This window comes from Strix uralensis, chromosome 27 (assembly GCF_047716275.1).
Source record: "Strix uralensis isolate ZFMK-TIS-50842 chromosome 27, bStrUra1, whole genome shotgun sequence".
Taxonomy (NCBI): Eukaryota; Metazoa; Chordata; class Aves; order Strigiformes; family Strigidae; genus Strix; species Strix uralensis.
This window is the reverse complement of record NC_133998.1, coordinates 1,170,481-1,236,377: the sequence shown is the minus strand read 5'-3', so window position 1 is coordinate 1,236,377 and position 65,897 is coordinate 1,170,481. Positions and strand designations below refer to the sequence as shown.

General features: G+C 60.4%; 7 protein-coding genes across 10 annotated transcripts; 4 read left to right on the top strand and 3 right to left on the bottom strand.

The window, feature by feature from the left end:
• The first annotated feature begins 9,173 nt into the window (after nt 1-9,173).
• On the top strand, nt 9,174-19,401 carry MATK (megakaryocyte-associated tyrosine kinase). The gene is made up of 14 exons (XM_074851520.1): nt 9,174-9,413; nt 9,500-9,730; nt 14,720-14,775; nt 14,992-15,105; nt 15,261-15,376; nt 15,686-15,905; nt 16,870-16,963; nt 17,058-17,123; nt 17,277-17,376; nt 17,469-17,553; nt 17,731-17,804; nt 17,898-18,093; nt 18,480-18,566; nt 18,707-19,401. The coding sequence occupies exons 3-14, from the start codon at nt 14,767-14,769 to the stop codon at nt 18,887-18,889; spliced, it is 1,344 nt and encodes a 447-aa protein (XP_074707621.1). The 5' UTR covers nt 9,174-9,413; nt 9,500-9,730; nt 14,720-14,766; the 3' UTR covers nt 18,890-19,401.
• A 105-nt stretch (nt 19,402-19,506) lies between these two features.
• On the top strand, nt 19,507-22,082 carry LOC141935384 (complexin-3-like). The gene is made up of 3 exons (XM_074851521.1): nt 19,507-20,415; nt 21,075-21,162; nt 21,507-22,082. The coding sequence occupies exons 1-3, from the start codon at nt 20,261-20,263 to the stop codon at nt 21,723-21,725; spliced, it is 462 nt and encodes a 153-aa protein (XP_074707622.1). The 5' UTR covers nt 19,507-20,260; the 3' UTR covers nt 21,726-22,082.
• A 3,619-nt stretch (nt 22,083-25,701) lies between these two features.
• On the top strand, nt 25,702-33,301 carry RAX2 (retina and anterior neural fold homeobox 2). The gene is made up of 4 exons (XM_074851479.1): nt 25,702-25,914; nt 27,337-27,363; nt 30,316-30,566; nt 32,430-33,301. The coding sequence occupies exons 3-4, from the start codon at nt 30,324-30,326 to the stop codon at nt 32,871-32,873; spliced, it is 687 nt and encodes a 228-aa protein (XP_074707580.1). The 5' UTR covers nt 25,702-25,914; nt 27,337-27,363; nt 30,316-30,323; the 3' UTR covers nt 32,874-33,301.
• Nucleotides 33,302-35,153: 1,852 nt separating this feature from the next.
• Nucleotides 35,154-43,155, bottom strand: LOC141935455 (mucosa-associated lymphoid tissue lymphoma translocation protein 1-like). The gene is given in 18 exon segments (XM_074851640.1): nt 35,154-36,232; nt 36,318-36,452; nt 36,550-36,707; nt 36,949-37,095; nt 37,166-37,293; nt 37,784-37,858; nt 38,153-38,330; nt 38,458-38,661; nt 38,938-38,973; nt 39,068-39,115; nt 39,288-39,384; nt 39,658-39,750; nt 39,752-39,836; nt 40,144-40,313; nt 40,426-40,556; nt 41,527-41,693; nt 41,918-42,080; nt 43,103-43,155. Coding segments are annotated over 17 exon segments (2,241 nt in total). The 5' UTR covers nt 42,055-42,080; nt 43,103-43,155; the 3' UTR covers nt 35,154-35,980.
• Nucleotides 43,156-44,101: 946 nt separating this feature from the next.
• On the bottom strand, nt 44,102-45,288 carry MRPL54 (mitochondrial ribosomal protein L54). Its single transcript, XM_074851460.1, has 3 exons — nt 45,158-45,288; nt 44,693-44,849; nt 44,102-44,358 (listed from the first exon to the last, which is right to left on the bottom strand). Exons 1-3 carry the CDS (start codon nt 45,237-45,239, stop codon nt 44,226-44,228), a joined length of 372 nt encoding a protein of 123 aa, XP_074707561.1. The 5' UTR covers nt 45,240-45,288; the 3' UTR covers nt 44,102-44,225.
• A 35-nt stretch (nt 45,289-45,323) lies between these two features.
• Nucleotides 45,324-52,798, top strand: APBA3 (amyloid beta precursor protein binding family A member 3). 4 transcript variants are annotated; one of them, XM_074851458.1, is made up of 11 exons: nt 45,324-45,414; nt 45,596-46,702; nt 47,110-47,149; nt 47,603-47,748; nt 47,897-47,983; nt 48,561-48,719; nt 49,058-49,237; nt 49,435-49,647; nt 50,243-50,362; nt 50,442-50,575; nt 50,773-51,521. In XM_074851458.1, the coding sequence occupies exons 2-11, from the start codon at nt 45,653-45,655 to the stop codon at nt 50,882-50,884; spliced, it is 2,241 nt and encodes a 746-aa protein (XP_074707559.1). In that variant the 5' UTR covers nt 45,324-45,414; nt 45,596-45,652; the 3' UTR covers nt 50,885-51,521. The 4 variants fall into 4 exon arrangements, with proteins under 4 accessions (XP_074707559.1, XP_074707557.1, XP_074707560.1 ...); XM_074851456.1 differs by having other exon boundaries at nt 45,402-46,702; XM_074851459.1 differs by lacking the exon at nt 50,773-51,521 and adding an exon at nt 51,530-51,667 and having other exon boundaries at nt 45,407-46,702.
• A 204-nt stretch (nt 52,799-53,002) lies between these two features.
• TJP3 (tight junction protein 3) lies at nt 53,003-65,650 on the bottom strand. The gene is made up of 21 exons (XM_074851875.1): nt 65,342-65,650; nt 64,787-64,886; nt 61,319-61,507; nt 61,109-61,233; nt 60,796-60,898; nt 60,153-60,606; nt 59,770-59,873; nt 58,645-58,807; nt 58,467-58,557; nt 58,163-58,227; nt 57,922-58,000; nt 57,623-57,779; nt 57,114-57,222; nt 56,439-56,658; nt 55,671-55,867; nt 55,383-55,478; nt 54,523-54,593; nt 54,102-54,413; nt 53,751-53,975; nt 53,469-53,512; nt 53,003-53,302 (listed from the first exon to the last, which is right to left on the bottom strand). The coding sequence occupies exons 1-21, from the start codon at nt 65,560-65,562 to the stop codon at nt 53,203-53,205; spliced, it is 3,225 nt and encodes a 1,074-aa protein (XP_074707976.1). The 5' UTR covers nt 65,563-65,650; the 3' UTR covers nt 53,003-53,202.
• Between the last annotated feature and the right edge of the window lie 247 nt (nt 65,651-65,897).

The window sequence follows — 65,897 nt, the reverse complement described above, 5'->3', positions numbered from 1 at the left end:
GACTTACCAGGAGCACTTAGAATGACAAAAGCACAAAAAGAAAGACGTTGTTCAGAAGACAGGAAACCAAGGAAACAGGAGCCCCACAGGATTCAAAACCAGCTTCAATGTGAGTTCTGTGATGTCTCTTGCACAGGGGCGGGTGCATGTGCAGCACATATCCGGGGAGCCATCAGAAGGTGGGATAGGTTTGTAGGGTTATGAACGTGACAGAGCTTGCTTATGTTCTAGAAGTGTGTCCAGCAAGTAAAAGATCTTTCAGAAACATTTCTGAAAGAAAAATTGTGATAGAAATATATGCTTTAAGTCAGCTCACTGCAGTGAACGAACTCTTGGGATAACCAGGTGTGATCTGAACATACGTGTGTTGCTCGGCTTTGCCAAATGTCCCTCTCCTAAAAGTGTAATCTATGATGAGAAGACAAACCGTTTAAAAAACCATTTTCTGTAACATTTTTCTCTAAACTCGTGTTGAAGTGATGTTTTGGTTAACAGGGAAATAGCTATCACTTCCAAAAAACCTGAAAACCTAAGCAGAGCAGAATGAAATTTCAAATTTATTTCTTGAAATATTCCTGAAAATTATTCCACAACTGAACTTGGTTTTGACTATTCAAGCCAATGTCTCTAAAAAGGTTTTACTCCAAGTGTTCAGTCATCTTTGGACACAGTACTTCTAAGAGATTATTGTGTGGTTATTCAGAGTTGTCTTTACTGGAGTTCTTTTCTAATGTCCACTTTTATAGCAGAGTATTTACAGCAGGGTGCCAGTATTTGCTCCTCACTCGGAGCCGAGACAAGCCTGGTCTGTCGATGAGATCAGCTCTGCATCTGAAGTTGGTCTGCAACTCTTCTTCGTAGTTTGTTGAGCCTAGAAACTGTTACACGAATAGAAATTTAGAAGCAGTTGGTTTCTGAGAACTGCTCACAGAGAAGAGATGCTGAGAATGAAGAGGAGGATGTGGTGTGAGCTATAACCTGTTCAGAAATGTTCTGGAATATTGAAGGCAGCAGTGTCTGGTATGTAGCATCATATAGATGTTCAGTCAGCTTGTGATAAAAAACTTAAAATCTTTCAGGCCTAACTACAGTTTTGTAGTTGATATAATACCCAGCATCAAAGAAATAATGACAGTTAAATTTGTGTTTGCAGAGCACAAAGGTTCTAGGAGAGTCCCAAACTGCCTTTTCCTTTGAAAAACTTCTTACCATTGGAAGAACTTCCCCGTCTTTTCAGAGATCCTGGCTTTGCAAAGAGTAACTTTTAATGTTACCTGTTGGACGTTGCAGCAGTCTGAATGCGAAACAGATACTCAAGCAGAAACTTTTGCTTAATAAAGCAAAACTTTTAGCGTGGGCATTGGCTGTGTTGCATTAGAGTTGCAAATGTCAGTAATAAATTTAATCCACTAATGTCAGCTGCTATAATAATTGCTATAATGAAGGAATAGAACAAACTGGGGAAGATTTTTATGGTGATAAACATCTGACAATAATATAGAGGATTTTTAACTTAAAAGCTACTAAGGATGTCTTCCGAAATAGTAAAGAATTGGGCTATTAATCCAGTTTTTTTCATTCATAGACTAATAAAAATAGAGGGTACAAGCAACAAACTTGCGGAAGAGAAGGTGGTGAAAGCAGAAGTGGAACTACAACTGTCTCTAAAAATATACCTGGAGGGCTGCTGGATATACAGCCTGTTTTATGGCCACATAGAAGAGGTTAACATCTTTTCTTGCAAGCTAAATTGCTATGTGAAACTTTTGATTTTCGACATACTCATCAGGATTTCTAACATATTTGCAACACTGTTTTTTCAACAACACTTGATTTAGCTGTTGAACTTACTCCATGCTGTTTTATTTCGTGCATAGTTACCATACTCTAATTTTTCAAGTACACATTTATGGTCTTACACACAAGGTTTTGTATTAGTCGGGCTTTTTTTCTGTGGGTAAATACTGTTTTCAATGCTGTGCCAGGTGATGAAACATTGAGATTCTTTCCATTGTTATTATATCATGAATTTGTGAATATGTTACTTTGCTTTTAGTTATGAAATTGTACATTAAGATTTGAAATCTAAATTAAATCTTTAGATATAGCATTTCCAGTGAGATCAGTTTTTGTTCTTCCCATTCTCACTATAAGCAAAAGCACATTAAAAAAAAAAAAAAAAAAGAAAGTGTAAGAATTATTTATGCCTGGAAAAAGCCCGTGATGACACAGACAGGTGATTGAATACCAGGGGTTAGGTGGGTGCTGCAGGAGGTGCTAATGATCTTCAAGGGAATGTACTTGGGTGCACTATGAACTCAAAAAAACTGCTGTAAGAAATTCTTTGCTAGAAGAAGATTGCTGTTTCTTATGAGCTTTCAAATGGAGTCATTTTATGATGACAAATACTGTCTTGTCACTGTATGTGAATGAATCATGTTCTAATTAAATTTCTGTGTAGGGTTTTCAGTTGTGTCTTTCTAGAGCCCCTTGCAACTTAAACAGATGTTACGTTTCCATCCTGTCTTAAATAGCATTGTAATGTTGCTGTGAGCTTTTAAAATAGTCGTTGTACATTACTCATTGGGTTGGCAAAATTTTATTAAGGAGTAAGTATGTGCATCTTGTGAAAGTACATTCTGGGGAGGAATTCCTAAACGCAAAACAGTTGTTACTGTCATGGGTAGTTATCCTGAACAACGTGTTTTATGTCTCAGATTGGAAATGATGAAGGAAAAAATATCCGACTTCATTGTAAGCTCTGAATGCAGTTTCAATGGGTTTGTGTTTAGTATTCAGAGACTAGTGCTAGAATCCTACCACCAAAATAAAAAATGTGATAGGAGGTGGGGAAAAAAGTTCTGCTTTTGCATACGCCCATAAAACTGCAGTAGGTGAGTGATGGAAAAATGCCAGTAAATACCAGAAATATCCATGGACACCCCAAAGACAGTCTAAGTGACAGGTGACATATTCTGCTATTCCGTGTGCTTCTGAGGGAGAATTTCTTGTATGATTACTGCAGTTAAGAAGATTACCAGGCAGCTGTAAAATCCTGCATGCACTCAGTTTTCTCAGATCTGTAACATTTTTAGAAAGAAGCTCTGAACTGAACTCTTCATTAACTTGACATTCATCCCTAGGAAGCTCTGTTTGTTATCAAGTGCAGATCAAAGGGTTGTTCTGTGTGTGGTTGGTTGGGGAGGGTGTTGTGTGTCTGTTTTGGTGGTAAAGTAGCAAAGATAATTTCCTACTTGGCCATTTATATAATAAAAATTATCCCAAAAGTTGATACATGCCTTGTGGTTTTGCAGGCCAGTGAGAATGTAATCTATAAACTAATTTCAGAGTGCTAAAAAAACCAAGGCAGGGTCCCAAGAATGGTCAAATATCCAGAGAAGCAGCAAGGTTTGGTTAAAGGGAAGGTACGTTTGTTTGCTTTTTACTTCAAACAGGTCACTTTTATCCTCTCCATAGGCAACGGGACTTTTTGTAGAAAAGACTTGAAGCAGGACATCAAGCCTGTTAAACCCTGGCAGTGGGTGTGAGGAATGCTGTGGGCTGGTGGGTGTCACAGCATTGCCCCGGAGCCTGGCTGGAACCTTTGGCACAGCAGCTCATGCTGTGAACGTTGCTCCTCAGTTTTGCTGCCTCTTGGTTGGTTTGTTATGAAAGTGTGTTAAGGGTGGTGTTTTGACTTCTCTGCACTGCCGAGTTGCTCTGTTAAAATAATATTGATAGGAATGCTCTCTCCAGGACTTGTCTACCTTCTGATTCCTAAGGAAAGACTAATACTTGAATTTGTCAGAGATGTATTTCAAGCCCCCAGGCACTCACACTTGGCTTTTACAAAGCTCATGCTGCTTTTCTGAACACTTGCAGTCGTTATTTATAGAAAAGCTTTTAAGGGAAGTCTCAAATGCTGTAACTGTGTGCTCATTCCAGAGAATCTAAAGCTTGATCAGTTTGTCACATTTTCTTACTTGAGGTAAAGCAAAATTCCAGAACTATTTAAACAGTTTTTAAACTTTATTTTTAATTCTTTGCCTGCTGAGTTTTGCTGTTAAAAACCCAACTGCAATATATTTTTGTGATGTGTTTACCTTCTCATACCTTGCATTGTCAGATGAACCTGGGCTGCAAGATCCCTGTTAAAGGTAAGTTGGATGCTTTGGAGACTTTGAGCTGTCAGGAGTGAGATGATGTCACAGCCCGTGCACAGGTAGAAAAGAAGAGCAGTTAAGAGTTGAGGAGGACACTTTGGAAAATGTTCCTGGCAGTGGTATAGTGGAGATCCCCACTGCAATTAACACCTTTAAACTACTGAGAGATGTGGTCTACATTTTATTTGTTATTATAGTTTTATCTTTAGTAACACCAGAAATTGTGTTGATGTTGCTCACTTTATTAAAGGGATTCATCAAAGTGAATGAATATTTCAAATGAGAGTCCAGTTGTCTTTAAACATAATGGTACTTGTTTTAAATGTTTCTATCTGCCATTGATTCCTCTGTCACATTTTTTTATTGCCTGTGTGGAAAACCACAGAACTTGTTGTAGCACACACAATTGCACAGTGTGTAACTCAAGCCTTTTCCATTCTGTTTGCTTAGTTGTTCTTCGTTTGGTATGCAGTAGGAAAGGTCATTTACATATAATTACTTCTTTTTCATTGACACTTAAAATTTGCCTGACCATGCTGTTTCTTTGCAATGAAAGCATTGACTTTCTTGACCAACATTGAATAAGAAAACCTTAAAATCCTGCGGTTACCTGTGTTACATATGATGAAAGTGAATCGAGCATGAGACTAAATTAAAATTGCTGTAGCCAGTCTTGCCTGAAACCTCTGTGGTTCAGTGCAGAAGTTTGATTAAGACGACTTCAGCTTGGACGCCAAATTCTTGATTTCTTATTTTCAAAGTAGCTGGCTGCCTTAGCTTTAGGTGAGTGTTTGCAATATAAGCTTAATTGCTATATATGGTGTAATGGTGGTGGTAATCTTCTAAATAACTCTAAATGCCAGCTTCCATAGTGTGTGTGGGAAGAACTGCAGATTTCTATGTAGTTCCTTCCTACAACTGCCTTCATTTCAGTCGGGTTGTTACTGTTTTATCTCCTCCTTCTCCTACCATGTTTTAAAAATGCTGGCTTTCAGGGGAAAAAAAAAAAAAAACAACAAAACCAAAAAACCACAAAAAACCCCCAGTGGACTTGGAATGGGCCCCTTGCCATCTCCAAAAAATACATTTAATGCATGCAGTAAAAAAGGAAGAGACAGCTAGAAGAGCAGAGGGTGAAGGAGGTGGAAAAACGATAAAAAAGAAGCTGCTGCCTAATAATGATACTGCATGTATAAAATAATGTTTACATGCTTCCAATTTTTACCTATAAAGAGGTCCTGGTTTAGCCTGATGTTTTGTCTTTTTAATAACTTTTCCTTGAAATGGTGTACTGTAGGTAGGTTTAAATTGTAGTATAATCACTACAGAAATTGCACCATTGTGTAAGAGCGAAGTTGCCTGTAGCAACAGTTCTCTTCCTTCTTGTTACGTCTCCTTCCCCTCCCACTCCCTTGCCCTAGAAAAAAACTCTTGCCGCAGCAAAACAGGTAGACAGATACTAGTAAAGAAAAAAAAAAAAAAAAGCACCAAACCCCACAACAAAAAAACCCTGCCCTGGGCTATTGTGTGCATGCTCTATACATTTTCTTTCCTACTTTAGTTTTCTACCCTCAACCTGGAGGCAGTTTCCAGCCAGGCCTGAAGGGGCTGGAGCTGCTGTGTCTCGTTATATGGTTGGGCTTCTCACCCCACCCCTTCTGGAGCGGGGATCTTGCACTTGAGGGGTCACTGTTGGGGAGCAGCCACTGCGGAGCTGTACAGCGATACCCAGCTGCTCGCTTAGAGCCTCTCTGGTGGGTTTGGCAAAGTTGGCCAAGCAAATGTGTGAAGGACAGGCTGTAGGGTTGTAATTACACCTGGAAAAAGAGGACCATGGAGAAAAACAGAGTTGAGGACTTTTGTTGTTCTCTGTGATGTCGCCAGTTAACTAGTGGATTGTCACAGGCTTCGGCTTCACGCACATATTCTTCGTTTAAACTTCAGTTTCAAATCACTCCTCACATTCCTTCAGGTTTTCTGGAGTATTTTGAACAACAGCTCTTTAGAACTTACTGGAAAATGTTATCTCTGCACTGTTTATTCCCAAATAAAGCTGCTTCTTCTTTAAGTACTTTTGGGGGGGCTATAAGGCAGGTTCTGTCTAAATATTCTGGGTTAAGAGTTATAAGCCAAACAAAAATATATATCTGAAGAGGGATGCATTCAGCGCTTCCATGGATGTTTAAATAAATGGTTGTATTTAAGTGGTTGTATTTAACTAGTCTAGTGCAGTGTGCTCTGAACTAAAAGGTGCTCACAGCTCACTGACTGCTGGAGCTGTACATTTAGCATTACCATAACCTCACGCCGAAGCCTTGATTCTTATCTGCCTTCTGCCATACAGTCGTCCTCATCTGTTTCTGGTAAATCAGAAGGATGGGTAACTGTTGAAATATTGCAAGCAATTTCTAACCTTTTACCTTAGTCAGATCGAAAGAGGATTAAACGGCGCATCTACTCCAAGAAGCTTCCCTCATTAGAAATTAGGAAGTAAAACCATTAGATACTGCCACGAGTGCTGCCAGAGATGGAAGCTGAGTTATGAGGCCAAGTACTGGAGAGTTTAACTGAGGTAGCAGCCCCTGTTCTGGGTAAGTGACATAGCTGCCTGTAAAACCAAGAACCCAAACGTGGGACGTGCCTCTAAGTGCTGCACGTCACTCCCCAAACCAGTCACCACACACAAGCACAGACCCTGCAGCAAAGGCCTTACGTGTCCAGATAAAACAGCTGCCCCAGCAGCGGGGTTCGGGTGTGATGACCCTCAGTGCTGAGCAGTAGCTGTGCATCTTCCACCCATCCCTTGAGCGTGCCCAATCTGCTTTCTTGCTGGGGCATAGATTTCTGCATTGCTATTTGCTCTACAAGGGTTTAGTGAGATCATCTTTGCTGTCCACGCTGCTCTTTGGGGCTGCTGGGGACAGAGGGGAATCCCTCCTGCAAGCGTCAGTGTGGTCACTCGGGGTGCGCAGTGTGTGGGTGCGTCACAGCGTCTGAACCCGGTGTTGGGTGCAGCTGCTTGGAGCAGGCTGAGGTTAAGGCACATCTAAAGCTCCAGCCATTATCTAGGGTGAAACACCCTTTCAAATGATCCTCTATCCAAATCACCCAACGGTGTTGTTGGCTTAAAATAAAAATCTTTGCTATGAAAGCAGGTGTTTAAACTCAGTGATGTTCTCTTTAAGTGCTGGAGATCAGATGTCGGGTTAGCCATGCTGTGCTGCCCGTAGGAGTCCCGCTGGCCATCTCGGCTCACTCAAGGCCAGTGCTCGAAACCAGGCCAGCTGAGCTGCACTCTGGAAGTGCCCATTTTTCCTTTGGCTGTAGAAGGAGCTGGAAGGGACCTGGCGGTTTGACTTCAGATGCTAAAAAGAGGTGTAAAAAAAATCCCCCTCCAAGTTATTGTGGAGGCAAGGAAGGGAAGAGTTGTCTGTTCTTGTGACATATTGCCGTTATCTGATTTCCTTTTCAAAGGCTTGAAATGCAGGGCAAATTCCTCAGGCTGAGAAGGCACATTTCTGGTGAATCCGACTATGTTGTCAGCATGGACCAAAGGGAGTTGAGTCAGCAAAAGAGAGCCCACGGGCTTTGGGCTGCTAATGCCCGAATCTGTGCTGGGAAGAAAGCAGGTGGTTTTTCTGTACAAGATGTGCTGCTGTTCCTAATGAATATTGTTGCCTGTCCTTCCTCCTTCCTGCTCCAACCTCTGCTTCCTTGGATAACTTTCATCTCTCATCTCACCAGGAATGGCACTGCTCAACACTTTGTCCTGTAGGACATTGCCCTGGTGACCGTGAGCCTGGCTCTCCCTGACCCAAAGGAAGGATGCCAGGTGGAAGACTGACAAGTGGTTAAAGCCTCAGCCTAGGATGTGAGAAAAACATTTCCCATACGTTTACCCAGTGACTTCAGAAGTGCTACAAAACCTTGATGTTTTGGCTGTTTTGGAGGGACCTGGGCATGCTGGTGATTCAACTGTACCACGCTGAACCAGGCCATGCAGTGCAAATATCTACTTTGCTGCACCAGAGGAAGGAGGAAGACAGTTTTGAGGATCAATGTATTAAAGATTGAGGCACTAACTGGGTGGTAGATACCCAGATACGTAAAGGGGGAGACCAGCTCCGGCAGAAGCAAGTGAGAGTCTTTTTGCTGGCCATACCATCCCCATAGGATGGGGAAAGCCCTTTTATTAAGTCTGAGTGAGTTGTTCCCTGTGTGTGAGGCTGAGTTCTCTGGGCTGTGGCCACATCTGTAACAATGACCGTATGTGGCAAAACCCAAAAGTATGAAGCATCTGTTTGTCGCAGAGAGTACGGCACAGACCCCAGGGCATCCGATACTGAGCCCCGGGAGTGTAGTGCAGGGGCTGTAAGGATGTGCTCTGTGTTTATTCTCAAGCGTGAACAGACCTGGTATCTAAGGATCCGACCTTACAAATCCAGAGGGTAATGCAAGGAGTGCTCCTGGGGAAACATGTCCCAAGAATCCTGTGGACAGCCTGGCTCAGGTGGCTTGGGGAAGTTGTTTGTTGATGGAAAAGTATAACCAGGAGCTGAAACTACTGGCTAGTCTGGAATAGTTTTCTTCTACACTGCCTTTGCCCTTGAATTGCCAGTACTTTTTGAAGTCTTAAACACCATTTTATTAAAAAACAAAAAATACACACAAAAAAACCCCAACCCAGGACCCCTGAATGAAGTATGGTGTTTGCCTGAAAGTGCATTTTCTTCTTTTTCACCATTTTGCTCAGAATATTGGAAATGTTGAACATCAGTGCAAATGTCTCCGGTTTTCTGGCTGGGATGGTGAGCTGCGGAGGCGATTATTCCCTCCCCACTAGTTGCAGGCGCTGGAGGATATAGATAAGCCCCTGCCATTTGACAGTGGTGGTCATTTAAAGGTCTCTGCGCAATTGCCCGTCCAGCCTGCGGCGCAGCTGTGTTGTGTTTTCATCCCCTCTAGAGCAGCAAGGGGCGGCCCTGCTCTTGGGTCAACCTCTCCCGAGTCTCACAGAAGCCGGTGCTGAGACGGGATTAGATTTCTGGATCCCTGGTCTCACCACATCCTCTCCTGAGTCTCAGTGGCCGTGGGGAGCTGCTGCCACCGTGGGCAGCTGCTCTGACCGTGGCAATCGAGGCGCTAACGGCAAATCTCCCTATTTGCACAGCGGAGCTTTAATTTTCTGTTAGTGCTACGCAGCGCTGCAGGCTACAGGATCTGATGAGCTCCAGCTCATTTTTAGTGAGGGTGTGTACTTGTGCCCTCAAAGGGTAAAAGTTGTTTCAAGTCTTGTCAGATAATGAGTCATTGCTGATTAATGTTTAACTGTGCAGGCGGCAGGCACTAGGACCTCCGCAACGCTGCATCTGCAGCCTTTACCAGAAGAGAAATCAGGAAATAACGCAGTAGCTCTTTCTGGGAGCGTGCCCTTGAAAATGAAGCTTTGCTGCTCCATATGAAAGAGAATTTACTCTCCAGGAATTCAGGAATCTGAAACCAGGTTTAGCTGTGGACTACCCCGAGACCTCGCTGCCCCCGAGGCCCCGCATGGACGTTGCTGGGAGGTGAGTGCGAGGGTCTGTTAGAGTTGCAGGTGACGTGTTGCTGTGTCTGCTCTGTCAGTGGAGAGGGACGGGCATAGTGGTGTGGTGTTTGGAGCATTGTGGTCAGTGGGGAAATGACCAGGTGTCACCTGTATTTCAGCAAGAGCTGTACTTGCTGTTTGCCCAAGTGACCCTTAGCGCGGACGGGTGTTTGTAAAAAAGTTCTCCAGTTTGTGTTTCAAAGGTGTGTGCTCAATGCATCCAGCTCCAGTTGCAGTGCAGAGGTGCAAGATGCAAATGTCTGTGTCCCCTCTTCTGCTACTACTGTGCTGTTGGGTCCTGCAGCTCCTCAGCTGGGGTAACTCTGCGCTAGAAACAAGCCTGAACTCTCCAGTTCTGGGTCGGGATGGCTCCACCAAACCCCACCGTGTTGCTGTACTCCTCATGCTCATTGCAAATACTCAGCTTAACTGATTAAAAAAACAAGTGTAGAACAGCTCCAAAACAAAGAAGGGGGCAAGTATGTCCTCCCAGGCTTTCTGCCCAGGCATCCTGCTTGTGGGAACGTTGTGAGAGATGACAGGACGTGACAAAGGTTCATTCCAATGGTGGAACTGCATGGACCAAAAATCTCCAAGAACAAGCAGTTGCTTTAGGACAAGGCATGTGAGTGTCACCAGGAGGAAGGTGATTCACTGCCACTGCCCGCTGGTGGCTGCGTGGAGGCACTGGCCCCTCTCCAGCCCCTGCCAGCAGCAGGTATCCATGTGGGGGTGCATGTCCGGCACCCCGAGCCCCAGTGCCAGCTGGGCAGAAGAGAAGCTGGGCCCTTGGGCGTTCAGGGTGGAGGATCCATCCCTTCCAAGGACCACCCACTGTCTGCACACAGGGGCAGAACTGAGCAAAGAGTTGCTGCTTTTCACCAGAAATTATTGTCCTGGAGCAGCAAAAAATGAAGGACCAACTGTCAGAGCTGCTGTCGTCCTTCCTGGCTCAGCCAGCATAGGGACATGGTTGTATCACAGCGAGGGGTATGGAGTGGACCCTGTCCTTAAGCTCTGTGCCCATGAAGTCCTCCCCTGTTCTGGAAGTGAGCTGAGCTGCATCCAGTCACATGAGACTCTGGCTGTGCCTGCGGGGGAACAGGCACGGAGTGGCTGCCTGTGCATCTCTAGTCCACCGAGATAATACACGTGGCACGGATGGGCTGCAGGATGAGAGGATGCCTGTGCTAACTAACGATGGCTTCTGGAACAGATAAAGCTGCCTGCTAATATTAACCTTGCAACAGCTGCAATTGTCCCTTTTTCGTTGTTGTTCTGGATAGGGACTGACACGGCAAGTCCTTGGATCCTTGCCATCGTGGAGACAGGCTGGGGTTTACCACCGGTGATGCAGAGGAGTGACCATGACTCACCCTCCAAAAGAGGAATAGAGCAAAGACTGTCATCTCTGTTCCAAGGAGCCAAGTGAGCCCCCACACCTCTCCCGGCACAGCAGAGACATCATCCTGCTCTGGCTAGAAGTTTCCAAGAGGCCAGGAGTGGGGTTTCCCAAGAACGGCGCAGTCAGCGCCAGGTCCCAGCCCTGCATTGCCCTGCCCTGCTCAGGCTCCCGTGCTCGCTGGGCGCCAAGAAAACCAGAGCATGAATGAAATCACCTCTCCCCATCAGACATGTCTCTTCTCTGGAAACTGATGCTTCCCTGGTGGTTTTGAGGTCTTGGAAACAGAGAAGCACTGAGCTGCGCAGATAGTTTCACGCTATCTAGTTCTCTGGTAGGAAGGAGCAGGGTGGGCACAAAGCAGCTTCGCCTGCACAGGACGTGGGTCTCACCGGATGGCGTCTTTGGCAAAGCTGAGGAGTGTGAGTTGCAAGCACTGAGAAATCCCACCTTCCTTTAGGAAAGGAAAGAAAGCGTCTGCCGTGCAGTGGCAGAGAGAAATTTCAACTGCAAAATGGATCTGGAAGAAGGGTGCTGAAATCAGAACAAAACTTACAGAAGACATGACTTGACTTTTAAGAGCGTGGTGGGTTTGGGGATGAGGCCGTGGCATGGGGATGCACCAAGCAGTGCCACCGAGGACACGGGCTTGGTGTCAACGCCCCAGTGGGGGGGCTGTCCCCGCTCCAGCCCCCCATGCTGCTAAGGCAGCAGGAGAGCATTTTCCCACTGAGTCCCACCATCCACAATTTCAGTTGTTCAAGGAATTAGTGGATGGAACCCTCTGGGAAACTGCCCTTAGGGATAAAGGTGCTGAACAGCGCTGGTAGCTCTTTAAGGACATTTTTCTTAGAAGACAAGAGCTCTTAATTCCAGTACATAAAAAAAATTGGGCAAGGAAGGCAGGAAACCAGTGTGACTCAGTAAGGACCTCTTGGTCAAACCAAAGTGTAAGAAGGAAATGCACAGGCAGTGGAACCAGAGACGTGTATCCTAGGAAGAATATAGGGATGCTGCTGGGGCGTGTAGGGATGGGATCAGGCGAGCTGATCCCAGGTAGAGTGGAATTTGGCAAGGGATGCCAAGATTAATGAGAAGGGCTTCTACAGGTACACTGGCCAGAAAAGGAAGATTAAAGAAAATGTGTGTCCTCTTTAAATAAGTTGGGAAACCTGGTGATGACCAACATGGAGAAGGCTGAGGTGCTCAACAGGTTTGGGTTTTGTTTTTGCCTCAGTTTTCAATGGTAATCTCTCTTCCCACGTCTCTCAAGCCCCTGAACAGCATGGCAGAGATTGGGGGATCAAAGTCCCTCCCGTTCTAGAAGAAAATCAGGTTCAAGACCACCTGAGAAACCTGAATGTACATAAGCCTACAGGCTCCAGCAAGATGCAGTCCAGGGTCCTGAGGGAATTGGCTGATGTAGTTGCCAAGCCACTCTTCATCATATTTGAAAAGTTGTGGCAGTCAGACAAAGTTCCCAGTGGCTGGAAAAAGGGAAACATCACACCCATTTTCAGAAAGGAGGATCCTGGGAACTACTGACCAGTCAGCCTCACCTCACTGCCCAGTAAGAACATGGAGCAGATCCTCCTGGAAGGTCTGTCAAAACTCATGGAAGCCAGGGAGGTGGTTAGAGACAGCCAGCACTGTTTCACCAAGTGCAGATTGTGCCTGACTAATCTAGCAGCCTCCTACGATGGTGACTGCATCAGTGGACCAGTGAAGAACTGTGGATATCATCTACCTGGACTTCTGTAAGGCCTTTGGTATGGTCCCCCCCAACATTCTTACCTCTAAATTGGAGAAGTATGGGTTTGAGGATGGACTGGTGGATGGTGAAGAATTGGATGGATGGCCACATTCAAAGAGTTACGGTCAATAGCTCAATGTCCAAGTGGACAGCAGTGGTGTACCTCAAGGGTCCACACCGGGACCAATACTGTTTAATATCTTCATCAGTGGCGTGTATAGCGAGATTGAGTGGGCCCTCAGCAAGTCTGCAGATGAGACCAAGCTGGGTGCTGCAGTTGATTCACTTGGGGGAGGGGATGCCAACCAGAGGGACCTTGAGAGGCTGAAGGAGTGGGCCCAGGTGAACCTCATGAAGTTCAACAAGGCCCAGTGCAAGGTCCTGTGCCTGGGTTGGGGCAATGTCCACTATTAGTACAGACTCGGGGATGAATGGATTGAGAGAAACCCTGTGGAGACGGACTTGGGGATACTGGTAGTGACAAACTGGGCGTGAGTCAGCGATGAGCACTAGCAGCCTGGAAAGCCAACTGCATCCTGGGCTGCATCACAAGCAGCGTGGCCAGCAGGTCGAGGGAGGGGAATCTTTCCCCTCTACTCCACGCTGGTGAGACCCCTCCAGGAGCACTGAATCCAGCTCTGGGGCCCCCAGTACAAGACGAACAAGGAACTCTTGGAGCTGGTCCAGAGGGGGCCACAGAAATGGTCTGAGTGCTGGAACACCTCTCCTATGGAGAAAGGCTGAGAGAGTTGGGGCTGTTCAGCTTGGAGAAGAGAAGGCTCTGGGCAGACGTTACTGTGACCTCTCAATATGTAAAGGGGGCTTACAAGAAAGACGGAGACTTTACCAGGGCCTGCAGTGACGGGATAAGGGGCAATGGTTTTGAACTGAAAGAGAGTGGATTTAGCTTGGACGTGAGGTAGAAATGTTTCACAATGAGGGTGGGGAGGCCCTGGCACAGGCTGCCCAGAGAAGCTGTGGCTGCCCCCTCCCTGGAAGGGTTCGAGGCCAGGTTGGACGGGGCTCTGAGTGATCTGATCTAGTGAAAGATGTCCCTGCCCACAGCAGGGGGGTTGGAAGTAGATGATCTTTCAAAGGTCCCTTCTAACCCAAACCATTCTGTGAGTCTGTGACCCTCCCATGGAGGTGACACTGGAAATGAAGGGCTGCAGAAGGAGAAGACCCACAGTTTTGAACTGGAAAGTGGTCACATGCATCTCAGCATGACAAGCTGGTGGCAGGGGGAGCACAGGGACCTTGCGTGATCATTCCACAGCCAGCGGCTGTGACAATCCCTCCTCGGCCCAGCGTTGCCGTCAGCGTCCCCCCTGCAGCAGGCAGCCCCCACAGCAGCCCTACGGTGTCCCACGTCAGCGGGGCCCCACAGCTGGTGCCTCTTGTGGCCCTGATGACTTCAAACTGATGAAACAGGAGGTGAAAACACAAGTTCCTAGTAAAACCACATTTCCCCCGGTGGCTGTGGTGATGGGCTCCTGTTATGACAGCAGTGCCAGTGGGCGGTGGAGCGCATCTTTGGACTCCAAGGCGGGGAGAAGGAGCAGAGGCCAGAAGAGATGGGTCCTACTCCCACCTGGGTTTGGGACAGGAGTGTCCCCAGGGTACAACCAGTGCCAGCAGAGTTTGCAGCCTGCTCTAAGCCTTTTTCTCTGTCCTGTGTTGTGGGGCTGCCCTGCATGGACGGGCTTGCAGGGAGCTGCGCTGGCCAGAGAAGCTTGTGGGGACAGCAGTGGTGGCCTGGGACAGGTCAGCTCAGCCCCATCCCTCCACAGCCCCCTTTGGTTCCTTCTCTGCAGGTGGCAGCAGGAGAGGACGGGGAGTCTCTGATGTGCTGACAGCAACCATGTCTGGGGTAAGCAGGACTGCCACAGGGATGCCAGCACTTCCCCTGCCAACATCGGGGTGACGTGTCCCCCCAGGACCACAGTGGGGTGGAGGAGGGCTCGTGCCCAGTGCCCCTTGTCCCCAGACAGGGCTTCAGATGGTCCTTGGAGCTGGCCCTGATGGTTGTGGGAAGGGTGGGGGGGCAGCTCTCGCTGTCCCTGCTGATGCCTCTTTTCCCATGCAGAAACACTGGCCCCCCGGGACGCAGTGCGTCACCAAGCACGACCACACCAAGCCCAAGGCCCGGGAGCTGGCCTTCCGCAAGGGCGACATGGTTACCATCATCGAGACCGTGGAGGTGAGCCCGATGGGTGTTCGGGGGACACGCTGCCCTGGAGGGACATGGAGGGGATGGGACCCCAGGGCCATCAGCTGAGCTGCTGGAGCCAGTCCCCCACCTTCCCAGCGGGATCTCCCCTTCCTTCTCTTGCTCTGAGACCCTCTTGCCCCCAGGGCAAGGGCTGGTACCGCGCCAGACACAACGAGACGGGGCAGGAGGGGCTGCTGGCGGCCAGCGCGCTGCGGGAGCGTGGTGCCATCCGCGTCGACCCCAAGCTCAGCCTCATGCCGTGAGTACAGCTGGGAGGGGACCGGGGCAGGGGCAGCAGCCCAGATGAGTCCAACGTTTTTCCGCCCAGCCAGGTTTTGGGTGGGCAGCTGGGCACAGAGCAGCCTGTATCCACGGGCTGACAATGGAGGGATTTGCTGGGGCCAGCACCTGCCTTTAAAGACCCCCAGTTGTTGCCCACCCAGCTTGGATGGACCTCAGGGGGAGGGGTCTATGTAGCTTTAGCGGGGGCTCTGCTCTCCCTGTCTCGCTGCTGGTGCTGGGGGAAGCCCACTGGCACGGCCCCTCTCCCCATTGCCCCTCTTGCCAGCTGGTTCCACGGGAAAATCTCGGGGGTGGAGGCGGTGCAGGAGCTGCAGCCCCCCGAGGACGGGATGTTCCTGGTGCGTGAGTCTGTCCGGCACCCTGGTGACTACGTGCTGTGCGTGAGCTTCGGCAAGGAGGTGATCCACTACCGCGTGGTGCACGAGGAGAACACGCTCAGCATCGACAGCCAGCAGTACTTCTCCAACCTCATTGACATGATCGAGGTGAGACCCCCCCTCCCCAGGCAGTGAGCTCTGCCGAGGGCAAAGAACCTCATGGGGTCACACGGAGCAGTGGAGGTCCCCATCCTCCTGTGGTTTTCGTGTGGTTCCGTTACGTGGTGTAATTCTCCATCCCTGCCGAAGGCTCGTGGTTCCCGCTCAGTTTGGGGTGCAATGGATGTCCTCTGCCATCACCCGGCTGTGCTGGCAGCAGCCCCAGTCCCCTGCCCGGGGCCGTGTTTCCCCCCATCCCTTCTCATTCAGTGCTTCACACAGCAGCAGGGCTTGGGGCACTTTGGAAAGTGAAGATCCTCTGCTACCCCTGGACCCTGGATAAAGTCTGAGCCCTGCTGAGGCTTGAGGTGTTTTGCCGTGTTTCTCTCCACTCTGAGCCCCTCTCTCACCCCACAGGGCTCCCGGGCTGCTGCGTTAGCTCTCACCCTTCCAGCGAGCTCTTCCTCAAGGTTCATCTTCACCCTGTCTCATAGCTACTGCCCTTTCTGGAGGCTCGAAATCTCATGTTTTCCTTATTTAATTACAACTTCTGCTTTTGAGTGGGTCCTTTCCCCTTTCAGCTGCCCCAGCCCCACTCTAACCCCGACAGCTGTCCCACCACTTCCTCTCCATGTCACCTCTGCAAACCACCCTCGGCTGCTGCAATGTCTGCTGGGCCTTTAACCCCATCGGCTGCCGTCCGGCCCAGCGGTAGCATCTCATATTGCCCATGGTCCGTCGTGGTGTTTCCCCGGCTGTGCCCAGAGGGGAGCGGGGCTGAGACACGGGCTGTGAATGGAGGCGCTGTGGGAAATGCAGCGTTTTGTGCTGCCCGAGCTGAAGGGGCTCCAGGCCCCTCGATGGTGGTGGGGTCCCGTGGAGCATCCCGTGGCCCTTTCCTGGTTCCATGCCCTGAGCTTGGGGGTCAGAGATGGCAGCGCCGCATTGCCTCCGTCTGTTCATCCCTTGGCAGCACTACATGAAGGAGCAGGGAGCTATCTGCACCAAGCTGGTGAAGCCCAAACCAAAAACCGGGATGAAGTCGGCCGAGGAGGAGTTGGCCAAAGGTAGGGGATGGCGGGAGGGGGTTGTAGTCTGGGTTTTGGGGACACGGCAGCATGGCCCCATTGGTGGCCCCTGCTAACCTGCCCCTGTGCCCAGCCGGCTGGTTGCTGAACCTGCAGCACCTCACACTGGGAGACCGCATCGGGCAAGGAGAGTTCGGAGGTAGGTGAGAAGGTGGGGTTGGAGGTTTCCTGGCCGCGGGCTTCCCCAAATGTCCCCTGATGTCCCCTCCCCATCCCATGGCATGGGGGGCTCAGCCTGGCATGCCGGGGCTTGGGTATGGGGCTGAGCCTGATCCCCTGCGTCCCCTCCCAGACGTCCTGCAGGGTGAGTATATGGGGCAGAAAGTGGCCGTGAAGAACGTCAAGTGCGATGTGACTGCTCAGGCCTTCCTTGCCGAAACAGCTGCCATGACGTGAGTGCCCCGTGGGGGGGATATGGCCCAACCCTGTCCCATGATCCAGGGACGAGCAGGCACCCCCTTGACCCAGATCCCCTGCATTTCAGGAAGGTCCGGCACAAAAACCTGGTGTGTTTGCTTGGCGTGATCCTGCACAATGGCCTCTACATCGTCATGGAGTTCATGAGCAAGGTGAGAGCACCCGGCCAGTCCTTGGCCAGCAGGACCTGTCGCTGCTCAGATCTGGGGACAAAATCCCCATATGGAGGCTGAGTTGGACAGATGCCAGGTGCTGCAGCCCTTGTGGGTGACAAAGTCTCCGGGCACCCCTGTCCCATTGGTTCTTACACATTTCTCCTCCTCTATCAGGGAAACCTGGTGAACTTCTTGCGCACACGGGGCCGTGCACTTGTCCCGACCCAGCAGCTCCTCCTGTTCGCTCTGTAAGTCCATCTCCCTCCCTCTGGGCTGGGGACTGGTGCTCTGCATCCCCCCTGAGAGGTGACACTGTGTTCTGTCTTGCTTGGCCACGGCAGGGACGTGGCTCAGGGCATGGACTACCTGGAGTCCAAGAAGCTGGTGCACAGGGACCTGGCTGCCCGCAACATCCTCATCTCTGAGGAGAACGTGGCCAAAGTGAGCGATTTCGGCTTGGCCCGGGTCAACCCCAAGGGTGCGGACGCCACTTTGCTGCCCGTGAAGTGGACAGCTCCAGAGGCCCTGAAACACAACGTGAGTGGTGGTGGGAAGGGAGGGGGGGCCAGGGGGTCCTCACAAAGCAGATCACCCCCTTGGGTCTCCCCTGCTCGTCCCCCCTCCTGCCAACCCGTCTCTGCCCCATGGTGGCTTCTGGCACGTTCAGCCCTGCATCTCCTGAAATGTGAGCTCTGTCCTGACCAGCCCTTGCCCTGGTGTGTGGTGGGAATTGGGGCAGCTCTGATGGGATGCGGCAGGATGGACCCAGGGCCGTGTGGGTGATGGGAAGGGAGGGGGTTTGCACCTCGGGGAGCTGGGGGTGGCAGGGGACAGGCGCTGTCTCCTTTCTTGCCCTCAGGGAGGGATGGGGGCCCAACATGGCCCCTGGCCAGCTTCAGCCTTCCCTCCTCCTGCCGATGCAGAAATTCTCCTCCAAGTCGGATGTGTGGAGCTACGGGATCCTCCTGTGGGAAGCCTTCTCCTTTGGACGAGCACCCTACCCCAAGCTGGTGAGTGCTGTGCCGGGGGTGCCGCAGGTCACACCCTGCTGGCACCGATGGGACAGGGACATGCCACTGGCCCCTGGCCAGGGTGAGCCCTTGGCGGGGCGGGGAAGGAGGGGTCCCAGCTGGCTTCTTCATCCTGCCAGAGCCTGAAGGAGGTGACGGAGCTGCTGGAGCAGGGGTACCGCATGGACCCCCCAGAGGGCTGCCCACCCACCGTCTACGCCCTGATGAGGAGCTGCTGGGAGCTGGAGCCAGGCAAGCGGCCGTCCTTCAAGAAACTCACGGAGAAGCTGCAGAAGGAGCTGAAGCACCTGAGGGATGTTTAAGGCCTGTCCCACTCCTGGGACCCGTGGCCAGAAGCCCTCCGGACCCACCGGGGCTGGGAGTGGCACAGCAAGGGGTGGCCGGGCAGCGGCGTGGCCCACAGCACCGCTCTCTCGTGGTGGAGATGGGCAGCAGCTGGGGAGTCTCTCCTCCCAGGGTGCCTGAAGAGGAGGCAACAGCCTCCATCCATCCTGGCACGGGTCCTTCTTCCCACCACACAGCCCAGAGAATATTCCTATCGGTTCAATCTCCCCCGACCCGCTGGGGTGGGGAGAGCAGCCCCACAACGGGGCCGTGCCACACACGGTGGGTGCCGCACGTGGGGTCCCTTCGAGCTGTCCCTCCCGGTGACAGGGGACAGGAGGGGACACCTCCGCTTGCTGGAGGATGAAACCCCAACCCTGACACAGCCCTGCTCCAGCCACCCGGCCCCGTGCAGAGACACTGGGCGCAGCCAGCTAAACCCCACAGATTTGGGCTTTTTGATTAAACCAAAGAAATTAGTTCAACAGCATCTTTAAGCCTCTGGGCTCAAATTAGGCCTATCCCTCACTTGGGGCCTGGCAAAACACAGAAAAAGGCTTAGGGGGGACCCAGGAGCTCCAGCCCTCAGAGCCCCCCGTGCACAGCCTAGCCCCTCTCCCCTCTGGGCTTTGCGCAGCTGGGGATTATTCTTTTAATCAGAGTCTGTATGGGAATTGCTTGCATATAGATTACAGGAGCGGGGCACGTCCTCTGGCAGCAGGAAGCCCCCGGCCGCGCCGGCTCCCAAGCAATCTCGACATCGCGGTGGAGCCGGGATTAATGGGGGCATGGGGCCACACACGCGCGTGTGTGTTTGTGTGCGTGCGCCCGCCCGCCGCCTTGTCTTCCTTCCAGTCCTTTGCCCCTCGATTGGGTTTTTTCAGCTAATCCTCTTGTGTTTCCTCTGCGCTGCCTTCTTGCACCTCCAACCCCCCTGTGCCAGTGTGGGTGGCTCTGGGTGCCCACGGCACAGGGCTCCCCCCAGAAGGATCCGGCCTTGCGGGTGCTGCCCTCCATCGGGGTCCGTGCAAATGGGGGGGGTCTTTCAGCCCAGTCTGGGGTGCACTGGGGCTCGGTGGCACCTTCCATCTCCCCATCACCCTGATGAAGCAGCACCCTGCTGTCCCCCCACACCACTGTCCCCCTCAAGCACCCTTAGGTGCCACGAGCAGCACAGGAAGGTCTTTCCACCCGGTAGCTGTGGCATCCCCTCCTAATGCCTTAATCCGCCCCTGATCCGCGGCGCCCCTGGGGCAGCCGGTCCCGCTGACCTTGCAGGTGCTGGCCCCGGGCAGGGACCCGGTGGCACCAGGCACTGCGGGGGCACAGGCTCCCACAGCCGCCCACCCATGGCCTCCTTCTTCACAACTGCCCTGAAGAGCTTTAAGGGGAATGAGGAGGAGCCACCCAAGGAGCCCCCCAAGGATGGGAAGGCGGCCACGCTGCCCAACGGCATGGCCCGTGAGGAGTTTGAGGAGTACCAGCGGCAACTGCTGGAGGAGAAGTAAGGCTTCACCGGGGCTGGGGGGTCACTGAGGTCCCCCATGCTCCGGGACCAGGGTCCCACCCACCATGGGCTGTCCCCAGGGAGGGGCAGGGAGGCAGCCGGGACAAGGGACAGGGGCAGAGAGGGTGCCTCGGCGCCTCTCCCCGCAGCACAGGAGGTCCCTGTGGGTGCTGGCACGGGGCTGGGACAGTGCTCGGTGCACTGTAGGTGACAAGGGGCACCCCCGGGATGTCAGTGCCCCAGAGCAGTGGGTGTCTGGTACCAGCCCAGCACCCATGGAGCTGAGGGAGGAGAGGGGCCAGCAGAGGATTGCATTAAGGTCCCACCTCCCTGGGTCCGGGTGCTGTGGGGACCTGGTAACCCAGCATCTGGGAGCTGAGAGACTGCAGGAGGAGCAAGTCCCTCCAACAGGCACCTTAGCTGAGCCTCTGCTGGGTGCTGCTGCTGGAGGGGCAGGATGTGGACCCTACCCCCAGATCCCCATTGCAACCCTCCTACAGATTTCTGCATCACCTTCTCCTCCTGCCCCAGCCTGGGACTGGCACAACCACGCTGCTGCTGGAGGACCAGGCTGATGCCGGGCTGCAGGGGGGTGTGTGGTTCCGGCGGGGGGCTTGGTGAGATGGGGGGTGACAGTGTGGCACCCGCTGCTGCAGGATCGAGCGGGACAAGGCCTTTGCACAGAAGAAGGCGGAACGGGCCACTCTACGGATGCACATGCGGGACAAGTACCGCCTGCCCCAGGTAAGGACCGGCCTGCCCACGGTGGGACCTCGGGGGTCTTCCCCCGAGCCCTCCATCCCCTGGGAGGGCCCCAGGCCCGGCAGCTGCCAGGGCTCCCCTGGGACGGGAGCTGATTCCTGAAGAGGGCAGCAAATGGCTGCTGTCTCTACGCCATCCCCTGCCCACGTGTCCCTCCAGCCTGTCCGAATCTGGAACTGGACAGTGTCGCGTCTCCCCAGCACCCCCAATGCCCCTGCAGCGCCCGGCTGGCCCAGAGGGACCCGCTCTCCTCCGTCGCCCACCCCATGGCTGGTGGGTGCCTGGGTCTGCCCACAACCCTGACGCCGTCTCCCACCCCTGCGCAGGACGAGCGGGATGATGCTCAGGTGCATGTGGCCGGCGGCACGGTGGAGCTTCCGCAGGAGCTGGCTGCCATGGTGCACAGTGAGGAGGAAGACGAGGAGGAGGAGGATGACGGGGCCTTTGCCTTCCTGACGAAGATGCGGGAGGTGAACCTGCCGGCGCTGCGGGACCGTGCACTGGGCAGCGTGGACGAGATGAAGGAGAAGTGTGTCCTGATGTAGCATCGCTGCCCGCCTCGCTGGCAGGTCGCAGCAGCAGCGTTGGGGCTCAGCCCTGCCCTGCTGCTCCCCCCCCCCAGGAGCAATGAGATGTGGGTGTTACTGTGCCATTACCTGGGGGTGGGGGTCCCAATACATGCATTGAGGGTGGGTTTTCCTCCCCAAAACCCTGTTGCTTTTCCAGGGTGCGCTGGGTGGGTGCTGGGATGCAGGACACCCGGCTGCTGGCCAAGCCTGGGGTGCCCCTGGTGTGAGCCCCCAGACAGGGTGGGTGGTGGTCCCTGACACTCTGTCACCCCCAGGAACCAGCCCCCGGGCCTTGGGCACTGTTTGGCTCAATAAACGCAGCATTTGCCAGCACCTGTCTGGTCTTCCTGCTGTACCCCTCGTCCACACAAACCCAGCCCTGGGCGGGGGGTGGGGGGGGGTGGGGCACCCAATGACACTGCTGCAGCAGAGCTACCCCAGGTGCCCCCAGGCCAGCACCCAGCTCAGCCACTGGATCCGTCCCCCCCTTCTGCGCTATCCCCCAGGCACATCCACACGCCAGGGGTGCCCAGGAGCCCTGGGACATCCCTTGGGGGCAGCACCGGTGGGGGTGTGTGACAGCTTTTAACCCGCCCTCAAGCATCCCTCTGCCAGCACAGGCAAGGAGGGGTCCCTTTGGCCAGGGCCAGGGCGCCCCACTGCCCCTTGCCCCTCTGAGGACTTGCTCCCTGCTCCCAGGCGTTCAGCAGTGGCACCGGCTTAAATGCCGCCGTGCCGGAAGGCCGGGGGCTGCTGAGATCACTAATACCTGCCTATTTTAGTGAGATCTAATCTGCCTGAGTCGCCTGTCCCCGAGGACTAAGCTAGCTGAACCCTTGTAAAATGTACCGCCAGCACTGGCCCCCACAGCACCTCCGCATGGAGCAGGCGCCGCCGGGGGAGTCCCGCTGTGTCTGCATGAAAGAAAGGACGCGCTGAGCTGCCTCCGTCCTCCCCACGCCGGGGCCATCTGCTCCAGAAAGGCCTGTGGGGACGGCCCTGCCCCGGGCCCACGGCTTCGGTGGTGGGTCGGGGAGGGGTGGCCAAATCCAGCACAGGTCGGGTGGGAGTTGTGCCATGGAGCTCATTGCTGTCACAAGAGCCACAGGTCTCAGCCGCCCCAGCTGGAGCACCCAGAGCTGCAGGAGCTCCAGCAAGGAGGCCCCTGGGTGCATGAGGTGCTCAGTTCCCCCCCCAGAGCACCCACCCCTCCAGGTACCAGTCAGGGGGCTGGTGACTGCCGGAGCACCCCAGGGGAGCGTGTGATGTGCACGTCAGGGCTTGACACCTGGGAGCTTCCTTGTGTTTGGTGGCCCAGCTGTACCTGCTGTCCCCACTGTCCCTGCTGTCACTACCATCCCCGCTCTCCAGCCCTTCTCCACAACTTGAAAAATCTCCCATTCGGGCACAAAAATCCACCCATGTCACATGGGATGGGGCCGTCTGTGTCCCCACCGGTCCCCCGGGCAGGTCCCTGATGGGGCAGCAGCAGCTGTGGCACCTGGCACAGCCCCGCTGCCACCCCACGTCCCCGCTCTCCCCAGGGCTGGGGCTCGGCGCTGCGTGTCAGGAATGGTGGCACCGAGGGCCCCGGCACGCCCCGGCACGCCAGGATCCTCCAGCCCCGCTCGGCACTGGGGGCCCATCCCACCCCGACAGGCAGCCCAGCTCCCAGTTCTCCCAGTGGGGCTGCTTGGGGGCTCCCAGTGCTGGCTGGGATTCAGGTCAGGACCCTCCACCAGGTCTCCTTGGCTAATCATCCTGCCCCCCCCATCCTCCCCACTCTGCCACCTGCCTCCCGCTCAGCACCCTTTTGGGTCACCCCTGCCGCCTCCCCGCCTGCCCAAGGCCTCTTAATGAACTAAAAAAGTGGTAAATCCCTGGCCGAGCTGGTCACGTGAGGCCGGTGGCCCCCCGGCCGCCCCCCGCCCCGACCCCCGCCTCCGGCCCCACCGCCCGGGTAAGCTGACGCAGCGTCTCTAAGCGTTAGCAGCTTTGCTGGCTAATAGGATTAGGGAGGTTTAAAACTGTCATTTGAGTGAACTAAACCCCCTGATACTCTGCATTGCACCTTCTTAACCAATTTGCCTTCAATTAGGGTAATTGGGAAACTAGCAAAGAAGTATAGCATTAATATTTTAAAGTGATGAAGCGATTATGGGCCTTGGACGAGGAAGCAAATCAATTTGCTATCTGCTCCTAAAAGGCAATTATAATCATTTGGCAAATAAGCCTGCTGGCCGCCCCCCCCCGCGTGCGAGCCAACACCTCGAGGCTGGCTGCGGGGCCGGTGCCGCACACACCGCCCAGCGGGCAGCGCCGAAGCCTGGCACCGGGCAGCGCCCTGCCCCTAAAACCAGCCCTGGCACCCCAGCGCCCGCAGGCCCTGGCATGGTGGCACCTCCCTGCACCCGCCGGGGCTGTGGGGGCACCCTGGGGGAAGCCACTGAGGGCCACCAGAGCAGGGGATTTGGCTCCTGCTCCCGCTGCGGTGGCCAGCATGGGCACGAGCACCAGCCCCGGGCGAGTGGGAGCAGCAGGTCCAGCTGCCCGTTTGAATTCCCAGCCCCATGCGCCGTCCCTGTGACCCGGGGTGTCCCCAAACCCCGAAGGTGACACGTCCCTGCGTGCCCCTGGCAGCACTGTATGGCATGGGGGGGGTCACCCCATCCCCAGGGGCTGCCATCCCCGGTGTGTGGGGCCATGCTGTCCCCGGGGTGGTGGCACGCTACCCCCAAGACAGTGTCACGCTGTCCCCAGAGCGGTGTCAGACGGGGCGGGCGCAGCCGCGCAGCCCTGCCGGGAGGGTGCTGAGGTGGCCTCAGGCCCCAAACCAGCTGCAGAAGTGGCTGCAGGGTCCCGCCAGCAGCAGCTCCTGTGGGGAGGGCACAGACCCTCATGGGGCCAGCAGCCACCTGGCATGGGGCGGGGGGGGGGGTCCAAAAACCCCGCGGTGACATTTGCCACCTGAAAGAGGAACCATGTTGAGGAGAGGAAGGGAGTGGGAGGAAGCCGAGACGGTGGCCGGGGGCGGCGGCGTTTGCAGGTGGCAGGAAGAGGCTTTTGGGAGAAAGTAAAAGTGAGATGAGAAAGAAAAGGGCCAAACCTGTCTGGCAGAACAGGGGAGTCTGGGCAGCACCGAGCACCCGCCACCCAGAGCACCCCAGGATCCCCATCAAGATGTTCCTGTTGTCCCCTGGGCCGGGGTCCCCAGGGTGACAGCGGGAGTGGGGAGGAGACAGACGGTGTTTCTGCCCCCCTGGCCAGGGGCTCATGGGCAGCCCCCAGGGCTGGTCCCCACCCCTGGTCCCCACCCCTGGTCCCAGGGCTGTTCGGGGTGTCCGGTCCCTACCCCTGGTGCCCACAGCAGGTCCCCAGACCCCATACCCTGTCCCCACACTTGGTCCTCACAGCGGCCCCCCCTGCCTGGTCCCTGTCCCTGTCCCCACACCCAGCGCCCATCGCTGGTCCCCACGCGGGCCGGGCTCTGTGACCAGCACCCCCGGGACCCCCGGGGCCACACACACCCTCCCCGGGGGCCACCCCTGGGCTTGCCATCCCCATCCAGGGGGGGACAACACCCATCACCACAGCATCCCCATCCCACCGAGGTTTGGGGCGCCTGCCCCGGACCCCATCCCTGGGGCAGAGCCTCCGCAGGCGAAGGAAATCCTCCCTCCTCCCCCCCCCAACCCGGCCTTTCTTCTCCGCTCCCCCTGTTTCTAATTCTTTTTCCTCGCCCGTAATGAGGGGATTACACGGCAAACTCCAGCAGGACGCCTTTGTGGGGAGACAATCTGAGTGGGGAAGGCAGTTCGGGGCTTTGTCCGCTGCCGCCCCCCCGGACCCGTGCTGGGGGGACATTTAGAGCAATTACTTGTCCAGAAAGTAACTGTCAATCATTCTTAAAGGGGAAGGCCTCCAATTAATAACCTCGTCTTAATCCTTTGGACTCATTTCCAATCTGCGGTGCCTTGGTGACATCTGCAACACTAAATAAAGATTCTCCCGAGCCTTAGCACGGCGGTTCTGTGACAAATAAGAAGACTAGAGGCAACTTTGGCTGCCAAAGCTGCGAGATTGGTGAGGTTGAGCCGCTTGTTTGGTTCCCAGGAGGGACCGGCAAAGTTAAATACTCCTGGAAAAGCCAAGTCGGGCCCAGCAGGTAACACCGTTTTATTCCGATTCGGGAGGAAGCGCCGCGGGAAGATGCTGACAAAAGGGAGTGGGTGTCCCCGGTGCATGCCCGGGGCTGGCACCCTTCCCTGGGGGTTCGGGAGTGGGTGCTGGGCACCCGTCAGCATCACTTGCACCGATTTACACCCGGGGCCGGAGGGCAGGAGCCACCCACGCTCCCCCCTGCCGCAAACAGCCAGTCCCGGGTGGCCTGAGCCCGGGAGGCCACATCCTGGCACCCAGACAGGCTTTTGTAGGCAAAAAATCGGGACCCAGCGAAAGCCGGGGGTGTCGCCTCCGCGTCCCCCACTGCCGGGAGGCCACTTGTCCTCACGGATGCTGTGCTGCCTTCCGGCACCAGGGAAATGGGTCTTTTACCCACTTCAACCAGGGCCCAATGCCATTTCTGTCGCCTTTTCGGGTGTCTTTAATAACAAGAGCCCCCCCGCCCCAGCTAACAGCCCCCGCAGGAAAACCACGGGTCAGGGTGTAGAGTGGGGGGGGGGGGGGGGGGGACGACGGGGGACGGGGACCCTCCCAAGGCTTTGGGTCCTTGCGGTTCCCAGCACAGTTTTAAAGCTTAAGGTCTCAAACCCCCAAATTGCCTCCGGGATGACGGCGGCCACAGGAAAATGTCCAACCGGGGCAGGGAGGTGCCTCCCCCCGCCGCGCCCCCCCCTGCGCTGCCCGTTTTTAGGCAGGATTCCCAAAATGCTGGTGGCAGAGGCTCAGGGGTCCCGGGGCCCGTCCCTGGGGGACAGGGACCATGAGGTGGCTGGTGCTGATGTCCCCCAGGCTGACCCCTCTGGGGTCCCCCCTTCCACACGCAGGGACACCCGTGACCCCGGCCAGGCCCAGGCAGAGCCGGGTGAGGGGGTGGGGGGGTCCTGGCCCTGCCACCCCCCGTCCCACGGGGTCCGGTGCTGCCGCCCTGCTGCCGGGTCGCTGCTCCTGGGTTATTTTTCTGTTCTTCGCTTCGCTCCTGCTCCCACGCCAGAGGTTGCTCCCTGGGGGGGTTTCGCCCCCTTTGCGTTCAGATGGGGTCAGGGTGGGGGGACTATGGGGGCTGCCCCCAGCCCTGGCCCTGACCTCCGTCACCGCGCCTTGGCCCTGTCCCCCCTCACTGCCCCACCTCTTCTCTCCTCCCGCTTGTCCCATCTTGTCCCCAGCCCCCCCAGAGGCCTGACTCACCCGTGCCCGCCCCCCCCGCCCATCCCACCCCTTCCCATTGCCCCAGCTTCCCCCCGTCCCCCCCAGCCCCAGGGGACCCCAGTGCTCTGTGGGGCCACAGGCCACGGCTGGGCAGGGCAGCCAAGGGGTGCTGAGCCCCCCGGGGGGTGCGTGCCCCAGGCGGGGGCTCTGGGGGCTCTGGGGGCTCTGGGCGCTCACCCCCTCTCCCCTCTCCTTGCAGGTGTGGAGCTGCTCAAATGAGAAGCAGGTGAGTGAGACCGGGATGGCGCCGGGGGACCCCGTCCCCTCCCCGTGTCCCCAGCCCCAGGACACGCCGCGACGCTCGCACGGTGACAACGGGGCCCCTGCTCCCCCCGGCACCCACTCACCCCTTCCTCGGGGCACCCCGGGGTGCAACACCCAGCACCTCCGCCCTGGCTCGCAGCTCCCCCCTGAGCACCCCGAGACTGCAGCCCCCCTGCAGCGGCAGGGCCAGGCCCAGGGCCCCTGTGGCTACAGCGCGTCCGAGGGGCCACGGGGCATCCTGGGGGCTGGCAGCTCCCAAAGCCGCACGCGCCGACACCACGCGCACACTGCACGCACTGCACGCACTGCACACACACACACTGCACACACACACTGCACACACACACACTGCACGCACTGCACACACACACACTGCACACACACACACTGCACGCACTGCACACACTGCACACACACACCGCACACACACACCACACACACACTGCACACACACACTGCACACACACACTGCAAACACTGCACACACACACTGCACGCACTGCACACACACACACTGCACACACACACACTGCACACACACACTGCACACGCACACACTGCACGCACTGCACACACTGCACACACACACTGCACACACACACCACACACACACTGCACACACACACACTGCACGCACTGCACACACTGCACACACACACTGCACACACACATTGCACACACACACTGCAAACACTGCACACACACACACTGCACACACAGTGTACACACACTGTACACACACACTGTACACACTGTACACACACACTGCAAACACACTGCACACACACTGGACACACTGCACACACACACTGCACACACACACGCTGCACACACACATGCTGCACACACTGTGCACACTGTACACACACACTGCAAACACACTGCACACACTGCACACACACACTGCACACCTTGCACACACACGCACACACACTGCACACACACACACTGCACACACACACACTGCAACCTTACACACACACTGTACACACACACTGCGCACACACTGCATGCACAGTGCACACACACTGCACACATCACACACACACTGCACACACTGTGCACACACTGCACACACATCACATGCTGCACACACTGCACACACACACACTGCACACCTTGCACACACACACACACACACTATACACACTGCACACACACACACACACACTGCACACACTGTACACACTGCACACACACACACTGTACACACTGTGCGCGCGCACACACACACATCACACACGCTGCACACACTGCACACACACACACACTGCACACACACACACACACACTGCACACGCACTGCACTGCGGGTTTCGTGCTGCGCCGCACACTGCACACCCCGCACGCCCCGCGCACACGCAGGTGCGGAGGTCGCGCTGTGCGTGCTGCACACGTGGCACACGGACGCTGCACCCTGGGCACCGCACTCCCTGCACGCGGTGGGCCCGCGGCACACGCCGCCCCGCACACACACACACACACACACACACACCCCGGCCCCACACACATTCCGCCCCACGCTCAGCCCCCTGCACACACGTGCTCTCACACCCCACCGTGGGCGCCCCTGGGTGTGCCCGAGCGCCCCAGACCCTCCCGCGGCGGGGGGCTGCTCACCGCGCACATCCCTGCACGCACCAGACGCTGCACCCACGCTGCCCACGGCACACCCCGGCCCTCGCTGGGCACAGCGGGCACCGACACCCCACACGTGCTCAGCCTGAGCAACACCGGACACCCACCCCCACGCCGCCCTCCCGGCACCCCCATTTCTTCCCTCCCAGAATTAACCGACGGGCCCTTTCCCTCCCCGTCTCCATTCCGGCCTTGGCCGAACCTTTGCCGGTGGGTCTGGGCGCTGCAGCGCCTTCCCCTTGGTGAAGTGCCCCAGGATTACAGTTTTCTGCCCCGTTTCCGTGTTTGCCTGCATCCTCCCAGCAGAAAGGAACCCTTAATCCCCAGCACACACTGCAGGAAGATTTCAGATGCCGGATAAAAAGCTTAAAGATGAAACATTGCAAGGGTTGAAAACACTTGTAAGTGCGCAGGGAACGGTGACGAGCCAGGGGACAGCACCGGGCGGCTCTGCCTGCGCTTGCAGACGGACGTTGGCTCCTCCCGGGGCTCAGGGGAGACTCGTAGCCCATGGGCAAGCGGGGCTGGAGGGAAGGAGCCAGCCTGGGCTTGGTCCCCTCCACGCCAGGGCAGGGGGGAGGTCAGGTTGGCTCTCAGGGACAGTGCTTTCATCAAATCTTCCGCTTCAGGTGAAATTTGACTCTTAGCTTTGGGTGGGGGCGTTGGCCTGGTCGCATCTCACAGTGGAGCCAAGTGCGGGGCGCCCGTCCCCAGGACCCCGCGTCAGTCCCCAGGACCCCACATCAGTCCCCGGGACGCCACATCAGTGCCCGGGACCCTGCGTCAGTCCCCGGGACCCCACATCAGTCCCTAGGACCCCACATCAGTCCCCAGGACCCCGCGTCAGTCCCTGGGAACCCACGTCAGTCCCTAGAACCCCACATCAGTCCCCGGGACCCCGTGTCAGTCCCTAGGACCCCGCGTCAGTCCCTAGAACCCCACGTCAGTCCCTGGGACCCCACGTCAGTCCCTAGGACCCCGCGTCAGTCCCTAGAACCCCACGTCAGTCCCTGGGACCCCGCGTCAGTCTCTGGGACCCCACGTCAATCCCCGGGACCCCACATCAGTCCCTAGGACCCCGCGTCAGTCCCCGGGACCCCGCAGCCCTGTGATAACGCTGCAGCAGAAGAGGATTACACCTTTGCATAACCCATTTCTGGGGCCGTCCCATCCTCCCATCCCTTCGTCCCCTTGTGCGTCCATCCCCAACCCGGGGTTGCATGGGGTTGGAGCTGATGTCCCCACACCCCGACTAACACCTGTGGTCCCCTTGCAGGCGCCACCATGTTCCTGAATAAGTGTGAGGGGGACCTGGGCGAGCTGCGGAAGCCGGGGGACGGCGAGGGCACCCCGCCAGCCGCCGCTGAGGAGGAGCAGCCCAAGAAGAAGCACCGGAGGAACCGTACCACCTTCACCACCTACCAGCTGCACGAGCTGGAGCGCGCCTTCGAGAAGTCCCACTACCCCGACGTCTACAGCCGCGAGGAGCTGGCCATGAAGGTCAACCTGCCGGAGGTCCGCGTGCAGGTAGGGAGGACTCCTGGGGGCCGCAGCACCCTGAACCTGTCCCCTGGGCAGTGCAGAGGGACCAGCCCGGCGCTGAGAGCTTTCCTCTGCTCCCAGCTCCACCGCTGCTGCCTCGCTCCGTGCCTCAGTTTTCCCATTGGCATGTCCGCAGAGCTGGCTGCTCCTGCCCTCCCCGAGAAGGGATTTAATGGCTGAGCCTTGTTCCCCCACAAGGTCCCAGTTCAGCCCACGTGCCCGACCCTCTGTTCGGGCAGGGAGACGGTTTTTAGAGTCTTTTTTCCCTGATGTTGGCGGCCGCTCCCACCCCTCCAGCTGATCCCACGGGTAAGCAGCCAAACCTCAGCTGCTCCTGACCACTTCCAGGACTTTAGGGCTGGGAAAGCACACGATCCTCACAGATTTGGGGGTTTTAGGCTTGTCAGAGAGAGGCAGTTCTGGGGGAGCGGCAGGGCTGGGGAGGTTTCACTCCTGGGGCTGCCAGAGAAGGTTCTGCAGGGAGAAGGTCCAGCCTGGGGAAGAGCCTGGGGCCCCACTGGTCTGCTCCCCACTGCGCCTGGGATTGATGGGGTGAGACTGGGGAGAAGGAAAGGGCCAGGGAGTCGTAGAATCAACCAACCCACTGTGAAACAAAGCAGTAATCCCCTTACAAATGAACTGAGATCTCCAGGCCTCAGCCCCAGTCCAAGACAACGCAGCCTTTTTCAGGGAGGGTCCAGACCATAGGGACACCTCTGCTGAGCTCTCTGAGCAACGACCAGTTTCATGGAATCATTGAGGTTGGAAAAGATCTTTAAGATCATCCAGTCCAACCATAAACCCAACACTGCCAAGTCCACCCCTAAACCATGTCCCTAAGTGCCACATCTACACGTCTTTTAAATACCCCCAGGGATGGTGACTCCACCACTTCCCTGTGCAGCCTGTTCCAGTGCTTGACAACCCTTTCAGTGAAGAAATTTTCCCTAATATCTAATCTAAACCTCCCCTGATGCAACTTGAGGTTGTTTCCTCTTGTCCCATCACTTGTTACTTGGGAAAAGAGACCCACCCCCACCTCACTACACCCTCTTCCAGGCAGTTGCAGAGAGCGATGAGATCTCCCCTGAGTCTCCGTTTCTCCAGACTAAACACCCCCAGTTCCCTCAGCTGCTCCTCACAGCACTTGTTCTCTAGACCCTTCACCAGCTTCTTTGCTCTTTGGACATGAATTTTGCACCAGTATAGCCCAGTATCCCCCAACAGCTGTGACCAGCCCATGGAGACACCTCCTTTGCAGCCTAGCCATTCATCTTTACTCCCCCTTCGCATCACACAGCAGACAGCCCGTGCCCTGCGCTGCCGGGGGCTCTGGGGACACGGGGACCAGCAGCTCCCGTGGGGCTCGGCTTTCCGGTCCCTCTCCTGCATTTTGGCACAACTGTGGCAGTTTGGCTTCTAAAAGCTTGTACCAAGGGGCTTTTGAAGGCCAGATAACTTTATACCGAGGACTGTGTGGCTGTTTGCAGGGCTGGGGTGCACATTCCGATGGAGCAGCGAGGGAGGGGGTTGCACGGTCACACCTCTCACTTTCCACACCTCAGAGGTGCCCTCAGCCTCTGAGGTTTGTGGGGCAGGTTTGGCAGAGCTGTGCGGAGTGCTGGGGATTGCTGGCGCCCTGTGGGACACCCTGCGTAGGACCCAACACCCAGAGGCACCCACACGGGATGGGATACCCCATAGACACCCCACCTGGAGCACTCCGTGTGGGGCACCCCCCCATGGGATACAGCACAATGGGGCACCCCGCACAAGGCACAGCATGTGGGGCATGCTGTGAGGGACCAGCTGGGCATCGTGGGGCTCACTCTGGTTCTCACCTCACAGGTCTGGTTCCAGAACCGACGAGCCAAGTGGAGGCGGCAGGAGAAGATGGAGGCCAGCTCCATGAAGCTCCATGACACCCCCGTGCTCTCCTTCAACCGGCCCCCCATGACCCCCAACGTGGGGCCCATGAGCAACTCCCTCCCGCTGGACCCGTGGCTGACGTCGCCCATCTCCAGCGCCACCACAGTCCACAGCATCCCCGGCTTCATGGGAGCCCCCCAGGCCCTGCAGCCGCCCTACGGCGGCCACTCCTTCCTCAACACCCCCCCGCCGATGGCGCAGGGCATGCAGCCCATGGCCCCCGCGCCCTACCAGTGCAGCACCACCTTTGTGGACAAGTACCCGCTGGAGGAGGTGGACCAGAGGAGCTCCAGCATCGCCTCGCTCCGCATGAAAGCCAAGGAGCACATTCAGACCATTGACAAGACCTGGCAGCCCATTTGATGAACGCTCCCCTCCGGCCCCACCAGCCCCCGGCGCCTGCCCCCGGCGTTGGCTTGGCCCTGGGGCGGCCAGGGGGTGACGGTGGGATGCTCGGCAGGACCAAAGCTGGTGCAGGGCAGGGATGCTGGGCTGCATCTTCCCCCTGACGAGCCAGCACCGTCGGTGGCAGGGGAGCAAGCCAGGGTGCTGGCAGGACACTGCCACGGGGGAGCACCCCAGCAGCCACCACGGCCCCTCTGCCTTGCCAAGGCACCGGCCCAGGCTGAGGATCTGGCCACTGTGCCACCGGGCCACTCACCCCCCTCCCCGGTTGGACACCTCCTTTCCCCACACCCCTTCCCCTTCCCATTATTATTAATTTTTTTTTTTTTTAACGCTGCAGATTTAAACAAAACTGAACAGAAAAGCTCTAGTTTTGTAGGGAGTACTTGGGGGGTTATTTTAGCCGCGTCGGGGCACAGCACTGGTTGTGCCGGTAGATGTGCCGGCACCAAGAAGATGGTTGTATCATGAGTAAAAGGAGATAAGCTGAACGGCTGCCGCATGCTGGAGTTGGGCGCTGCCGGGGCCCTGCCCGCCGTGCGGCTCGTTAGCGGTGTTGCTCGTTCGCGTGCTGGGGCTGCGGAGCCTCTGCCGGGAAGGAGCTTTCTGGGGAGATGCAGGAGCATCATCCGCAGGCACCCTCCCGCCTCGCTCCCTCGGGCTGTTGCGTGCAGGGTTGGAGCCGGCTCCAGGGATGGGTGACCTGATCCAGCCCCGGCTGCGGACGGGGACCGGCTTTGTGCCGCACTATGTCCTCGTCAAGGGGCATCTGCTCGGCCGTCCCTGGGGGGCTGCACTCGCCGCCCGCCTGCCCTAATTGCTCCCCAGCGGTGCCCGCCTGGCCACATGTTGGCTGCACAAAGCTGCCATAATTGTGCTGGCAGGAGGGCGACCGGCAGCGGGACCCCCGCAGCCCCCAGCTGGGGCTGGCGAGAAGAGGGGGCCGGCTGGGAGCCCTGGGCTCCCCATGGCGGGGGATGGCGGGGTGTGCTAAGCCCAGCTTATCCCTTGCCAGCGGTTCCTGCCAGGTGGGAGCGGAGTGGTGGTGGCAAGGTGCCAGGTCCTCAGGGGTCCCCCCAGGGGACCTTGCCTGCCCGCCCAGCAGGGCTCGGGGCGCAGCCAGCGGCACCAGCACCCTCACCACTGCGGGAAGGCAGAGATGGCTGAGCCCACCGTGGCTCTGAGGTGCTGAAGCACGTCCAGGACAGTGAGAAATGGGGGCTCAGCCCTGGGCAAGCCGGGTCCCTGGGGTGTCCTGGTGTGCCCCATGTCCCTGGGGAAGCAAGGAGAGTGCTGACCCTCCCCCCACCAAAACGACATGTTTCCCCAGAAAATCTTCCTGCTTTCAGACCCCACGACAGCCACAAACTGGGGCTTTGCTGGGGCACCACCACGTCCCCATGTCCCCACGCAGGCCAGACCCTGCTCAGCACCAGCACCCCCAGCAGCACCCCCTACCCCAGAGGGGGTCTCACCCCAATCCAGCAGCCCTGGGGCCGGACTCTGATGTCCCCACAACCCCGGGGTCAGGCGGGACTGACTGGGCTGCCACTGGGCCAGGCGAGGCACTGACCCCAGCGAGACCCTTCTCCTTGTCCCCCATCCCCCGGCTGCTGCTGCTCCTCTGCTTCGTTAGTGACAATTAAACCTTTAACAACCCATTAAACGCATAATCAATGCTCCCCCGGCCCCCCAACCCTGCTAATGGGCCGGGACCCGAGGTGAAGCGGCCCAGGCAGAGGCGTGCTCGAGCAGGGAGATAATGAAGCAACGGCCGCGGAAGTAATGGGGTTTGATCCGGGGGAAGGGACGCGCTCAATGGGGGCTGCGCTTTTCACATGACATAATTGCCGAGGCTGGCGCCAGCCCGGGGCACCCCTCGGCCTCCCGAGCGCCAACAAAAGCCGGCTGGCGCGGAGAGCGGGAGGCTCGGCACCCTCCGACCTGTTTGATCCGAGCCTAATTGGGGCGAGGGTGCTCCATCCCCAGTCTTACAACCACCACCCAAAAGCGAGGGCGTGGAGAGGCCCCGGTATGAGGATGCAGCTCCCTGGGGCTGGGGGGGGTATGCAAATTATTTAAATTAGTTAATTTGCACGGGGTGGCACTGGCGCACCCCAGGTCATCGTGGTGGGGAACATTGGGGTATCCTCATGGGAGGGGTTGACTGCCCCTTCCCTCCCATGTGCTGCGCTTTGTGCAGAAAGAGGCAATATTTCTGGCCAAAAAAACCAGACATTTAAATGCAGAAAAGCCATAGCAGAGCCGAGCTGCCTGCCCCTCCCTCTTTATTGGTCCTTTCCCCTGTTGAGACCCAGTGGAGCACACCCTGCATCATCTGTGGCCACCGCCACGCGGGGCCACGTTTGGGAAAAATCCAAGCAAAAAGGCATTTTTTCCCCCCTAGACCCCAATCCTGTGCTGAAATCTCTCACTGCCCAGACAGGACTGGCATAATCCTGCACCTGGGGCTGTACTGGGAGCACTGGGTGCTACTGGGAGCACTGGGGGCATTGGTGGGTTCTCCCAGCCTCTCCGGGCAGAGCAGGAGTCCTCCTGCTCCCACCCCCTCTAATCCCCTTCCGTGGGATTTACCCCCTAATCTGCTTATTTCTCTCTATTTCTGCTAGGCCTGAACGAACCCAACCCTGCCCCAGCGCAACGCCTCGCGCCAGCTGAGCCATGGGGTCGGGGCCCTCTCCCCTCCCCGGGGCTGCCAGCGGTGTCCTGGCCCCTGGGGCTGTGGCACTGACGTGGGATGAGGGGCTGGCACTGCCATGCCAGGGGACGTGGGGCTGGCAGGGCTCTGCCAGGGGACGTGGGGCTGGCACTGCCCGTACCTGCAGCGGCCACGCTGGGTACATGGGGCAGCACCGACCTGCAGTCCCCTGCGCCGGGGGGCCCAGCTGTGCCCTGCAGCGAGCCCCGCACCCCCTGGCACAGGCCAGGATCAGGCTCACCCCCTCCCGCACACGTCACGTCCGTCCCCTCCAGCCCCCAGCTCCCCAGCAGCACAGACGTGGCCCCAGGGGACTGCGGGGTCAAGGGGGAGCTGCGCTGTCCCTCTACAGGGCGTGGGAGCCGGGGATCTCAGGGCTCAGGTTCTCCTCAGGGGTGTTGACCCAGGAGCTCCCTGCCGCCCCCCAGCTCTGGGGCGAGGCGGAGAGGGGGCTGCCAGGCGGCGAGGGGGAGGCCACCAGCCGCAGGTTGAGCTTGGCGATGAGCGGCTTCCCCACGCTCACCGTCCGCCTCTCCTCCACGAAGTCATCCATGCCACGGTAGCGGTACTGAAGGCAGACGGTGAACGCCAGCTCCTGCTGCGGGGGCACCGGCAGAGTGGGCACCCGTCCTGGGCCACCTGCTGTACTCCTGGCACCGGCCCCCGCCCAGTGTGGCTCTTACCCGCAGTTTCTGCAAGCCGCAGAGCCGGCTGTAGAGGCAGCAGGAGGGGCAGTCGAGGCTCCAGGCAGGTGCCAGAGGGCTGCCCACCTCCTCCGGGCTCTCCTTGTTGGTGCACTTGAGGTCCACATCCAGCTCCTGCCATGGAGAGCATCGAGCCGTGGAAACCACCACGGGTCCCCCCACCCTGTTCCCCAGCATCGCCCCAGCATGGGGTTCAGCAGCCCGCTCCCACCTCGGGTATGTCGGTGAGCTTGGCCTCGCACTTGGTGATGTCCTTGGGGGTGGCCACCACACGGGTGTAGATGATCATGATGTTGGAGAACTCGGCAGCAAAGCCCAGCTGGACGGTGACGCCACAGTCAAAGCGGAGGTGTCGGCTCTCCGGCAGGACTGGGGAGGGGACAGAGAGCTGGGGGCTGGAGCTGCACCCGCAGGTGAGGTGACCACTGGGGCCACCCTGGAGCTGGGACACTGGCATGATGCTCCTGCCACCAGGCTGGTGACTCTGTGCCAGTGGTTTGTCTCCTCCAGGGTGGGAGAAACCTGGCAAGTGCTGTGCATGGCCTCTCCCTGCGACTCGGCGCTGTCCCTGCCCCGGGTGCCAGCTCCGGACAGGGTGGCCGTGACTCACCGTGGGCCTTGGCCCACTGCAGGTTCCTGGCCGAGGACTCATCCTGGCCCGGGGGGTGGATGGGGTCTGTCAGAGCTCGTCTCTCCGAGAGGTTGCTGCGGAGCTCCAGCGCCTGCCGGCCCCGCGTGATCTCCAGCGTGCCCATGTCTGCAGGGGACACAGCGGGGTCAGCAGGGGCTGCCGGGGGGGTTACTGTCTCCCGCCACTCCCCACTCACCCTCAGCCACCTTGTCCAGCAGCACCGTGATCTTCTCATCCTCCAGCAGCCAGCGCTTGAGGAAGGTGACGAAGATGCCGTTGGAGAGCTCGCCCTGGCTCAGCTCGTAGGCTTCGGCGTCCGCACACCTGTGGGGATGGGACAGGGGTCAGCTCCGTCATGGGCTCGGTCACTCCCCCAGGAACTGGCCCCCACCAGGGTGACAACCGTGGGGAAGCCAGAACCAGGCGCCCACAGCTCTACCCGCTCCCATCAATCCATCCAGCCACCGTGCTGGGGAGAGGTGGGAGCCACAGCCAGATCCTGGATGCTTAAAGCATCGTTAGTCCAAACCCCTGTGATTCGAAGGAGCCTCAGGGCTTAATTCCCCCTTGGGTGCTGTCCAGAGCCGAGCAGCATCATGGGCATCTCCCTGACCTGTAAGGGACTGGGGGCTGCTGCTCGCCCACCACCTCCAGCATCGACCAGAGGGAGCGACACTGCCCATATGGGGGGGAAAGATGTGGGTGCAAACAGGGCTGAGCCACGGTGGGGGGCTGAGCCCTGCCCTGACTCCGAGCCAGGGAGGGACACTCAGCCCCGCTGCCCACGCTGGGGCATGGTGGGGAGGGGACCCACGTGGCGTAGCCGAAGACGATGTTGGCTGTGACCTGCAGTGCCCCGACCTGTGGGATGATGTCGTCGTTGAGATTCCTGCAAGAGAAGCATTGCTGGACAGAGCCAAGACCTTCTGCCCCTCCAAAACCCACCCCATGGTGCCCCAGATCCCAGGGACAGCCCCGTGCTCCTCTGCCCACCCATCGTGGCATTTGCTGGTCAGCTGAGGCAGTGACACTTCGGGGCACCCGGACAAATCCAACAGGTTTGTATGGGACTCCAGGGATGCCCCGCTCTGCTCCCCTGGGAATCAGCACCCACGGGTACTCCCGTGTCGGGACCCCCCTGTGTGGCAGCTTGTCCCCAGTCTGGTGGCCGGGGCCGAGTCACCTCTTGCGGCACATGTCGAGCAGGAAGATGTTGAGGCCGGTGCGGCGCTGCTGCATGCGCTGCAGTACCCGCTGCACGCACAGGCAGTGGGCCGAGGTGTAGGAGCTGGGGGCATCGATGGGCACCATGAAGCTGTTGCCAAAATTTTCATAGCCGTGCCCGGCGTAGTAAAGCAAACCTGGCAGAGAGAGGGTGACATCCCTTGACCTGCCCACTTCTTGCCCAGCTGCCCCCCGAGACCCCACCAGCACAAAACCACCCGGTTCCGCCATGGCCTGGGGCCGCCCCAGCGGGTGCTGCCGCACCGTAGACGCCCTTGTCGAGGAGGAGGAGGAACTCGTTGACAGCCATCTGCATCTCGGCCTTGCACAGGTCCAGCAGAGAGACCACCTTGAAGTCGAGCTGGCGGAGGAGGGCGCCGAGGGCGTGCACGTCCACCATGGGCGCCTTCAGCTGCTTGTGGTGCAGGTAGTGCATGTTGCCGATCAGCAGGGCCACTTTGTCGGTGGCTGCTGGGATGGGAGAGGGAGGTGCTGGGGATGGAGTAGGACGCTCCTGCTGTCCCCGGTCCCTTCAGCCCACAGAGGTGACACCCGGTTGTGGTGGGTGTCGCTGTCCCCGGGTACCAGGGCGCCCCGTGGCATCCCTGCCTCACTGGTCCACTCTCCCCAGCGTGCTGCACCCAAAGCACCTCTGGCCAAGTGGAGCCTCTGGAGTGACAGCAGTGACACTGGGGACAGTCATGGCCCCACGAGGCCACCAACCCCTCCTGGGCAGGCTCTTACCGTACAGCTGGCCAGAGCTGCTGCGCTCCGGGGAGCCTGGAAAGAGAAAAACGCCGTGCCATGGCCCCACAGTGCCTGGGGAGTGCAGCGGGCAGAGCAGCGGGGACCTGCCTGCCCTGCCCTCACCTACCTCCGTCCCCCTCCTGCCAGGAGCCTCCAGAGGTGAAGAGCCGTGGGCCTGTGGCAAAGGGAGGTGTCAGGGAGCCCCATGTGCAGCAGCACCTCCTGGCACAGGCTGGAGCCCCCCAGAACCATGGGGCAGCCACTGGAGGGCTTTATGGTGGGGCAGGTCAGAGGCAGGACAGCCCACACAGGGTGGGGGGCCACAGAGGTTTGTCTGGGGCTCTCACCGATCTCCACATCCACCTCCTGGCTCCACACCTCGTGGAAGAGGTTGAACACGCGGCAGGAGTAGCTGCCCCGCTCGGCTGTTGTCACCAGCTTCACCTGCCAGTGGGACGAGTGTGCCATGCTGTGCCATGCCGTGCCATGCTGTGCCATGCCATGCCATGCCATGCTGTGCCATGCCGTGCTGTGCCGTGCCGTGCCATGTCGTGCCATGCCGTGCCATGCCATGCCATCCCATGCCGTGCCATGCCATGCTGTGCCATGCCGTGCCATCCCGTGCCATGCCATGCCATGCTGTGCCATGCCGTGCCATGCCACGCTGCGCTGTGCCACACCGTGCCGCACCATGCCACGCTGGAGGTCGCACCATACCTGGAGCCGGGGTGCCTGCGCACCCTCCACAGGGCGCTGGTTCCTGAACCACTGGTACTGGGGCGGGGGGTTGCCAATGGCTCTGCATTCCAGCACCAGCGTGTCCCCCTCGGCCAGACGGCACGGCCGTGGCTGCCGCAGGATCTGCAGCCCCACCGTGGTTGGGCAATAACTGCTGGCTGGGGAGGGGATGGGGTGGCAAATTCAGCACCCAGCCATGGCAGACCTCCATGGAGCTGCTCCCGGGCCCCAGGTCCCTCACCCACAGGCCCTGGCATGAGCTAGTGGGCACAAGGAAGACACAGGGCATTCAGTTCCTCTGTGGGCACCACCACCCCCGCAAGCCCAGAGCCCCTTGCGCTCAGCCAGGATGCAACATGGCAAGTGATGCCCCCCGGGAGCCACCCCAGTCCCAATGGGGCGAGCGGTGTCCTGCGGGAGCTACCCGGGGTGAGTGGTGCCCCACGGGTGCCAGCCCACAGCCACAGCTCTCGGGGCCCACCTGAGCTGGGGCTGCTGCTCTTCTCCACCTGCACGTGGGCCCACCTGGAGAAGGCGAAGGTGGCCCCGCAGTTCACCCGGCAGATGTACCACTCGGGCTGGCCCGGCGGGGTGCCCGTGTCAATCACCAGCTCCGGAGCCGTGGCTCCGGGCACCTACGAGACAGGAAGGGGCCAAGAAATCGGGGGCTTCCTCCCACTCGTCCGGGTGCCCTCGCCACGGACAGGAGCCAGGGGCCCTGCTCGACGCAGCACAGCGGGGCCTCACCTCCCGCTTCCCGCAGAACCACTGGTATGTGAGCCCGGGTGGGCCGGTCGCCCAGCAGGTCAGGGACACGCGCGTCCCCTCCGCCACCACCTGCGACTCCGGCTGCACCGTGATGCGGATCATGTCCTGAACTGCAGGAGAGGAGAGTCCAGCCTGGGCTGGCTGAGACCCCAGTCCCACACCATCCCATCACATCCAGTCCCACCCTGCCCTGTCCCATCATACTGTCCCACTCCCACCCACAACAGCCTGTCCTCTCCCATCCCACCTCATCCTATCATACCCTGTCCCATCCCACCCCTCTGTCCTGTCCCAACCATCTCATCCTACCTTGTCCCACTCGGTGCCATCCCACCCACCCCACCCCATCTCATCCTGTTCCATCCTATCCCACACCACTCTGCTCCACCCCACCCCATCCCACCCCACCCCATCCCATTCCATCCCACCCCATGCCATTCCATCCCACCCCACCCCATCCTATTCCATCCTACCCCATCCCATCCCACCCCACCCCATCCTATTCCATCCTACCCCATCCCATTCCATCCCACCCCACCCCATCCTATTCCATCCTACCCCATCCCATCCTACCCCATCCCATCCCACCCCACCCCATCCTATTCCATCCTACCCCATCCCATCCCACTCCACCCCATCCTATTCCATCCTACCCCATCCCATTCCATCCCACCCCACCCCATCCTATTCCATCCTACCCCATCCCATCCTACCCCATCCCATCCCACCCCACCCCATCCTATTCCATCCTACCCCATCCCATCCCACCCCACCCCATCCTATTCCATCCTACCCCATCCCATTCCATCCCACCCCACCCCATCCTATTCCATCCTACCCCATCCCATTCGGTCCCATCCCATCCCACCAGGTCCCATCCCATCCCACCAGGTCCCATCCTACCTCACCCTACTGCATCCATCCCATCCCACCCCACCCCACCCTGCCCAGGGCCCCGGTCCCCAGAGTAAGACCACCAGCAGGAAGAGCTGCTCCTCAACTTCCACTGCTTTCTTTCTGCTGAGCCCCTGTCCCCAGAGCCCCTCTCCAGGCCCATGGGACCCCGCTGCCTGTCCCTACCAGCACTGCTGAGGACCTGGCAGGCCTGCGTGTGCCCCATCCTCTCCAGGCAGCCCAGCAGGTACTTGAGGGTGCAGTCGCGCTCGGCCAGCAGCTGCAGGAGGCATTGCGTGGGGCTGCCGCGGGGCTCCAGCACCTTCAGCGAGCACGTCTCCAGCTCCTCCGCGCTGCAAGGTGCCCGCAGCGCTCAGTGCCGCAGCTCACCTCCCCCCGGCGCAGGATGGGGATCCCTGCCAGGGCACTCCGCAGGGCCCCCAGCCCAGGCTGCGACCACAACGGGGTGGCCAGGGACCTACGTGCGCCTTGCTCAGCCCATGGCAGGGCTGTGCCCACGTGCATTTTGACACCCAGCTGGGGACGGACCCCCGGAGATGCCCCCCCCCACCCCTACCTGCACTTGAAGCGTTTCTCCACCCCAGCCACCTCGGCCAGCTTGCGCCAGCCCCGGCTGGCGTTATCCAGGAGCTCGCAGAGCCGGGCCACCACCTCCTCGCCCAGCGAGCCGATGGGCATGCTCCAGTCCCCCATCCCGTGCCAGCCCCGCTGCCACCTGCCTGGGGACACGGAGGGGACAAGCTCTCAGTGGATGATGGGGTGACAGGCACTTGTGCCCCACCAGACACCGCCAGGCACTGCTCTGGCCCGGTGCAGGGTGGCTTGGGAAGGGAGAGCACCAGCACAAGCTCACAGGCATTGGGTCACCTCCCTGCAGGCGCCCAGGAGGGTTTTGGCCTCCCCGGGGAGGTGCTGGGAACTGGCCGGGCAGTGCTGCTGGATCTGACTGCCGGCAGCCAGCCAGGAATGCCACAAGATCCCCAGGAATGCCACAAGATCCCCAGGAATGCCACAAGACCCCCCTCCTCGCCTGGAGGACAAGAGCCATGACAGCAGCACGGGGGACCCTGCTCACCCCCTGGCCTCGGGCAAGAAGCCAGGGCCATGTTAGCCCGGCCCCAGGACAGGGACCTTCACGGGACAGGGTCCAAGGAATTGGAAAGAAGGGATGTCCCCCGTCACCTTCCCTGTCCCTTCGGGGACACAGAGAACAGGGCCCATCACAGAGGGCTCATCCCGGGGACTCCTCTCCTCTGGCAGAGCCCCCAGTGGGACAGCAGCAGCCCCCCCACCATGCCCAGGCCTCTGGGTGGCTCCGGAGCCAGCACGAGCCCTGCTGGGCCACCACGAGTTGCCTGCAGGGCGGGTTAGGGGAGGGTACCCAGCAGTCCTGGGGCTGGGACCCGCCTCAGCTCCCCTTGACCCTGGCAGAAGCTTCAGCAGCGAGGGAAGGGTGGAGTGAATCACCCCAGCCTGGGGCAGCACCCCGGGATGGGCTCCCTCCTCCTCCCCGGAGGTCCCTCCCCACCGGCCTACCCCAGATGGGCGCTTGCCCCCAGGACCGAGCCATCCATGGCGGCTGGGTGACGCTCGCCCGAGCAGGGGGGCTCTGGGACAAGAGGGAAGCAACTCAGCAGCCCCCTCTGCTCACCTACTGCTGGGTTTGGGGGGCTGGACGCGCTGTGGGGCGGCGGGGGGAGGGCGAGCTGCAGGACGGGCACGGCGGGGACAGGGCACTCACCGCTGGATACGGCCTGGCCTGAGCCCCGTCAGCTCCGAGGGCGCACACTGAGCCCCACGCAGAGGAAATGAGGGTTCAACCCAAAACCTCCCCCAGCCCCCCCCCACCACAGCACAGCACTTCTGCTTTCCTCCTCCGCTTCCTGTGCCGCGGCGCGTGGGTGCTGCAGCTGCCAACCCGGCTGCCAGGCACCCCCCGGCCCCCAGCTCCTCCCGCAGGGTGTGGGGCACTGGGACACTGTGGGGCTGGGCAGTGGCTCCACTGCCCCTCGCTCGCTGCGGGAGGACCTTGCGGGTGGCCGCTTTGTCCCTGGAGCCCAACTCAAGGCCAGGCAGGAGCTGCAGGACAGCGAGTCCGGGATGGAGAAGAACCAAGGCGAGGGGGGCACCTCTCAGCCAAGGGAGCCCAACGCACGGGCACGACCAAGGCCCGGGGGAAGCTGCTGGGCTCTGCCAGGCCGGAGCTGGCCGAGGACACACGGGGACAGGGCAGTGAGGCCCCTGTTGCTGTGAGGAAGAGTCTGCCTTCATCACTCAGTCTGGTCGAGCCAGGAGCCCAGCAGCTGCCGCTCCCCTGCTGCCCAGGAGGAAGCGAGAGTGCAGCGCAGCGGTGGCACTGCGAGGGGCCACCGTGTCCCCCCTCACCTCGCCCACTGCCCCCGCAGCACTGCCAGAGCCCAGCCCCCCCAGCACAGGCTGCTCAGCCCCCAGAGCCCCAGAGCCCCCTCCCAGAACATGCAGTGACACCCCCAGCCCAAACCCACCACACACCCCACTGCGGGGCCCTTAACCCCCAGCCGCTGCAGTGCAGACTGCGACAGCGCGGGGAGCAGGACCCATCTGGTGGTGGAGGCTCCCTCGACAAGCAAAAAATTGAGTTTCTGTTTTAGCAAATACACTGAGAATTTGTGGCCTGTGTTGCCTCAGCCCCTCACCAGGCCCCAGCATGAGGGGGACCCACACCAAGCCTGCCAAGGGCCTGGGTTTGCTGCAGCCTCCATAACAGGTACCACACCAGAAATTTATTACTCCTTTACAGCAAGAAGAGACAAAAGAGGGAGCTGGTCCCAGCACCACCCGTGCTGGCACTCAGGGCAGCCCCCGCACCTCGAGCTCTGCAGCACCTACAGCTTCTTGCCCTTCTTTAGCTTGTTGAGGTGCCACGTGTTGTATTTCCGCAGGCGCCTCCAATACTCGATCGAATCGGGGTCCAGCTCCTCCAGCTTCTTGGGGGGCCCAAGGTGGATCTTGAAGAGCCTGGTGGTGAACGCGGAGGATGTGAGGATGCGGCAGGGAGGGCGAAGGAACAAGCACGGGACAGAGCGGTGGAAGCGTGTGACCAGGACGTGTGGATCCCTCACCCACCGCATCACTGCTCTCCTCCCCTGGCCCTCAGGGAGGGTCTCTAGGCTGCACCGTGGCAGTTTCCCTCCTCCCAGAACAGCTCCCTGGCTCCTGCACTCCTCTGTGCCTCGGGGACCGCACCTCTGCAGGGACAAGCACCCCAGGAGGGACCCCGCCTCTGCAGGGACAAGCACCCCAGGAGGGACCCCGCCTCTGCACGCAGCGAGGGGTGCGGGGCAGCACCTACCAGTCGGGGTACTCGGAGTCGGGCTTCAGGGCCACCTCGGGGCTGTCCTTGAGGTAATTGACCCCCATGGCGTAGGTCGCGAGCAGGGCGGGGTCCGTGCACACCTCCGGCCCCTTCGGCCCCTCCTTCGGCGCGTGCTTGCCCTTGGCCTTCGCACCTGCGGGGCCACGGGCACGGTCAAGGCCGGGGATGGGACGGGGGGACAGATGCAGGCAGGGGACAGGATGGGGGCACGGGGGGACAGGAACGCGGGGGACAGCGGCACCGGGGACGGGAGCGAGAGGCGCGGCAGGGGCCGAGGGCACGGGGGGAGCGGGGCGGGAGGGAGCGGGCTGGGGCGGGAGCCGGGGGCCGCGGGGCACGGGGCGAGGTCCCGGGAGCAGGGGCCAGGACACGGGGGGACACAGGGCCGAGGGGCGCGGGACGGGCCCGGGACAGGGGACAGCGGCGGGGGCCGCGGCTCACCCGGCTTCTTGGCGTAGCCCCGGGCCGAGCCGGGCAGCGCCGCCCGCACCGCCCGCTGCAGCAGCAGCACCGGGGCCGCCATTGCCGGGGCGCGCGGGGCACGGCGGGAAGGGGCGGGGCCGCGCGTGCGCAGTGGCGGCGGGATCGGGATCGGGATCGGGATCGGGATCGGGATCGGGATCGGGATCGCGATCGGGACCGGGATCGGGACTGGGACCTGGATCGCCCCTTCCTCGGGCCGGCGGCGCCGGCAGCGAGTGAGTTCGCCCGGCCCGGCCCCGGCGGGAGGGCAGAGCCGGCGCCGGCAGCGTTGGCCCTGGCCCCCCCCGGCTCCCCCCGCCCCGCCGGGCACCCCCCGCTCCGCTCCCCGAGCCCCTTTCCCCCGGCCCCGGGGCTGCGGGCCGGGCCGGCGCCATGGAGAGCAGCATGGATTTCCAGGCGGCTGCGCCCCCCGCCCCGGATCTCGGCACCGACGAGGCCCCGGAGCCGCCGGCCATGGACACGGAGGAAGGGCCGGCGGGGCGGCCCGGTGCCCCGGAGCTCCGGGCGGGTGCCGGGCGGCCGGAGGGGCCCCCCTTCATCACCCTGCAGCCTGCCTGCGGCTCCGGGCGGGACCTGCCCGCCCCCGAGGGTCAGCAGAGGGGCCTGAGGCCCAGCTCGGGGCCTGCTTCAGCCTCGGACCTCGAAGGAGGCGGAGGTGGACAAAATGAGCTTTGCCGGGACTTGGAAAAAGAGATGGAAGAGGAGGCAGCGACCGCGGGGCCGCAGGGCTCTGCCGGCTGGAAACCCAGCGCCAGGAGTACCCCTCGGGACACAGGACACCCCCGAGCCCCCAGCAGCGGCGACCTGGCGGGTATGGAGCTGGACGAGGCCCCCGAGGCCGGCACCCGCCCAGCTGGGACCGAGTGGGCCGAGGATGCAGAGGAGGAGCCCACGGAGATCCAGGGCCTGCTGGCCCAGCTCGAGACCCTCGACCCCAACCTCTGCGACCGCTCGCCCACCTCAGAGCGGGGCCCGCTGCCCTCCTCGAGCGCTGGCGCAGCCCGTCTGGCCGGCGAGCAGAGCCGGCGCAGCTCCCAGGAATGCCAGGGTAAGTGCCAGCCCTGCCCGCTGCATGTGGCCATGGGCCGGGGCCTGGAGACGCGGCCCTGCTGCGCCCAGCACCCAGCCTGCGCCCGGCCCTGCCACGGCCTGCTCTTTGCCGAGGCTGACCGCGAGGACTTGCTGAACCTCCTGTGCTACGAGGGGGGGCTGCCTGAAGCCAGTGCCGAGACACCCTTGGCCCGCTCCGATGTCCTGGCTGGAACCAACCTGGAGATGCTGCAGGCTCAGGAGGAACTGGCCACTGTGGAGAAGCCTGAAGGGCTGGGGAGGCCGGAGAGCTCAGAGGAAGGACCTTCTGGCAGCTGGTATTATGGAGAGGGGCTCTGCGAGGTCGACTCCGCCTGTGAGGGCAATCGGGACGGTTCCCCGGAGCCAGCCTGGGTGGCCCTGCCTCCTGCTCCGGCCCCGGAGGCAGAGCAGCCAGCCCAAGGCGGTGTGACCGTGAGTGCATCGCGCACGGGCTGCGGCGGTGCGGCAGCGAGCCAGGACATGCCCCTTGGCTCTGCTCCCTCGTGAAGTTTTGGGTGGGGACAGAGGGAAGCCAGGAATGTCTTTTCCTCAGGTCTTATGGGGCCTCATGCTGCTGGGGTGCCCAGATAAGACCCTCAGTATGGCTTTGGCTCCTGCTGCCTTGAATGCAGGGGATGCTTGCATGGCGGGCTGATCCGTGCATGCCCCGGGGAAGAGGCTGGTGGGTTGGAACGGTCCCCCAGCCCCAGGACCCTGCGCTCCCCGCTCCCCCTGCCTTGGGACACTGTGCCCCTCACTGTCCTGGTGCTCCCGGGGCAGGCAGGCTGAATCCCTGGGATCCCAGCCAGAGCCTCACCTGCTCTCTCATTGCTTTGCAGAAGAAGGAACCCCCATCCTCCTGCCCGGCCTTCAAAGAGGGTGAGTTGCTTCTGTGCTCGAGCAGCAAAACCACCCAGGAGTCCTGACCCACCACCTCCTGCTCTGACCCCGAATGCAGGGGGGACCGGCGGTCCCAGCTGGAGAGGGAGCACCCAGCTTTGCACCCACACAGGGTGGGAACATGGCTGCAGACTCTGGGTGGCTTTGTTCCATCCCAGCTTGCCCTTTGCTGAGGAAATGGGGACGCTTCAGGGGTCGGGAGGGGGGAAGCTCAGGCTTGGGAAGGGAGCGGGGGATGCCAGGGTGTGCTTGAGGGAAGGGGGAAGCAGCCCTGGGGTCAGTTGGTCCTGCAGTGATGCCAGGAGCCTGTCTCCCACGCGCTGACCTGCTTTGCCGTGTGTAGGAACACAGCTAACGGGCAGTAGGAGCTGGTACCCCCAGTTCTCAGAGGTGGGGGGACCAGCCCCTGCTTAGTTATTCCCGATGCCTCAGTTCCAGGCCCTTGCGACCCAGAGGATCTGCTGGACGGTGTGATTTTTGGGGCAAAGTACCTGGGCTCCACGCAGCTGGTCTCAGAGAGGAACCCCCCGACCAGCGTCCGCATGGCGCAGGCCCAGGAGGCTGTGGACAGGATCAAGGTGCAGGAGGGTAGGGGGACACGACTGCCACCAGCCTGGCTCCTCGCGGGCACGGCGCAGCGCTCGGGGGGAGCTCCCAGCCGTGGGGCAGAGACCCAGAGGAGTCCTGGCAGCAGCAGTGACCTCCCCTGGTCTCTTTGTTCTGCAGGCACCAGAGGGCGAGTCCCAGCCCATGACGGACGTGGATCTGTTTGTCTCCACACAGAGGATCAAGGTGCTCACCGCCGACACGCAGGTGAGTGGGGAACAGGAGCACCCGCATGGCTTTGGGGCTGCTGAAACCTTCCTGTTTGGCCTCGGGATCTCTGCTTTGCACCCACGCCAGTGGGGTTGAGCCCAGGGATGGCCTGCGGGCGAGTACACCCATCTGGGAAGAGACGTGTCACTGCAGCCATCCCACACAGACGCGTCGTGTCCCTCAGCTCTCTGCGTGGCTGCGGGAGGCCTCTCGTGCAAACTGCACCTCGGGGGAGCTGCTGGGTTCCCAGACCAAGCTCCAGGGAACCTAGGCTTGACATTTCTGTAGCTCTTTGCCTCAGGATTACTTTCTGCTTTATAGTGAGAGGGAATAGGTGTCTTGTCCCCCCAGCAGCACCCAGAGACACAGGTGATCGAAGGAGCTCTTTGTACCTTTTAGTGTAGACGTGATTTCTGCCCAGCGTGTCAGAGGTGTTTGAGCTGCATCCCAGCACAGTGGTGTTTGAACCCAGAGCCCTCGTGCTGGTGGCTGTGCCTGGCTGGCTCGCAGGCTGCCCACGGGGTCTGTCGGGCCGGGGAGGGCTGAACGTCTCTGCCTGCGTCCCCCTTGCCAGGAGGCCATGATGGATCACTCCCTCCAGACCATCTCCTACATCGCCGACATCGGCTCCCTCGTGGTGCTCATGGCACGCCGGAAACTGCCTCGGCGGTCGGAGGTGGCGGAGGAAAAGAGGCTCTACAAGATGATCTGCCACGTCTTCCACTCGGCCGACGTGAGGCGACACACAAGTCTCTTGGGAGAGGGGGGCAGCGCTGGGGTCCCGGGCCCTGTCCCACTGTCATGACCAGGTGTTCTGGGTCTCCGTGCTGGGGGCTCCTGACGAGCACCTAAAGGGGGAGGGAGCCCACCCTGAGCACCTCTGCAACACAGAGCGGCCCAGAGAGAATTTGGGGGAGGATTGGCACCGTAAAGGGGCCCAGTCAGGCAGGGAAGGAGCCAGGATGGTGCCTGTGCTGGGCATTGCAGGGTGCTGGCAGCTCTTGGCTCCAGTTTGCTCATGAGACTGTTGGCCCTGAGCCATGGGCACAAACGACCCCTCTCTTTCCCCAGGCCCAGGTCATTGCTCAGGCCATCGGGCAGGCGTTCGGCGTGGCCTACCAGCACTTCCTGGAGGCCAACAGCATTGACCCGAGCGAGCTGAGCCCTCGCCAGTACAGCCGTGCCCTCGAGGACCAGGAGCAATACAATACAGAGCTGACCCACTTCTCCCGGCAGGAGAACTGCAAGGATGTAAGAGCTGCTTTGGAGGGGTGGGGACAGCGTGGGGTACCCGCTGGCACCTCTGTGGTCCCCTCCACGGCTTCCTGAGCAGCTGAGGTGCTCCCTACAAACCTGGGGCCCATCCCAGCTGGCTGTGAGCTCAGGACACCCGTGCTGGGGTGCCCACATGACTCTGGTGACCATAACCCTTCTGTGCCCCAACCCAGGTCTGCATCCGGAAGCAGAAGGGAGAGATCCTGGGCATCGCCATCGTGGAGTCGGGCTGGGGGTCCATCCTGCCCACAGTGGTCATCGCCAACCTGATGCACGGGGGCCCCGCGGAGCGCTCGGGCGAGCTGAGCATCGGGGACCGCCTCATGTGCGTCAACGGGACGAGCCTGGTGGGGCTGCCCCTCGCCACCTGCCAGAGCATCATCCGGGTGAGCCGCGGCTGCCTGGGGGGCGGCCTCCTGCCCCCACCCTGGCAGAGACAGGGACCGGCCTGAAGGTGTCTGGGAGCATCTGTAATGCCGGGGTGTCCCCCCGCTGTGCTCCTGGCATGGGGACAGAGGGGTGATAGGAGGCTGTGGGGGCAGAGGGGACAGGAATGTGGGGGGTCCAGCCCATCCCATGAGCTGTGACAGTCCATGCTCTGAGTGCCTGGGAGGAAGGGGTGTGACAAGGCAGAGACAGAGCTGGGGACTAAACCTGCTGGGGCAGGGTGCAGACAAGGGCCCTGCCCAAGGAGGAGGGTGGGCGAGGAGGCAGGTGCGTGTCCTGGAGGGAACCTGTTGCATCTTGTACCCTCGGGGGCAGGAGGGAGCTGAAAGCAAGGACAGTGTGGTCTCAGGGGCAGAGTGGGACGTCTTGGACTGGATTTATAAGACCTCCCTGAGTTTGAGCATGGCCGTATCCCTGCATGTGCCTCAGTTTCCCCATTGAAAACAGGTTGCCAGTCCTCAGCCCTCCCATGAGCCACATGGCTGCATCACCCCTCTCAACCAAAGTCTGACAAAGCCCCATCCCATCTCCCAGGAGCTGAAGCACCAGACAGAGGTGACACTGAACATCGTGCACTGTCCCCCTGTCACCACAGCCGTCATCCGGCGCCCCGACTCCAAGTACCAGCTGGGCTTCTGTGTTGAGAACGGTGTGGTGAGTGCGAGTGCCCGCGGGGATGGGAGCGGAGCCGGGCCAGGGTCAGCTGAGGGCTCCAGCTGCCCATCTGCCACAGGGACACACGGCTCTGGCTGCGTCCGCGTGGATGAGCACAGAGCTCCAGCGCTCCCCGTGCCTGCCAGGGCTGAGGTTTCACAGGGCTCTGCTGTGCCACAGCAAAAGGCTCCTCAGAATCACAGAATCACTCAGGTTGGAAAAGCCCCTCGGGATCATCGAGTCCAACCCTCAGCCCGACTCTACAAAGTTCTCCCCTACCCCACATCCCCCAACAGCTCATCTAAACGACCCTTAAACACACCCAGGGATGGGGACTCCACCCCCTCCCTGGGCAGCCTATTCCACTCTCTGACCACTCTTGCTGGGAAACATTTTTTCCTCATGTCCAGCCTGAACCTCCCCTGTTGCAGTTTAAAGCCGTTCCCTCTCGTTCTGTCACTAATTCCCTGGGAGAAGAGACCAGCACCAACCTCTCCACAACGTCCTTTCAGGGAGCTGTAGAGAGTGATGAGTCTCCCCTCAGCCTTCTCCTCCTCACACTGAACAGTCCCAGCTCCTTCAGTCGCTCCTCACAGGATTTGTTCTCCTGCAGCACTGGCAGTTGGATCTGCTCCTTAGCCATTTGCTGTCAGGGTGGTGGTTTCTTCCCAGCTTTCTTGGTGTGACCTTAGTGACATTTGTTGCTGTCCCCTGTGCCCCAGCTGCTCCCTGCTCTGGGCTGCGTTGGAAGGCAGAGAGGAGCATTTCCAGGAGCAGTGGGAGTTGGTGGGTTGGGCGGGCAGTGGCGGGGGTGGCACGGCCTCGTCACGTGCTGACCAATGCTCCCGACAGTATCGGAGACGCTGTTACCCCACGGGGGCGCGGGGAGAAGCTCTGGCTCTGCAGCCCAGGCTCGCAGGGAGCACGAGGGTTCGATGGGCGGGTGGGGGGAACAAAAGCCTGCGGCCTGCCCTTGCCCTGCAGCTCAGCACGTGCAAAGGGACATCCCTGCCCTCGCTGCACACCCATGGGCTGGAGGGAGGAGGCAGCACCCAAGCCCAGAGCTCTGCCCCAGAGCCTGCATGGATCTGAGGGTTTGGGGTGGTGGTCGCCCATCACCCCGGGCTGTGGGCACCGCTCTGATCTCACCAGCTCCCTCCTCCCCAGATCTGCAGCCTGATGCGCGGGGGCATCGCGGAGAGAGGCGGCATCCGCGTGGGGCACCGCATCATCGAGATCAACGGGCAGAGCGTGGTGGCAACACCCCACGAGAAGATCATCCAGATCCTCACGCAGGCGGTCAGCGAGGTGAGCGGGGCCGGCGCTGGGGGCTGCTCAGGGCCCCCGTGCTGCGGGGCAGCTGTGGCCGCACACGGAGCGAGCTGGGCCCAGGGTTTTGCACCTGTAGCCTGAGCCCAGCCCGGGGCTTTGGCATCTCCCAGCTGATCTGTGTGTTTCTGCCCAGGTCCACATCAAGACCATGCCAGCCTCCACGTACCGCTTACTGACCGGGCAGGAGCAGCCCCTCTTCCTCTGAGCCGCTGGAGCCCAGGCAGGAGCGAGCCCGGGGCTGCGAGGGCAGGACAAGCTCTGCCTCTGCCCCAGCACCCTCATTGGGGCCCTCTGGTTCCCAGCAGGGCCTAATCCTGCACCTCTTCGGTTTTACTCAGGACACAGTGGGAGACTCTGGGGGCCTGATACCTGTCTTGAGCAGTGTCAGGGTCTGTGGTGGAGGTTTGGGCACCTCCTCCCCCTCCATTCCACCCCTCCCTGCCTCTCAGTGCCTGCACGGTGCCTCTCCTGCTGCTTCACTTTGCTTCACAAGTCCCTTCGCCTTGGCCTTGTGCTGGCAGGAGAGGGGACCCTGTGCAAAAGGTCACCCCGTCCCGTGACCACAGATAGTGCTTTTACACTCACCGATGGTGCCTTTCCCCCCGTGGGGATGGTGCTGGAAGCACACAGCTCCGGGGCTCGCCCCAGCACTGTCCCAGAGCAGCACTGACCCTGCACACCAGTGTGTGGGTGCAGGCTGGCACCCCCGAGGGCTCCCAGACTCAGCCTTAAGGGCAGCAGCACCCTTGGCACCTCTTCCTCCTCCCTGGCTTTGCCAGGGGCCTGGCGGGGGTGCAAACAAACTCACCTTGTTGCACCAAGCTGGGAAACTACCTCTGCTTCTCCCTGGTGCTGCCTTTAACTGCTCTGCACGCACAGCCGGGGCCCAGGGCGCGGGGTCACAGCCCTTGGGGCTGTCCTTGGGCACAGCGAAAGGGAACGCAGCCCTGCCCGGTCCCACACCCCAGGGAGCCTCAGGGACCAGCCCCTGGTGATGTGTTTTTTCATGAGAGGGTCTCTGGGCCCCTACGGCCGAGGCAGCGCTGACCTGACTTTGCCTGTGTGCTTGGTTGATATAAAAATAAAAAGTTTTGGGGCACATGGGAGGCTGCGTTTCAGGCGCCCTGGCTGGGCTGCAGCAGAGGAGGCTCAGCTCGGGGGGCTGTGCCCTGGGCCTGCTGCACTGCCAGACCTTGGCACACCCCGAGGCTCAGTCCCGCACTGATGCCACGTGGCTGCGGAGGTGTCTGGGGCCCAGCCGGGCCACCCCACTCCAGGGGTTTCCTCAGCACAGATGGAAACAGCCCGTCCTGATCACAACATCCCTTTTATTCCAGCAGCAGAGGCCATGGCCAAAAGGGGGAAGGAGGCACTTGGTGGTGCAGAGTGGTGAGGGGTACAGCAGGATTAGACCCAGCCTGGCCAGGGGGTGCTGCATGGCGCTGCCTGGGCTGTCGCGTGGGGCTGCAGCAGGGCTGGCCCAAGGGGGACGAAGGCCAGCGGTGCCACTACACGTCTGTAGCTGGGCCCCACTCGTAGCCTTCATCCTGGTCTGAGTCATCCCTGGCCCGTGTGAACCTCTTCCTCACAGCCTCGTGCTCGTATTCCCTGGGGGGACGAGAAGCAGCGGTGCTGCCTCTGCCACCCGGTCGGGATGGGCGGCAGGGACAGTCCCCTGCTAGCCAGGCAGAGCTGGCACTGAGAGCCCGGCAGGCCCTTCCCCAGCCCCCCGTTGGCTGTTTCAGCCCCCAGCCGGCCCCGGGGCACAGGGTACCTGATGCTGTCATAGTGCCGGCTCTGCCGCTGCTGCTCGGTCACCTGGGAAAGACCAGAGAGACGGGGGGTCAGAGGTAGGGGCAGGATTTGTGCCCCAGCCTGGGGCTGGGCTGTTTTCCCAGAGCTGGGCAGGGATGTGCAGCTGGACCTGCAGCAGCTGGAGATGTGACCCTACCTGTGCCACAGGGGAGAGGAATTAGCCCAATTAGCCACCGTAGCCAGGCACTGTGCCACCCCCCACTGCCCCACCAGCTCCTCGTACCAGTATGAGGGGACCCACCTGCTCGCTCAGGACGTGGCTTGGGACCACCGGTGCTGGCTCGGAGGAGCGGGCCAGCCCAGGCTGGTCATAGACCTCCTCTGCCTCACCATCGGTGTAGGCACCCGCCTCGCCATCCGTGTCGTCGTAGTCACTGTTGGCGTGACTGTCGCAGCTCAGGTACCCCGAGGCCGCCACGCTTGGCGGGTTCAGCAGGTCCAGACTGTCCTCCAGTGCCACGTCTGCCTGCAGGGTGGGGGTGACACAGACCTGGGACCCCAGGTGTGGGGGTGCCAGGTGCGTGGCCCCGGCCCCTGCCCCGCTGCAGCCGCAGCAGGCTGAGCCTGGCCGCAGGGCTCCCGCGCCCCGTACCTGCTCCACTGCTGTCCAGACAGGCTGGCTCTGCTGCGTCCTGATGATGTCCTTGATCACCTCGTACCAGGCGTTGCTGCTGCCGCCGAGGCTGACGGTGGCGGTGAAAAGGTGGCTGCAGTACTTCTTCATCTTGCTGGCCTGGGCGTAGAGGCGCCGGGAGCTCTTCCTGGAGTCGGGCGCCAGCCACTGGCGCATGGCCTTGATGCCCTGCCGGCTCTCGGGCTCGCAGAACACCACCACCGGGTAGTACTGCACGTAGTTGAGACGCTCCACGGCCGAGGGCGTGATGTCCAACAAGGCATGCTTGTCCTGGGGCAGGGCACGGCCATCAGCCCCGCCGGGGACAGGGACAGAGGCCGTGGGCTCCCCACCAGGCCCTGGCCCACCTGGCTCCAAGGACATGGGAAAGGTCTCTCACCTTTTCTGTGATCTGCCGCACCGAGTCCAACTTGATGACCTTGGACGATGCCCCGTCTCGGGGCACGCTCGCTGCAGGACACAGAGACATGGCGTGAGAGGGGCTGGGGGAGATGTGGCACCTCAATCCGAGAGAGATCTCAGGTGCTGGAGCGAGGGCAGAGGAGGGCAACGAGGCTGGGGAAGGGTCTGGAGAATAAATCCTGTGAGGAGCGATTGAAGGAGCTGGGACTGTTCAGTGTGAGGAGGAGAAGGGGAGGGGAGACTCATCACTCTCTACAGCTCCCTGAAAGGACGTTGTGAAGAGGTTGGTGCTGGTCTCTTCTCCCAGGGAATTAGTGACAGAACGAGAGGGAACGGCTTTAAACTGCAACAGGGGAGGTTCAGGCTGGACATGAGGAAAAAATGTTTCCCAGCAAGAGTGGTCAGAGAGTGGAATAGGCTGCCCAGGGAGGGGGTGGAGTCCCCATCCCTGGGTGTGTTTAAGGGCCGTTTGGATGAGCTGTTGGGGGATGTGGGGTAGGGGAGAACTTTGTAGAGTCGGGCTGAGGGTTGGACTCGATGATCCCGAGGGTCTTTTCCAACCTGAATGATTCTGTGATCTCTGGCAGCCCCAGGCTGGGTCTGGCTGTGCCTGGCCCCAGGGCTGTGTCCCCCGAGGGAGGGGCATGGCTGGGGCCTGGCTGGTACTGCGATGCATGGGGAGAGGGTGAATGAGTCCAGGAAGGTGTTGGGGTGTCACGGGGAGGGGGCAGTGGGGCAATATCGGGACAGAGCTGCAGGTAAAAAGCTCCCACACATCCTGGACACTGAGGGTGCAGCTCCTGGATACAATTTCCCCCTGGCAGGGTGGGCACTTACGGGCAATCTCGAACAGCTCGGGCAGCTCCGTGCTCAGCTTCTGCATGGCGACGTCTGCAATTGGGCCCAGGATCACCACCGGCCGCTTGAAGTTGGCTGTGAGGAGAAGACAGATCAGCTCCAGGAGGCTGCGGGTGAGGGCAGAGCTCACAGAACCCAGGCGTCCAGTCCCGCTCCTCAAGGTGCCCGTGGGCCTGGGACTCACCCCGCCCCTCTCAGGAGAGTGGAGCCCACCAGCACCCGCAGCGGGGTGGGTCAGGACAATGGGGACACAGCCCTGGTGCCCACCTTCCTTCAGGACCACCCTCTCGTACGGCGGGTAGCGGCCCTGCTTTGTGAGAGCACACAGGTCCTCCCGGCTCTTTCGCAGCATCTTCTTGGCCCCCCGCAGGCCCCGCAGCTTCCAAAACTCAGCCCGTGCCCCGGAGGGGTTGGCACCAGACGTGGCTTTCAGCACCGACTCCAGGCTGGCGATCTGTTCGGCCCTGGGAGGACAAAGGACTCAGGACCTGGAGCCTCCGGATTTACCCCTGGCTTTGTCTCTCTTGGCTCCGAGGAGCAGGACAGAAGCCAGCGTTCCTGCTCAGTGGCGCAGCCAGATGAGGCTGTGGTGGCCTCTTCCCTCCAGGACCTTGGACAACCAGAGTATCCCCTGAGAAGGATTTCACTGGCTCATGCTTCCCACCGCTGCCCCACCACCCCTTGCCCTGCTCCTTAGTGGGCCCACCACTCCTGTCCCTGTCCCACTGGGGAACCTTCCCCTGGAAGTTGCGCCAGGGCAGGGTCAGACTGGCTCTTAGGAAGGATTTCTTTGCAGAAGGGGCTGTTGGGCGTTGGAATGGGCTGCCCAGGGCAGGGGGGGAGTCCCCATCCCTGGAGGGGTTGAAGAGTCGGGTTGAGCCAGCGCTGAGGGATCTGGTGGAGTTGGGAACGGTCAGGGTGAGGTTCATGGTTGGACGGGAGGAGCTTCAAGGGCTTTTCCAACCAAGATGATTCTGTAATTCTGTGATTCTGTGGATCTGATCACTTTGGGGCCATTCCTGGCTCCATCCCTACCTGCTCCGGTTGGGGATGATGCCCTTGTCCTGCTCCTGCAGGTCCCTGCCCATGCGTGCAGCCAGCCAGCTCCCCAGCCTGCCCCGGTACATGGTGTCCAGCACGTGGAAGACGTCCCCACGGGTGAAGCTGAGCCCCGACGGTGTGTCCTTCTCGAAGTCGAAGTGTGTCCGGATGTAGAATGAGTCACCCACGTTGGATGAGATCATCTTCCTGTAAACTGGAGCCCAGGGTGAGAGGGACCATCAGGGGAAGAGGTGGCTGAGGAGGAAGATGCTGGAGAGGAAAGTGCTAGAGGGATCTGGGAAGGAGCTAGGCTGGCCAGGAGCCTCCACAGTAGTCCTTGCTGCTAAGGAGGGTGCTGGGGACACCTTTTCCTCCCATGGCTCTCTCAGGCATGCTGGGGACAGCAGGACCCGACCCCCCAGCACACACTGGGCTCTCCAGGCTGAGCCATGGTGCCCCTGTGCTCCAGGATGCTGAGGCACAAATGGGGCAGGGATGGTCTGGTCCCCTCCCATCACCTCTCTGGAGGAGGAGGAGGAGGGTGCAGGGAAAAAGGACCACCCTGCAGGGCCAGAAAGGGCCATGGCAAGTCCAGCAGCTCTGATGCTTGCTCAGAAGAGACAGAGGATGGAGAGGCACAAGCCCAGGATGCGTCCGGTCGTCACTCACTGTCCTGCTTGCTCTGGGTCCACAGCGTGATATCCTCGCCCAGCGGCAGGCTCATGAGATACTCCACAGCCTCCTCCCGGGTCAGGTTCTGGAAACTGGTGTCATTCACCTGCCGTGGAAAACGCTCAGCCACGGCCCCGCCAGCAGGACAGAGGAGGTGGGTACCCGCAGGGACCCCACGGACAGCAGTGCCCAGGGCAGGGTGGGAGAGGGAACTGGTCCCTGTCACCCAAGTGCCTGCCACAACCCCCAGTAACCCTGGAGAGGGCTTCTGGGCCAGCTGAGGTGGTGCCTGGACCCCTCTGGGTGTTAGCATGGTGCTGGAGACAGGACCACCCCCTTGGGCAGTGCCGCGGAGCCAGCCCGACGGGTCCAGGCCACGGGCACCAGCACTGACCCAAAATGGTGCCCAGCAAGAGAAATGCAAACCCTGGGCAGGTATCAGACCCAAGAGGGATGGGGCCAGGCTGGGCGCAGCAGCGTCCAGAGCCACTCCCAGCCCCAGGTACCTGCAGGATCTGGTCCCCTTCCTGGACGCCCTGGCTGTCGGCAGGGCTCCCCTCTTGCACGCTCGACACGAAGATGCCCACGTCATTCCCACCAGCCAGCCGCAGCCCGACGCTTTTGCCCTTCACAAAGTGCACGACCCTGGAGTCGGAGCTGTACCTGCCCCAGGGGAAGCCACGGTCAGCCCAGCAGTGACATCCTGGGGACAGCACAGGGGGTCACCAGCCCTGGGACCCCAACCACAGAGAGCAGCAGCTCCCCGTCTCCCCCAGCCATTCCCCACCAGCGCTGGCAGACGTACCCGTCCTTGCGGGCAGCTCGGGCAGCAGGGCTGGCGTGGGGGCTGCGGCAGCCATCCCCCTCCACAGCTCCCAGCAGGTCTGCAGGGAGGGAAGGTGGGTCCAGGAGGCAGCAGCGGCGGCACCGCTGTTGGGGCAGCCGAGGCACAGCGAGACCTGGCGCGGCTCTGCCGGGGGGACGTGGAGGAGCCCGGAGCCCACTCAGTGCCCTTCACTCCCCCAGCCTGATCTGAGCTCACTCACCAGGGCCCCGAGCACCGTCAACGATCGTGTCAGCTGCAGGGTCCCTGTTTGAACGTCTCCTCTCCCTGGAACAAAGTTGGGGCAGGATTTAGGCAGGTCACGGAGGCAGGCGCTGGACGAGCACAGGCAGGTAGCGCCGAGTGGGCAGCGGGGACAGCAGAGCAAGCTGGGGGCTAAATGGCAGTTCCACCTCCAGGGTGAACCAGATCCAGGACGGAGGAGAACCAGCCCCTCCAGACAGGCAGAGGACACGGGGGGGTCTGATGGGGGAAAGTGGGGCTCATGGGGCCAGAGTGGGGCTTACGGTGGTGAATTCATCCTGGCAGCAGCTGGAGGTTGTAGGGAGGTCTCAGGGGATGGCGGATGGGACGGTTCAGACTCAATGTCGGAGATATCTGAGCAACAGGAGAGAAGATGCATTAGTGACGTCCAGTCCTTATGCTGCGTGTTTGGCCCCCGGCCCCGTCACCGTGTCCCCTCACCATCCATCCGGGAGCTGTCGCTCTGGCTGTCTTCTACATCAGGGATGTTGACCAGGAACTGCCGGTGGTCCCGGAGGATGAGCAGGGTCAGGGTGCCCTCTGTCCGCTCGATGAGCTGCTGGGTGTCAGCCAGGGACATGTCCTCGCTGGCCACCCCATTGATCTGGAGGGGGCAGAGCCGGAGGCCTCAGGGCACTTGCTTCTGGGAACGCCGCCACCAGGAAAGCCCTGCTTGAATGGGATGCTCCGACTGGTGCCTCCCCCGTCCCTTCCCAGCCCCTCCAGCCCGGCCCCAGCTCCCGGGGCTTCAGTTATCCTGGGCTGCATCCCCATTCCTGGCTGCCTCCCAGTGGGACCTCATCCTGCACAGAGGAAACAAATCAGTGAGGCTAATTAACTCCCACCTTAGCTTCAGGGGGGTCCTGCACAGAAGCAGGAGCTGCAGAGACCCGCTCAGATGCCCGAAGCTCAGTTTTACTTTGACCTTGGCCCCATGCTGTCCTTCCACACGCTGGACTGGTGCCGGGGAGGCAGTCCCCAAGCAGACCATGGCGCTATGATCTCCCCGAGGTGCATCAGCTTTCCCATCAGATTGCTGGGATGAAATCCCTCCTGTTTGCCCCATAGTTGCTTTGGCCCCACTTCCCAGTAGCCACAGGCCTGCCTGGCCCATGTGTGCAAATGAATTGTCTCCCTCCCTCTATTTCCTCCTCCCCAAATACTTTAAGCAACGTTTCACTTGACACACCCTGAGCACCTGAGCTCCTCGGCCAACTGCTCCCCCAGCGGGGACACGCACAGTGGCCAGGAACCACGTCCCGTGGGGACAGTGGAGCAGACATGACCCCGCTGGGGCAGCGGGACAAGCCACCATCCCTGGTTGAACGCTGCGGGGCTGCCTCAACCAGCCAGCCTTGACATTGCAGGGAGTGGGTCCCCGAGAGCCCACATGGGGACCCTGGTGACGGCTGGGGAGCTGGGGCAGGGCGCGGGCACCTTTGCAGGCAGCCGAGAGAAGCACAATCTTGGCTTGTCCCCTGCAGTGACACTAGCCAGGGATGAGCCATCTGGAGAGGGGCAGATGAGATCCCCAGCCAGTGCTGTGTGCCCCGTGGGCCCCCATACCTTCAGGATGAGGTCTCCCTCCTGCAAGGAGCTGCCCTTGGCCGCCAGCCCGCTCTCCACTATGTGCTTGATGAAGAGCTGACTTCCCAGCTTCAGGCCATACTCTGCAGCAGAGAGAGTCCATGACAGTGCCACAGCCAGGCAGATGCAGGACCCCCTCGAGGTCCCCCCTCGCTACCACCCCCACAAGCCCACCCCGGCTCCCCCTGGGGCACTAGCAAGCCCCAAAGCTGAGTTCTGCAACCCCAGGCTGAGGCCTGGCAAGTCTGGTGCACCCAGCACAGACCCTGGCACCCACCCTGCCATCGCCTCCTCCCCATGGGAATGCAGAGTCACAAATCAGGTGACAAGACCCAGGGACAGAGGGAGTGGGAGGGTCCCACCTTCATTCTGCTTCTGCTTCACCAGGACCGATGTGATGGGCTTCATTGGCACATCCCGGTGCGGCAGCCGCTTGAAGCCCGACACCAGGACCAGCCCGTTGGTGTCCCCTTCGTGGCTGAAGCCGTTGGCAGAGCGGTGCCGGCTGTAGCCCCTCCGATCTGAGCCGCTGCCAGGGCTCTGCCTCCAGTGGCTGCTGTCCTGGCTTCGCCTCCGGCTCCGGGACACCGCCTTGGGGTGGCGGCGGTCATCCTGGTGGTGGCCAGAGCTTCTCTCGCTGGATGAGTCCCCGTCGTAGCCCTGGCTGTGGTCCAGGTCATCCCGGGAGTGGTGCAGGGCTGGATCCACACCACGCAACCCGTAGTCCTCATCTGAGTCACAGTGCCGGGGCACAGTGGGGGACCCAGGGCTGCTCTTGCGTGCAGGGAGGTGGACTTTCTTTGGTCTTTTCAGTGTCTGCAGGTGGAAAGTGAGAACAAGAGGATGGGGGGTGCAGCTGTCTCTGCCAGGAGATATTTCTACAGTAATTTCCAAGCCCCAGACAGAAACCCTGGAGTGTGTGGGACAGGGGAGCCAGGACGGGGACAGGCACAGTGCAGTCCCGTGCATGACGCCAGCCCCTGTCTCACTGCAGGGCACACTCACGATGTTGGCGATCTTGCCACAGGTTTTAAGTGTCTGGATGGCGAAGGAGGACAAGACATTATCCATGGAAAGGCCGTTCACCATCACGATGTGATCCTTCCTCCTGTGAGGGAAAATGCAGCCGTGGCTTTGCCCCAGGTGCAGTCCCCAGCAGTGGGAGCTGGCAGGGTGGCGAGGGCACCCGTTGCCCCAGGGGGACCCCATCCCATCCAGGCAGGGTGGCAGCAGTGCTGGCCCTGTCCCAGCAGAAGTTATTTGCTGCCCTTCCTGTTCCTGCTGACAGCAAGCACCCCCCGTGTCCCCGCACACTCACTGCAGCCGGCCCACCGCCGGTCCCCCAGCCACCACATCCGAAACAACCACCGCTGTGTCCCCGGTAATCCTGTTGGGACGGTCCCGGCCTCCAGAGACAGCGAAGCCAAAGCCCCGTTGAGGGTCCTGGCAAGGACAGGCAGAGAGGGGTCAGGCAGAGCCGGCCCCACAGACCCCATCCCCTCCCGCAGCCACCCTGGGCCCCGCTCACCCTGCTCAGTGTCACCGTGTGCTGCTCCCAGATCACCATCTCCTCCATGGTGACCACCCGCCAACGCACACGAGGGAGGGCGAGCGCAGCAGCCGGCTGGCGTGGCAGCCCCTGACTGGCGCCCGGGGGTGCAGACCGGCTCCAGCTCCTCTTTGCAGCTGCTGGCCCCTTCCTCAATCCCACTCCAGGCTGCAATGAAGAGCAGAAGCAAAGCTGAGCAGCAGGCACCAGGGACTGTGAGGGTGCAGGGGACCGAGCCCCTCACAGTGCCCGGGCACCCACCAGCTGTGTCTCACCCCGGCAAACCTCACACGCGAGCTGGTTCTGAAAGCCAGAGCTGCTTCCATGCAGCATGAAATCACCCCCTCAGGAGGTCCATCTGGGTCCCCTCGGACGTGTGTCCACAGAAGGGGAGGTTTTACGCGGGGCACGCAGGTCACAGAATCATCTCAGTTGGAAAAGCCCTTGAAGCTCCTCCAGCCCCACCATGAACCTCACCCTGACCGTTCCCAACTCCACCAGATCCCTCAGCGCTGGGTCAACCCGACCCTTCAACCCCTCCAGGGATGGGGACTCCCCCCCTGCCCTGGGCAGCCCATTCCAACGCCCAACAACCCCTTCTGCAAAGAAATCCTTCCTAAGAGCCAGTCTGACCCTGCCCTGGCGCAGCTTGAGGCCATTCCCTCTTGTCCTGGCGCTGGTTCCTTGGCTCAAGAGACTCATCCCCCCTCTCTGCACCCTCCTTTCAGGGAGTTGGAGAGGGCCATGAGGTCTCCCCTCAGCCTCCTCTTCTCCAGACTAAACAACCCCAAATGGTCAGGACTCATCTCCACAGCTGGGACCATCTGCCCACACCTTGTGGTCCCACTCCCCTCCCTCCTCCCAGGAGCCAGCAGACCCCAGGGTTCTGCTTCGGACAGTGCTTCAGTGCCCTCCTGCCCCCCTGCTCTGGGCTCTGGCACAACGGTGGAGCCGGCAGCTCTGCCAACCACTTCAGGAGCACCACTGTCCCGACTTCACCCTTTGATTTCCCAGGGTTTTCCCCAAATCCAGCGCTTTCCACCTAGGACAGACAAGCCTGACTGACAGGGTGACATCCTGTCTGGACTGAGACGCCTGGGATGGGCCCAGGGGTCCCCTCCATCAGCTCCTGGCTCCCCAGAGGAAATGTCATCGTGAACCCGGAGAGATGTGGGATCCCTGCATGGGGTGGGGGACAGCGGGCCCAGAGCATCCTGCGACTTCCCATGGGGTGGGACAGGAAGGAGCCAGTTTGATCAGGGATTCAAAGGGTCCAGGTTTACCTGGGCCATTGCACACGCCAAGGAAACCCTGGTGAGACCATCAAGTGATTCTCCAGGGCGATGGGGACAGGAAAGCCAACAGCCCAGTGCGATGCCACCACCACCACCAGGTCCTCACCCCTCCAACTGGTGCAGGGACCGGGGAGGACAGACCCAAACCCATCGCCTGCCCATGCCAACTCCAAGCCCACAGCCAGAGCGGGAGGAACACCCCCCCCCACCAACCGGGCTGCCCCCGGCACAGGGCCGTTCCTGCCCCAGGTGCTCGGGGGCTGGCAGCACCTGGCCTGGTCCCAGCCCCGGCAAGGCCACAGCCACGGGCACGGGCACAGCCACAGCCCATCAGAGGCACAACGGGCCACAGACACCGGCCCTGCCGGGTCTGGGGTAGGTTGCCCTTAGGCCACCATTGGGGATTGGCCAGCAGCTCGGCCGGGGGAGGTCTGGCCAGTGCTTATGGGCCAACAGCTCCCCAAAATGAGACCCGGGGAGCCCTGGGGAGGGACGGTGTAATCATTCACCCAGGCGTCAGAAATAGCCCCAGCCAGCCTGGCTGCAAGCCAGTGAGCGTGGAGGGCAGAGTCCGGGTTTCCTCTCTGCGTCATGAGCCGCTGGGACCAGCCCGAGTGCCCACCCGCCACCCACCAGTGCTCAACACGTGGGGAAACGTGTGCCCAGGCAGTAGCTGGGGCTGAGCGGGGCCCCAGTATGGTGGCACCCATAGTCCTGTCCTGGCACTTATAAGACTGCTAATAAACAGGAGACCCCAGCATGGTGGTGGGGTGCTTCCCTGCCGGATCAGTGAGCTGAACGGGCAGGTCCCTTCTCAGCCGTGTCACCAGTGTCCGTTGGTCAGTGCTTATGGACACTCTGGACTACCTGGATGCCTGCAGGTGACAAGGTGTGAGCCACAGGTCACAGGGACCTCGACTGTGGGGCAACTAGAGCATCCCCCCCACCCCGGGGTGATGGTTCATCTGCCAGAGCCGACCCCACTGCCACCCAACACAGCCTCTCACTGTCCCCAACCGGCTCCCACTGCTCCCCTGTCACCAGGGCACCATAAATTGGCCACACACCTGCATCCCGCTGCCATCCATGGCTCTCCATGGGCAGCGGCAGTCTGGGGTGGGGGAGACACCACGGAGACAGTAGCAGCTCCATCTCACCAGCCAGCACAGGCAGCACCCATGGTGCCACCAAGCCCCTGTCCTGTCCCCAGTCTCCCCCTCGAGACCTGGTGTAGGGCCTGTCCAAGCCGAAGGCCGAGGCTGGGAGCCGGAGGAGCCGGCTCGGCCGGTTTCCAACAGAAACCAACCAGCCCGCACCTGAAATGGCCCCGCCGGGAGAGGCAGTATCTGAGCAGAGCTGACCACGGCCCAGCCCAACACGCCCGCCACCAAGTACTGGCACCATGGGGAGCCCCACACACCCCACTCTGCCCCCCACACAGCGTGGCTGGCATCTCCCACGGTTTTTAGTACAAAATTAAGCCTGGGCTGTACTGGGGCAGCTCATCCCACTGCAAGGTCTCTGATTCAGGGCTGTCCCTGGCCCCAGGTGACACTGCCCGCATGTCCACCGTGGGGACAGCAACGGGTGGGGAGGTTATTTACACGAAAGTGATGTACCCTGCCCACCCCAGCCTTGCCCCACAGCCATCCCCACCACCCATAACCTGTTTCCCAACCCCCCCACCGATGGGGGTCCTCAATTTGGGACCCCAAAGCTTTCCCGGGATCAGGGGGGTCCCTGGTCTCAGCCAGTGCTGCAAAACCACTCGTCCCCTGTCTGGTCCTGGCTGTGCAGGATCCCCCCAGAAGCTCCTCTAACCCAACCGCACCCACAACACAATGCCCTGATCCTGACCCCCCACTCTGGGACACGGGTCTCTGGAAGGTCTGACCCAGCCAGGGTGTAAATCAGTAGGATGGCGGCACATCCTCCAGCCCTTGGGGCGCGGAGCTGTGGCGGCAGGGTCCCAGGATCCCTCCCGGGTCTCTCCCTGCCATTGGGGCAGAACTCCAGGAGGGTCACCGGGTCCTGGCGCCACCCAAAGAGGGACAAAGCATGGCCACTGCCCCAGGTGAAAGCACGGCTGGATCCCTGTTCCCAGCCAGGGAGCAGGGCCGGCAGATCCCGGGGGACAGGATTAGGCACTCACCGAGCCTCCGATCCGACCAGGAAGGAGCTGAGCTCCCGGGCTGGTGGCGGTGGTGTCACTCCAGGTTGCCTTGTGTAACCCTTTGTGGGCCAGACGCTGCCTGCAGGAGGGAAGGAGGAGGAAGGGGGTCCCGGGACAGGTTCCTGGGCACAGCACGAGTCACGGGGGCTGTTCCTGTTGTTCTCCACAGTGCTGGTGGTTCAGCCACGTCCACTCGCCCCCCACCCAGCCCTGGGCAGGGACAGGCTCACAGGATGCGGGTGGTGGCAGTGCCTGGGGACAGGGATCCTTTCCCCCCTCCCCACCAGCCTGACCCTCTCCAAAGAGGTCGTGGGGCTCTGTTCCAGCCTGCACCGCCCTGAACCCCCAAACCCTCCCAGCAGCCCTGCTTGGGCGTCCCTGGGGGGACCAAATGGCCTCACCCATGTGCCCCAAGAGAGGACAGGGATGGTGGCCAGTCTGGGGCTTCAGGTCCTGGGGGGGGGTGGGGGGTGGGTGACCCTGCTGATGGCTGCCATCCCCTCTCCTCCCCTTCCCCCTTCCTCTGCCCCCCACCTGGGGACCAGGCCCACGCCATTCCTCTTTCCGCGGGGTCGCTTTCCTGCAGTGACACAAATCAGCTCCACGCCTTGGCTCTCCGTCCAGGCTGCAGCTTCCAGCCGGGGTCGGTACCGATGCCGCAGGAGGAGGTCACAGCCCTGCAGCGGGGCGTCACGGGGGGACCAGTTCCTCCTGAACCCCCCGGCCACCAGCCGCCACCCCGGCGCTGGAGACATGGAGCCACCGCCTTCCCCACCGCTCCTCAGGCCGGATCAAGCGGCTCCTTCTCGCTGAAGCCCCCGGCCAGCCCCGAGGGGAGGACGGAGCCGCTCTGGGGCCACCGGCTGCCCTCCCGTGCAGGGACGCGGCCCGGAGCACCCCGGGCAGGGGGACAGTGACGCCGCCGAGCAGCCTCGTTAGAGCCGCCGGTACCTTCCCCGGCTGCGCCGAGGGCTGGGCGTTCGTGCCGAGCCGGTTTCCCGGCTGGGGCTGCCCGTGACACGTTTGTCCCCCGGGGTCGGGGACCGGGGCACGCTGGCGGGAAGAGTCCAGCCCGGGAGAACCGGCGGGG

What these genes read in the sequence shown, in the direction of transcription:
- MRPL54 (XM_074851460.1), bottom strand. Translation starts at nt 45,239, where the DNA reads ATGGCGGCCCCGGTGCTGCTGCTGCAGCGGGCGGTGCGGGCGGCGCTG. An exon ending in GGGCTACGCCAAGAAGCCGG is followed by an intron (nt 44,850 to 45,157) that starts GTGAGCCGCGGC and finishes GTGGCCCCGCAG; the next exon opens with GTGCGAAGGCCAAGGGCAAG. An exon ending in GACTCCGAGTACCCCGACTG is followed by an intron (nt 44,359 to 44,692) that starts GTAGGTGCTGCC and finishes GTTCACCACCAG; the next exon opens with GCTCTTCAAGATCCACCTTG.
- TJP3 (XM_074851875.1), bottom strand. Translation starts at nt 65,562, where the DNA reads ATGTCTCCAGCGCCGGGGTGGCGGCTGGTGGCCGGGGGGTTCAGGAGG. An exon ending in GAGGGTGGTCCTGAAGGAAG is followed by an intron (nt 55,479 to 55,670) that starts GTGGGCACCAGG and finishes TTCTCCTCACAG; the next exon opens with CCAACTTCAAGCGGCCGGTG. An exon ending in GCCACGTCCTGAGCGAGCAG is followed by an intron (nt 53,513 to 53,750) that starts GTGGGTCCCCTC and finishes GGTCTTTCCCAG; the next exon opens with GTGACCGAGCAGCAGCGGCA.
- RAX2 (XM_074851479.1), top strand. Translation starts at nt 30,324, where the DNA reads ATGTTCCTGAATAAGTGTGAGGGGGACCTGGGCGAGCTGCGGAAGCCG. An exon ending in TGCCGGAGGTCCGCGTGCAG is followed by an intron (nt 30,567 to 32,429) that starts GTAGGGAGGACT and finishes CTCACCTCACAG; the next exon opens with GTCTGGTTCCAGAACCGACG.
- LOC141935384 (XM_074851521.1), top strand. Translation starts at nt 20,261, where the DNA reads ATGGCCTCCTTCTTCACAACTGCCCTGAAGAGCTTTAAGGGGAATGAG. An exon ending in CGGCAACTGCTGGAGGAGAA is followed by an intron (nt 20,416 to 21,074) that starts GTAAGGCTTCAC and finishes CCGCTGCTGCAG; the next exon opens with GATCGAGCGGGACAAGGCCT. An exon ending in ACAAGTACCGCCTGCCCCAG is followed by an intron (nt 21,163 to 21,506) that starts GTAAGGACCGGC and finishes ACCCCTGCGCAG; the next exon opens with GACGAGCGGGATGATGCTCA.
- MATK (XM_074851520.1), top strand. An exon ending in CCCAAGCTCAGCCTCATGCC is followed by an intron (nt 15,377 to 15,685) that starts GTGAGTACAGCT and finishes CCCTCTTGCCAG; the next exon opens with CTGGTTCCACGGGAAAATCT. An exon ending in CGGGCAAGGAGAGTTCGGAG is followed by an intron (nt 17,124 to 17,276) that starts GTAGGTGAGAAG and finishes GTCCCCTCCCAG; the next exon opens with ACGTCCTGCAGGGTGAGTAT.
- APBA3 (XM_074851456.1), top strand. Translation starts at nt 45,572, where the DNA reads ATGGAGAGCAGCATGGATTTCCAGGCGGCTGCGCCCCCCGCCCCGGAT. An exon ending in TGCTCACCGCCGACACGCAG is followed by an intron (nt 47,984 to 48,560) that starts GTGAGTGGGGAA and finishes CCCCCTTGCCAG; the next exon opens with GAGGCCATGATGGATCACTC. An exon ending in GGCAGGAGAACTGCAAGGAT is followed by an intron (nt 49,238 to 49,434) that starts GTAAGAGCTGCT and finishes GCCCCAACCCAG; the next exon opens with GTCTGCATCCGGAAGCAGAA.